The following is a 56,064-nucleotide window of genomic DNA, read 5'->3' as shown; positions in this document are numbered from 1 at the left end:
TTCTTTCCTGACAATTTAAATCAATGTCCAAGTATTTTTATTTTTTTAAAGAATAATAAATACATTTTAATTTAATTCTTCATTTTAGCTTCTGTTTTTTCGACGAATAATATTTGTGAAATATTTCTTCAAACTTATTGTGATTAAAATTCTAAAAAAATATTCTTGAAAATCTAGAAAATCTGTAGAATTAAATGTAAATCTTATTTCAAAGTCTTTTGATTTTCTTTTACAATTTTTATTCCAGAAAATCTAGAAGAAATAATAATTTGTCTTTGTTATCAATATAGCTTGGTCCAATTTGTTACATATTCCAACACAATGCAGATTGGATTCTAACCTATTTAAAACATGTCATCAAAATTATAATATTAATCTTAATCAGGAAAAATTACTAATGATGTTCCATAAATTCCTTTTTTTTTTTTTCCAAAAAGATTCGAATTAGCTAGTTTTTCTCTTCTTTTTTTCGGTTGAATTTTGAATTTCAAAGAGTCGATATTGAAGATAAACTATGTTTTAAAAATGTATTTTCATTTTTTTACTGTTTTCTCATCTTTTAAACCGTTCAATTAAATGTTTTTTCATCATTTATTCTCTACAAAAAACGTTCCGTAAAAGGAAAAAAAAATGTACGACGGAATGACAGACAGAAATCCCCATTTTTTTATATATATAGATTTGTTTATTAAAGGTAAATTCAGCAAATTGGCTATTTCTGGCAATTTATTGAAGTGTGTATCAAACTGGTAGCCCTTCGCATTAATCAGTACCCAAGAAGTAGCTCTTTGTTTCAAAAAGGTTGCTGACCCATGCAGTGCAGCAATGGTGCGCCATCTGGCGTGTCCATCCGGCATTACAACATAAAATTGATGTTTAAAAAAAAATTAAAAAAATCAATGTACATAATTTAAATATCTGTTATATTGTAAACCAAACATGCAGATAATCAGCCAACGTATTCCAGGCTAAATTGGTAAGAATCTAAATAAAATTTACTTTCCTCGTTTAATGAGCATTACGGTAGACTACGGAAGCCGGGTGGCAGCGGGGAAGACGAGCTCGCACAATGGCGGCGGGGCCTAGTGTGGCTATGCAGGGAAGTCCCGCAACGGAACTTTCCCTCTCCGTTCCCCAAGGGGGGACCCAGTCCCACTTGGACCGGGTCAAAACGGAAGAGGTGACGGGTAAGCTGAGACTCGGGTGTTTTTTTTCTCCCTCTCCGCTGTGACCGCTAGGTTAATTTCGGCTAAAAACAATGCGAGTTCAGCTAACAATAAGTTAGCCAACAATGTACCCTCTGTGTATTATTATTTTACATTTTCAACATAAATATGCTGTTTAAGTGCGTAATAACACTAGATGATGCTCTCTAGTACGTACACAGTAATAAACATGTTAGTACTAGATGTGTAACTTTTGCACCCAAGTGGCAGTAAAATGTTGAAATACCAACAAAAATTTAATTATTCCTATTTTTAATATTTTACGGTATAGTGAATTATTTTATTTGCAATGTGGAGTGGAGTGCATTCATTAATCAATCAATCAATCAATGTTTACTTATATAGCCCTAAATCACTAGTGTCTCAAAGGGCTGCACAAACCACCACGACATCCTCGGTAGGCCCACATAAGGGCAAGGAAAACTCACACCCAGTGGGACGTCGGTGACAATGATGACTATGAGAACCTTAGAGAGGAGGAAAGCAATGGATGTCGAGCGGATCCAACAGGATACTTCGAAAGTTCAATCCACAATGGATACAACACAGTCGCGAGAGTCCAGTCCAAGGAGGATCCAAGACACAGCAGCGAGAGTCCCGTTCACAGCGGAGCCAGCAGGAAACCATCCCAAGCGTAGGCGGACCAGCAGCGCAGAGATGTCCCCAGCCGATACACAGGCGAGCAGTACATGGCCACCGGATCGGACCGGACCCCCTCCACACGGGAGAGTGGGACATAGAAGAAAAAGAAAAGAAACGGCAGATCAACTGGTCTAAAAAGGGAGTCTATTTAAAGGCTAGAGTATAAAAATGAGTTTTAAGGTGAGACTTAAATGCTTCTACTGAGGTGGCATCGCGAACTGTTACCGGGAGGGCATTCCAGAGTACTGGAGCCCGAACGGAAAATGCTCTATAGCCCGCAGACTTTTTTTGGGCTTTGGGAATCACTAATAAGCCGGAGTCCTTTGAACTCAGATTTCTTGCCGGGACATATGGTACAATACAATCGGCAAGATAAGATGGAGCTAGACCATGTAGTATTTTATACGTAAGTAGTAAAACCTTAAAGTCACATCTTAAGTGCACAGGAAGCCAGTGCAGGTGAGCCAGTACAGGTGTAATGTGATCAAACTTTCTTGTTCTTGTCAAAAGTCTAGCAGCCGCATTTTGTACCAACTGTAATCTTTTAATGCTAGACATGGGGAGACCCGAAAATAATACGTTACAGTAATCGAGACGAGACGTAACAAACGCATGGATAATGATCTCAGCGTCTTTAGTGGACAGAATGGAGCGAATTTTAGCGATATTACAGAGATGAAAGAAGGCCGTTTTAGTAACGCTTTTAATGTGTGCCTCAAAGGAGAGTTGGGTCGAAGATAATACCCAGATTCTTTACCGTGTCGCCTTGTTTAATTGTTTGGTTGTCAAATGTTAAGGGTTTGCTCTTCATTTAAAATGATCCATCCATCTTCTTCCGCTTATCTGAGGTCGGGTCGCGGGGGCAGCAGCCTAAACAGGGAAGCCCAGACTTCCTTCTCCCCAGCCACTTCATCCAGCGCCTCCCGGGGGATCCGGAGGCGTTCCCAGGCCAGCCGGGAGACATAGTCTTCACATCGTGTCCTGGGTCTTCCCCGTGGCTTCCTACCGGTCGGACGTGCCCGAAAAGGCCCACTGAAATAAGATTTTCTTATTTAAACGGGGATAGCAGGTCCATTCTATGTGTCATACTTGATCATTTCGCGATATTGCCATATTTTTGGTGAAAGGATTTAGTAGAGAGGGCTTCACGGTGGCAGAGGGGTTAGTGCGTCTGCCTCACAATACAAAGTTCCTGCAGTCCTGGGTTCAAATCCAGGCTCGGGATCTTTCTGTGTGGAGTTTGCATGTTCTCCCCGTGAATGCGTGGGTTCCCTCCGGGTACTCCGGGTACTCCGGCTTCCTCCCACCTCCAAAAACATGCACCTGGGGATAGGTTGATTGGCAACACTAAATTGGCCCTAGTGTGTGAATGTGAGTGTGAATGTTGTCTGTCTATCTGTGTTGGCCCTGCGATGAGGTGGCGACTTGTCCAGGGTGTACCCCGCCTTCCGCCCGATTGTAGCTGAGATAGGCGCCAGCGCCCCCCGCGACCCCTAAAAGGGTATAAGCGGTAGAAAATGGATGGATGGATTTAGTAGAGAACATCCACGATAAAGTTCGCAACTTAAGGTGCTAAGAGAAAAGTCCTGCCTCTACCGGAAGTCGCAGACGATGACGTCACATGTTTGATGGCTCCTCACATATTCGCATTGTTTTTAATGGGAGCCTCCAACAAAAAGTGCTATTCGGACCGAGAAAACGACAATTTCCTCCATTAATTTGAGCGAGGATGAAAGATTCGTGTTTGAGGATATTGATAGCGACGGACTAGAGAAAAAAAAACACGATTGCATTGGGACGAATTCCGATGTTTTTAGACACATTTACTACGTTAATTCTGGGAAATCCCTTATCTTTCTGTTGTGTTGCTAGTGTTTTAGTGAGTTAAATAGTACCTGATAGTCGGAGGGGTGTCTCCACGGGTGTCTTGACGCGCAGTGTCTCAGGGGAGTCGACGGCAGCTATGGACGGCACAAGCTCAGCTTTTCTCCGGTAACAACGGACTTTTTTACCACAATTTTCTCACCGAAACCTGCTGGTTGACATGTGGTCGGGATCCATGTTCTCTTGACCGCGCTCTGATCCATAGGAAAGTTTCACCTCGAGGAATTTTAAACAAGGAATCACCGTGTGTTTGTGTGGCTAAAGGCTGAAGCTTCCCAACTCCATCTTTCGACTGTGACTTCTTCAATATTAATTGAACAAATTGCAAAAGATTCAGCAACACAGATGTCCAAAAAACTGTATAATTATGCGGTTCAAGCAGACGACTTTTAGCTGTGTGTGTGTGCAGCGCTCATATTTCCTAAAAACCTGTGACGGTGGCAGAGGGGTTAGTGCGTCTGCCTCACAATACGAAGCTCCTGCAGTCCTGGGTTCAAATCCAGGCTCGGGATCTTTCTGTGTGGAGTTTGCATGTTCTCCCCGTGAATGCGTGGGTTCCCTCCGGGTACTCCGGCTTCCTCCCACTTCCAAAGACATGCACCTGGGGATAGGTTGATTGGCAACACTAAATCGGCCCTAGTGTGTGAATGTGAGTGTGAATGTTGTCTGTCTATCTGTGTTGGCCCTGCGATGAGGTGGCGACTTGTCCAGGGTGTACCCCGCCTTCCGCCCGATTGTAGCTGAGATAGGCGCCAGCGCCCCACGCGACCCCGAAAAGGGTATAAGCGGTAGAAAATGGATGGATGGATTTAGTAGAGAACATCCACGATAAAGTTCGCAACTTACGGTGCTAAGAGAAAAGCCCTGCCTCTACCGGAAGTCGCAGACGATGACGTCACATGTTTGATGGCTCCTCACATATTCGCATTGTTTTTAATGGGAGCCTCCAACAAAAAGTGCTATTCGGACCGAGAAAACGACAATTTCCTCCATTAATTTGAGCGAGGATGAAAGATTCGTGTTTGAGGATATTGATAGCGACGGACTAGAGAAAAAAAAAAACGCGATTGCATTGGGACGAATTCCGATGTTTTTAGACACATTTACTAGGTTAATTCTGGGAAATCCCTTATCTTTCTGTTGTGTTGCTAGTGTTTTAGTGAGTTAAATAGTACCTGATAGTCGGAGGGGTGTGTCCACCGGTGTCTTGACGCGCAGTGTCTCAGGGGAGTCGACGGCAGCTATGGACGGCACAAGCTCAGCTTTTCTCCGGTAACAACTGACTTTTTTACCACAATTTTCTCACCGAAACCTGCTGGTTGACATGTGGTCGGGATCCATGTTCTCTTGACCGCGCTCTGATCCATAGGAAAGTTTCACCTCGAGGAATTTTAAACAAGGAATCACCGTGTGTTTGTGTGGCTAAAGGCTGAAGCTTCCCAACTCCATCTTTCGACTGTGACTTCTTCAATATTAATTGAACAAATTGCAAAAGATTCAGCAACACAGATGTCCAAAAAACTGTATAATTATGCGGTTCAAGCAGACGACTTTTAGCTGTGTGTGTGTGCAGCGCTCATATTTCCTAAAAACCTGTGACGTCTTGCGTACACGTCATCATTACACAACGTTTTCAAGACGAAACTCCTGGGAAATTTAAAATTGTAATTTAGTAAACTAAAAAGGCCGTATTGGCATGTGTTGCAATGTTAATATTTCATCATTGATATATAAACTATCAGACTGCGTGGTGGGTAGTAGTGGGTTTCAGTAGGCCTTTAAAACACCTCCCTAGGGAGGCGTTCGGGTGGCATCCTGACCAGATGCCCGAACCACCTCATCTGGCTCCTCTCCATGTGGAGGAGCAGCGGTTTAACTTTGAGCTCCTCCCGGATGACAGAGCTTCTCACCCTATCTCTAAGGGAGAGCCGGCGGAGGAAACTCATTTCGGCCGCTTGTACCCGTGATCTTGTCCTTTCGGTCATGACCCAAAGCTCATGACCAAAGGTGAGGATTCGAACGTAGATTGACCGGTAAATTGAGAACTTTGCCTTCCTGCTTAACTCCTTTTTCACCACAACGGATCGATACAGCGTCCGCATTACTGAAGACGCCGCACTGATCCGCCTGTCGATGTCACGATCCACTCTTCCCTCGCTCGTGAACAAGACTCTGAGGTACTTGAACTCCTCCACTTGGGGCAAGATCTCTCTATAACAGCGTTTTTCAACCTTTTTTGGGCCAAGCCACATTTTTTGCGTTGAAAAAATGCGGAGGCACACCACCAGCAGAAATCATTAAAAAAAGTTGACAGTAAAAAGTTTTTGTCACAATTGTTGGATATGACTTTAAAGCATAACCAAGCATGCATCAATATAGCTTTTGTCTCAAAGTAGGTGTACTGTCACCACCTGTCAAATGACGCACTAACTTATTTTTTATTTTTTGCGGTTTTCCTGTGTGTAGTGTTTTACTTCTTGTCTTGCGCTTCTATGTTTTTGGGGTATTTTCCTGTGGCAGTTTCATGTATTCCTTTAAGCAATATTTCCCGCATCTACTTTGTTTTAGCAATTAAGAATATTTCCGTTGTTTTTACCCTGTGGTGAGGTAGCGACTTGTCCAGGGTGTACCCCGCCTTCCGCCCGATTGTAGCTGAGATAGGCGCCAGCGCCCCCCGCGACCCCTAAAAGGGTATAAGCGGTAGAAAATGGATGGATGGATTTAGTAGAGAACATCCACGATAAAGTTCGCAACTTACGGTGCTAAGAGAAAAGTCCTGCCTCTACCGGAAGTCGCAGACGATGACGTCACATGTTTGATGGCTCCTCACATATTCGCATTGTTTTTAATGGGAGCCTCCAACAAAAAGTGCTATTCGGACCGAGAAAACGACAATTTCCTCCATTAATTTGAGCGAGGATCAAAGATTCGTGTTTGAGGATATTGATAGCGACGGACTAGAGAAAAAAAAACACGATTGCATTGGGACGAATTCCGATGTTTTTAGACACATTTACTACGTTAATTCTGGGAAATCCCTTATCTTTCTGTTGTGTTGCTAGTGTTTTAGTGAGTTAAATAGTACCTGATAGTCGGAGGGGTGTCTCCACGGGTGTCTTGACGCGCAGTGTCTCAGGGGAGTCGACGGCAGCTATGGACGGCACAAGCTCAGCTTTTCTCCGGTAACAACGGACTTTTTTACCACAATTTTCTCACCGAAACCTGCTGGTTGACATGTGGTCGGGATCCATGTTCTCTTGACCGCGCTCTGATCCATAGGAAAGTTTCACCTCGAGGAATTTTAAACAAGGAATCACCGTGTGTTTGTGTGGCTAAAGGCTGAAGCTTCCCAACTCCATCTTTCGACTGTGACTTCTTCAATATTAATTGAACAAATTGCAAAAGATTCAGCAACACAGATGTCCAAAAAACTGTATAATTATGCGGTTCAAGCAGACGACTTTTAGCTGTGTGTGTGTGCAGCGCTCATATTTCCTAAAAACCTGTGACGTCTTGCGTACACGTCATCATTACACAACGTTTTCAAGACGAAACTCCTGGGAAATTTAAAATTGTAATTTAGTAAATTAAAAAGGCCGTATTGGCATGTGTTGCAATGTTAATATTTCATCATTGATATATAAACTATCAGACTGCGTGGTGGGTAGTAGTGGGTTTCAGTAGGCCTTTAAAACACCTCCCTAGGGAGGCGTTCGGGTGGCATCCTGACCAGATGCCCGAACCACCTCATCTGGCTCCTCTCCATGTGGAGGAGCAGCGGTTTAACTTTGAGCTCCTCCCGGATGACAGAGCTTCTCACCCTATCTCTAAGGGAGAGCCGGCGGAGGAAACTCATTTCGGCCGCTTGTACCCGTGATCTTGTCCTTTCGGTCATGACCCAAAGCTCATGACCATAGGTGAGGATTCGAACGTAGATCGACCGGTAAATTGAGAACTTTGCCTTCCTGCTTAACTCCTTTTTCACCACAACGGATCGATACAGCGTCCGCATTGCTGAAGACGCCGCACTGATCCGCCTGTCGATGTCACGATCCACTCTTCCCTCGCCCGTGAACAAGACTCTGAGGTACTTGAACTCCTCCACTTGGGGCAAGATCTCTCTATAACAGCGTTTTTCAACCTTTTTTGGGCCAAGCCACATTTTTTGCGTTGAAAAAATGCGGAGGCACACCACCAGCAGAAATCATTAAAAAAAGTTGACAGTAAAAAGTTTTTGTCACAATTGTTGGATATGACTTTAAAGCATAACCAAGCATGCATCAATATAGCTTTTGTCTCAAAGTAGGTGTACTGTCACCACCTGTCAAATCACGCACTAACTTATTTTTTATTTTTTGCGGTTTTCCTGTGTGTAGTGTTTTACTTCTTGTCTTGCGCTTCTATTTTTTTGGGGTATTTTCCTATGGCAGTTTCATGTATTCCTTTAAGCAATATTTCCCGCATCTACTTTGTTTTAGCAATTAAGAATATTTCCGTTGTTTTTACCCTGTGGCGAGGTAGCGACTTGTCCAGGGTGTACACCGCCTTCCGCCCGATTGTAGCTGAGATAGGCTCCAGCGCCCCCCGTGACCCCGAAGGGAATAACCGGTAGAAAATGGATGGATTATCCTTCTTTGTGGAGACATTGTTGATTGTCATGTACGGATGTACTTTGTGGACGCCGTCTTTGCTCCGCAGTAAGTCTTTGCTGTCGTCCAACATTCTGGTTTTGTTTACTTTGTAGTTCAGTTTTAGTTTTGTTCCGCATAGCCTTCCCTAAGTTTCAATGCCCTTTCTTAGGGGCACTCACCTTCTGTTTATTTTTGGCTTAAGCATTAGACACCTTTTAACCTGCACACTACCTCCCGCTCTAGACCGCACCGACACTCAACAACAGCACATCATTTGCCGACTATTATTACTGCTTTGCAAATTATATTTTTACCCCAAATAGGTGAAACTAGATAATATCCCACGGTACACCAGACTGCATCTCACGGCACACTAGTGTGCCGCGGCACAGTGGTTGAAAAACACTGCTCTATAACACACATTTTGGACAATTTAATTTATTGTTGATATATAATAGGTATTACACTGATTAGTGGTCATGTCACGTTTTGGACAATTTAATTTATTGTTGATATATAGTAGGTATTACACTGATTAGTGGTCATGTCGTTTTGGTCCTCATGTTTTTTTTTTGGTTCAAACCCTCATCTGATTGTGTGTTTGATTTATAATTAATTCCCCAAAAATAGTCTAATATTTTTTACTTGAACATTTTTTAGCATGCTCTGATAAAGTTGAGGGGAGAGCCCCAACTGTCCATCCATTTTTCTACCGCTTATCCCCTTCGGGGTTGTGGGAGCCTATCTCAGCTACAATAAGGCGGAAGGCAGTGTACACCCTGGACAAGTCGCCACCTCAACACAGGGCCAACACAGATAGACAGACAACATTCACACTCACATTCGCACACTAGGGCCAATTTAGTGTTGCCCATCAACCTATCCAATGGATACTTAATTGTCTTCTATCTGCAAAATGTGATGGTCGTTGTTCTATCTTGCTACTATAAACTGGAATACAACTAGATCAAATCAAAAAAGCGACTTTTACGGGTTTTTTTTAACATGCTTAAAGTTTCAACATGATACCGTGTATCACAAGTTTTTCTTCACAACCTTTCTGTAAAAGAGGAGCAAGAAGCAGAGCTTTTTTAATTCTACCCCTTTTCCATGTTATAGCTATTATTGACATATCTGTTCACTTCCTGTTCTCAATTTGACTCCATAAATGATAAATAATAAAATTATCGGGAAAATAAATAGTTAAATAAGTTGTAATTAACCAAGTGAGATAAATAAACTCTCGCTGCTGTGTTGGATCCGCTTTGGACTGGACTCTTGCGACTGTGTTGGATCCATTATGGATTGAACTTTCACAGTATCATGTTAGACCCGCTCGACATCCATTGCTTTCCTCCTCTCCAAGGTTCTCATAGTCATCATTGTCACCGACGTCCCACTGGGTGTGAGTTTTCCTTGCCCTTATGTGGGCCTACCAAGGATGTCGTAGTGGTTTGTGCAGCCCTTTGAGACACTAGTGATTTAGGGCTATATAAGTAAACATTGATTGATTGATTGATGTAATTTTCATTAAGGTTCAAAATGTTGGTACTTTGTATACACTTTGATTTTTAACAGTTTGTTAAATTGGATCATTGGTACTTTTTGGCTTCTTTGCATAATCCATTCCATAATTCAATTCCACACACTGATATACTGAAGTTGTAGGTGTCGTGCGTACGTACATATGTTTTAAATTACACTTTTTCTAAAGTCATATTTGTCTGTGGGCTATAGAGCGTTTTCATTTCAGGCTCCAGTACTCTGGAATGCCCTCCCGGTAACAGTTCGAGATGCCACCTCAGTAGAAGCATTTAAGTCTCACCTTAAAACTCATTTGTATACTCTAGCCTTTAAATAGACTCCCTTTTTAGACCAGTTGATCTGCCGTTTCTTTTCTTTTTCTCCTATGTCCCACTCTCCCTTGTGGAGGGGGTCCGGTCCGATCCGGTGTTCATGTACTGCTTGCCTGTGTATCGGCTGGGGACATCGCTGCGCTGTGGATCCGCCTCCGCTTGGGATGTTTTCCTGCTGGCTCCGCTGTGAACGGGACTCTCGCTGCTGTGTTAGATCCGCTTTGGACTGGACTCTTGCGACTGTGTTGGATCCATTATGGATTGAACTTTCACATGTTGGACCCGCTCGACATCCATTGCTTTCCTCCTCTCCAAGGTTCTCATAGTCATCATTGTCACCGACGTCCCACTGGGTGTGTGTTTTCTTTGCCCTTATGTGGGCCTACCGAGGATGTCGTAGTGGTTTGTGCAGCCCTTTGAGACACTAGTGATTTAGGGCTATATAAGTAAACATTGATTGATTGATTGATATTTCTCCTTTTGAGAAGAAATGTTGTACATTCTTGGGTAGCAGGTTATATAGTTTGGCTTGTGGATAATTTTGGCTTTTTGAAAATTCCCCAAATCATTCAGTTGCAGTATTTTTGATTCAATAATTAAACTAAAGGGTTTGAATGTTCTCTATATTATGCCAACTGACCTCTTTTGTAACACGGTTAGTGAACAAAGTGTTCTTTTGTAGTTATTTCCCCATATTTTTACACAATAACTCAGATATGGTAGAACTAGCGTGCAGGAGAAAATATGGAGTGAGTTCTATCCAATACTTATTTTGCTTGATTCAATGTTGACATATTTTCTGTCACTTTATGTTGTGTATTTTTATATGTGATTGCCAGGTAATTATTTAATCAATTATTGCACACAAATATTTGCTTTCTTTTTACGCTGTCACTATCTGCTCGGTCTTTTTGTATTTGTTTTTGTCTTTCTTGTCTACTGTTACCGAATAGCATGTTTTGGTTTTACTGAGATTCAAAGATAGTCTGTTTTTGTCAAACTATTTTTTTTATTTCTTCTGTATCATTTGTATTGGCCTCTGTGTGTTCACTCCTGAACAAAACGCAGTTGTGCCTTCTGCAAATACTTGTAACTTTAAGTCCTTTGTCACCTTACAAAGCTCGTATACATATAAAGTTTAAACAATTTTGGACCCAGTATTGATCCCTGGGGTACGCCACAGGATATATTTAGCGTTGTAGACATATATTTGCCCAGCTTCACGTATTGCTCCCTACTGGTTAAGTAGCTTCTTGCCCAGTTTAAGAGTAGGCCACTAATGCCATACCGTTCTAATTTGTTAATTAAGATATTTTATGAAAAAACTGAAATATCAAACACACAGTCCCTACATAAAGATGCTCTAACAGAGCTTTGAGCGCTGACTAACTGAAAACAAATATAATAAACCAGTGTTACATTAAGATTAAGTGTACACAAACATGAAGTTTATTTGTTGTTGTTTTTCCAGAAGCTGAGAAGCAGAGTCGCATCACGGTCTTACTGGAGAGGCTTCACGCCAAACACAATGCTGCCCGCCCGTGGCAGGAGACCTCGAAAGTTGTACGCCAGGCCATGGTAAGACAACACGATAGTACAAGATGGTAGAAGTCTCATTTCTAATTGAAAACACAACATTTAAAGGTACCATATGTCAAGCAACCATGTCAAGTCATCATTCAATGGCCCTGATATGTCAAAAGGCATGAATAAATCATGTTCTTTTTGAGTACCTTTATAACTGATAACAGTAATTCAGCCGGGATATGCTAATTTCAAAATTAGATTAACAGCCCCGAAATATTTTTATTATTTTAATTTTGATTTCCTGCCCAACAACATTTGACTAATTAGAAAGTCTGTGAGTGTTTTCAAATCCAGGTTGCCAGTTACGCACGGCCATCGTTGTCTAGCTACTGCCACTGGTAAAGTTACTAAACATGTCAGACCTTAGTAAATCTAAAAGGCGTCGTTACGATTCTCAACTTATTCATGACAAAGCCAGAAGCAAAACAAAGGTTTGTATCAGGGATGCCTTTGAATAATGGAGACAATTGAAGGCGGAGAAGATTTTTTTCATCTGACGCCAAACTTGCTAATTTCCTCCTTGATAGGTAAGTAAGGTATTTACGTTTTCTTATTACTTGTAATAAATGGAAATGGGCATTTCGTATGTAAACTATATTGTCCAATACAGTATGTTCGTGCAACAAATGCTTAGTGTGATAGTGCTTAGCTCCTAGTGTAATGCTTAGCATGCTAGCCCGGTCCATGACACATAGACATACAGGCTAACGGGGGATATATATGCCTGTTAGCCTCTATGATGACGTGTAATTGAACTGACAGGGAAAAATATATTTTTGACAAATTAAACCTATGTGGATATGGGTAGTGTCAGAGCCTATTTCGTTCTCAATATGCTGATATGCTGAGAAAATGGGTTTCAACATTAGCACGGCTAATTGCGGTTTCTGGTGCTCTATGTGCATCAGGGACATATGGGGTGGGTATTTGCTTGGACAATATAATGCATTTCACTTATTGATTTTCTACTTTGTGGTAGTAGGTATGATTTATTAGTATGATTTATGCGTAACTTAGGTTGACTAATAGAATCACACTCTGTAAGATGGTGATGTGCGTAAATAGAAGAGAATGCTGTGCCTCAAGTTGGATGCAACATGGAGTTATGCTGAACAAAATGTGGTGGAAATTTTACTGTTGGCCAGGGACAAGCGGTAGAAAATGGATGGATGGGCCTTGGCTTGCCATCAAACTACACCTATGAGATATATAATATATTATTATACATAATATATTTCGATGGTGGTCCGTGCGGTCTCACTAGACCAGGGATCACCAACCTTTTTGAAACCATGAGCTACTTCTTGGGTACTGATTAATGCTAAGGGTTTCCAGTTGTACACACTTAAAAAAAATGCCAGAAATAGCCAATTTGCTGAATTTACCTTTAATAAATACAAATATATATGTGTGTATATATATATATATATATATATATATATATATATATATATATATATATATATATAAAATGGGTATTTCTGTCAGTCATTCCGACGTACATTTTTTTTCCTTTTACGGAAGGTTTTTGTAGAGAATAAATGATGAAAAAAACACTTAATTGAACGGTTAGAAGAGGAGAAAACAGGAAAAAAATTAAAATTAAATTTTGAAACATAGTTTATCTTTAATTTCGACTCTTTAAAATACAAAATTCAACCGAAAAAAAGAAGAGAAAAACTAGCCAATTTGAATCTTTTTTTAAAAATAATTTATGGAACATCATGAGTAATTTTTCCTGATTAAGATTAATTTTAGAATTTTGATGACATGCTTTAAATAGGTTAAAATCCAATCTGCATTTTGCTATAATATATAACAAATTGGACCAAGCTATATTTCTAACAAAGACAAATCATTATTTCTTCTAAATGTTCCAAAACAAAAATTTGAAAAGAAATTCAAAAGACTTTGAAATTAGATTTAAAGTTGATTTTAAAGATTTTCTAGATTTGACAGAATAATTTTTTTGAATTTCAATCATAATAAGTTTGAAGAAATATTTCACAAATATTCTTCGTCGAAAAAACAGAAGCTAAAATGAAGAATTCAATTAAAATGTATTATTCTTTACAATAAAAAAATATTTTACTTGAACATTAATTCAAATAGTCAGGAAAGAAGAGGAAGGAATTTAAAAGGTAAAAAGGTATATGTGTTTAAAAATACTAAAATCATTTTTAAGGTTGTATTTTTTCTCTAAAATTGTCTCTCTGAAAGTTATGAGAAGCAAATTAAAAAAAAATATTGTATTTATTTAAACAAGTGAAGACCAAGTCTTTAAATTTTTTTCTTGGATTTTCAAATTCTATTTGAGTTTTGTCTCTCTTAGAATTAAAAATGTCGAGCAAGGCAAGACCAGCTTGCTCGTAAATTTAAAAAAATAGAGGCAGGTCACTGGTAAGTGCTGCTATTTGAGGTATTTTTAGAACAGGCCAGCGGGCTACTCATCTGGTCTTTACGGGCTACCTGGTGCCCGCGGGCACCGCGTTGGTGACCCCTGCACCCCTGGGGCAGTATAGCTCGGTTGGTAGAGTGGCCGTGCCAGCAACTTGAGGGTTGCAGGTTCGATTCCCGCTTCCGCCATCCTAGTCACTGCCGTTGTGTCCTTGGGCAAGACACTTTACCCACCTGCTCCCAGTGCCACCCACACTGGTTTAAATGTAACTTAGATATTGGGTTTCACTATGTAAAGTGCTTTGAGTCACTAGAGAAAAGCGCTATATAAATATAATTCACTTCACTGCACTAGACATTTTAGCAGGGTAAGGCCAACAATATGCTCTGACAAAAATATTGCTGCGTAACTTTACAAATACATTTGGTTATTTGACATCAGTAAAATGTGGCATAATTACTTTTTAAACCATCTTGCAACAAGCATAAACGAGAGAAACCTACAGTTGATTGCCATTTGATGTTCCTTGGCGTAGGATTCGGATGGCAACCATATCTGGCATCCTCAGGTATGGAGAGTGGGAGAGGACTATTGCAGTACCATTTCTGGCCACATTACTACATATGAATCCTTTAAGTCATTTCCATGCAAACTGCTCAACTCTTTTGTTTCGCAGGAGAAACGCGGTATGATGAACGCTTCTGGTCACCAGCTGCTGCTCACTTGTTTGGAGACCCTGCAGAGGGCACTAAAAGGTCAGCATGTCAACTTTGAGGAATGCTTGTGAATAAAGTCATATTCCTAACTCGTTAGAATATCGTTAATGCTCGAATTAACGTTTATATTTTTGTGTTGTGCAATATAATTGTTTATAAATGACCATATACTTTCTCTCCAAATTATTAATAAAATTAATAATTAACCTAACGTCCCGCGTATTATTATAGTAATTATACCATACGCATAGGTTGATACTACGGCAATTAAGGATGTTCCGATCAGGGCTCAATAATGCAGATTTGGATACCAATATTGATACAGATTAGGGCTGGGCAGTATACTAGTATTACAGTTAATACCGGCACATTTTAGAAAGAGATATATATTTGAGACAATATCGCCATACAGGTATCTTTTGATGTGCCTTTGTTATGGCTGTTTGCGGCCAGTGCGGCGAAGAAGTCCGAAATCGCTACTGTGCATCGCCCCACCCCTTTCGCCTCCGCACACAGCCGACGTTCCCGCATCGTAGCTTGGTTGGGTGGCGGCTCGTCTTTATTAACCAGAGGTAACACAAGCCGTTGAAAAGATTAAACAGAACAGCCGTCAGAGCCAACTTACTGCCGCTGCTAATTGTTAAAACTAACAAAAACAGTTCAGCTGAAACCCTCGCTGAAGTTACATGTCGCTCAGCAACAGACACCACCTTTTTATGCTAGTAATTGAATAATTTGTTTTGGTTAAGTAATGAGTAACTATATAGATTGTTAAAGTAATTTTCAGAACACTGGTAGTAATAGTAATGTGTTGTTGAGTTTAAACTAAACACTTTGCACGTTTTGTTCAAATACCGATATACATTGTTTTGCGATACGGCCTAAAAATACAGAGATGTCAGATTGCATATATTAAGTGTTAATTTTTCAATGTATTTATGGTGAGTGCTATTGACAATTTAACAATAATCAACACAATATTCAAACACATTTCTTATCCTCTTTTATTACATACAATTGTTTAAAGAAAATAATGTAAATAGTACACTATAAATAAACAAAAGCAAAAATTACTTCTCGTTAAAATCCTTTGGTTTTTGCCCTCCATGTACTCTTTTAGAATAAAAATTAATATTGACCTGATACTCTACTATCTAAGATACTACCGTTGGTTTATTTGTGTGTAAAATTATTTGAGCCTTTTCCTCCATTGATACTTAATACTATGACGTGTAGTGTATTTGCTGTAATGGAGGCGTTTTTTATTGGCTTAGGGTAGTCACTCCACCACTCCACACTGTGTATGGGGACATATAATAAGCCGGTAGCTAGTCAATCGGTGGACTAAAAATAAATCATTATCAGCCAAATCACCTAATCACTGTTTGTGGTCCGCATTAAAGGAAATAATTGGCAACTGCGATCACATGCATTTTTTAAGAAAATCGGCTGATACTGATTGGTGGTAGCATTATGTACTTTTGTATGTTTGAGATCCGAGAAATAATTTTGATTCTTGAGCTGAAAAAGGCTAACCTTTTTTTTTTCTATACATTTTTGGCAGGTGCGATTCCATAATGAAAGCATTTTGTCTCCCTTTATTTTCAGTCTCATCTTTACCCTCCATGACAGATCGTCTTGAGTCCATCGCAAGACAAAACATGTACGCACCAAATTTTCATTTTATCTTGTTGACATTATAATTATTATTTATAATTGAACTAATTCCTAGTTGTGTTTTTTAATTATGACTACTCTTGTCCGTGCAGGCTGGGCTCCCACCTGAGCCCATCTGGAACCGAGTGTTACATCACCTCAGATATGTTTTACGTGGAGGTGCAGCTCGACAGCGCTGGTCAGCTTGTGGACGTCAAAGTTGCTCATCAAAGAGAAAACCCAACGGTCAGTCCATTACGTAACAAAATTCTGCATATTTAGTTTGGCTGAAGATGCTGACAGAATTGTTGTTACAGAGCTGCCCCGAGTTGATTCAACATCTAAGGTAAGCATTATTCGGATTAAGACTTCCCCAATTAAATAGTTATTTGATGTTTAATGTGTTGATGTTGTTTTATTTGATTTGGCGCACTATTATTTTTCACAGACTCAAGTATGAGATTATAATTTTTCACACGCGTAAAAATATTCATTATGTGTGTTATAATAAAGGGAGAAGAACTTTGAGGAGTTTTCCAAACATCTTAAGGGACTTGTTGACCTTTACAAGCTTCCCGGAGACAAGTAAGTGTAAATAAGACAACACTTTATTGTGTCACTTTGTTGGAATGTATTTGTGACTGAAGTTTCTGTCTGGCAGTAAATTAAAAAGCAAGATGTATATCGCGCTGCAGTCTCTGGAGCTCGATCTCACTAAGATGATGCACATGTTCCGGTGAGTTTACATTTGACCCAACATACTCTTACCATCCATCATAGTTTGTCACGGACTTTCAATGTACATGTGGTGTTGGGTTGCAGAGGTTGGGTGGAGTTAGTGTCTAATTTCGCTTCACAGTGCAGCTTCTAAATCACTAACCCACACTCCAAAGGCGGCAAATAAACTATGTTTCTTACAACAATATTATCACTGAAGAACGAGGAATAGCTAATCATGCTACATTACACACCGTGAGAAGACAAGATAATTGCGAACCTCGAGCTCTTGAATGTAAACAAAAGTTGTTGGATCAATACAAATATCGACAGTAATGATACCAAGTATAGTATTGCATATGGTCGATACTACAGTGGTTAGAGCAATATTTCTTATTGGCAAAAATATTTTGTCGGTTTTGTTATTGTTTATAACGATAGGAAGTAAGTCCCTGGAAAAAGAAGGACTTTAAGAGCAAAAAACTAATCATTGAAATCATAGTCAATAGTAGTAAATCATTTTAATATTCATTGATATTGTAACACGCCCATCATGTGTTTTTGTCTGATTATAATTGTGATCAAAAATGGAAACGTTCAATGATCTTGAACATTTTAAGTTTCAGTATAAGCATTAATGTGGCCAACTACTTGGTATTATATCGATACTCAGATTTGTAGTATCGCCCCAAACCAATGTGAAGTAGCTAAACAACAGAAGAATTTGTGCTTATTACATAGTAACATAAGTTTAGATAGAAACATGTTATAACAGAAAGTAGACAGATATAACAGTAAATTAGCGCATGGGTTAGTAAAAGTTTTGACAAAATAGTACAAATGGGAATGACGCAATCTTTTACCACGTACGTCAGCAGCCAAACTAGGAGCCTTTGTAACCCTTTTTTGAAATGGTCCTGTGATAATGTACACACCAAACAAATATATGGTGATATATATCATTATTTAAATTTTAAACATTCGCCATGATGCAAAACTCGGTTTGCGTGTGTTTTGGATTATGTCATAAGAAATGAGCTGAATTATCTTGTGATTTTTATGTTTGTTTTTTTTAAAACGCGCCGGCAATTATATTTATATACAGTATACTAAAAAAAACATCCATGATGTGTTCTGGGCTCCAGGTAAGTTTGCGCTGATTTTAAAGATACACATAATTGTAAAAGTAATATTTCACGATATTGTATTTTCAAATGTAGTTGTTGATGGAGTACTCAACATGCCTTGTGGGCAGTTTGTAAAACAGTTAAAGTTACGTGTTCGTTGTGAGAGCTTGGTCGATTGTTAACAACAAAGAATTGTAATTCATCATGGTCGTGTGTTAAATGACCTGTTACAGGAGTTAGTGAGTAGGACTGTTATTCTGTTTGATGAAAGACCATTCCAGTTGCTGCCTTTCGGCTTCCAAGTTGAGGAGCACCTTCCTGTGAAGAGTAACAGTGCCATCTACTGGGCAGAGTTGTAACTACAAGCCACTCAGACAGCCCTATTATAGACTGAATCCCTATTCACTCGAGTCTTAGCTTTTTGTCTTCGGTTTTGCGCGTTGACGTCAAGCAAGCAGTGTCCCGATTCTTGTGTAAGGCGAAAGGAAAGGCAAAGTGCTAAAAAGTTTATAGTCCTCGAAACTTGGAACCAAGTGTTTGGGGAAAAAAGGCTGAGCTCAAAGTATATACATCAATGTTAGTATTTCAAAGCATCAGATTCTCACAGTAATTAATGCCTGACACTCCGTGTAAATATTACCACTTTTTAAATGTTTTTGTTTTAAAGTCGCTCATCATCTGAGCTAAACACTACTAACTAGTAAACTACGTTGTCATGAGAAAAGCAGCAAGCACTTTAGAAAAAATGACTTGATTTTATGAATGATTAGAGAACTAATTTTCTTTTGAAATAAACATTAGCCATGTTTAGAATGTTGTTTAATTTTTTTAAATCGCTCTACAAGACAATCAACTAATGCAACTAATTTACATATTGTAGCTTTTCAATACTTTGACGTTTGCTTTTTATAGCTAATAACTGAAATCTAATGTAGTACGTTGCAGTGTGGTACTGTATGTTTACTGCCGCGTCACAGGCACCAAATAGGTTGAGGTGATGAAGTAGTGGGAAACGGGTGGCGTCTCATTTCTTTGGGGTATTTTTTACCACTTCATCTTGGGAAGGGAGAAGGGGAGAAGTGTTGTTCAGCCATATTGAAATGTTGTAATTAGAGATGTCCTATAGTATTGGCGATATATGCTTTAAAATGTAATACCGGAAATTATTGGTATTGGTTTTAAAATTATCGGTATTGGTTTTAAAAGAAAGTAACATTTATGACTTTTTAAAACCCCGCTGTGTACACGGACGTAGGGAGAAGAACAGAGCGCCAATAAACCTTAAAAGCACTGCCTTTGCGTGCCGCCTCAGTCACACAATACTTACGGCTTTTCACACACACAAGTAAATGCAAGGCATACTTGGTGAACAGCCATACAGTTCACTCTGAGGGTGGCAGTATAAACAACTTTGACACTGTTACAAATATACGCCACATTGTGAACCCACACCAAACAAGAATGACAAACACATTTCGGTAGAACATCCGCACCGTAACACAACATAAACACAACAGAACAAATACCCAGAACCCTTGCAGCGCTAACTCTTCTGGGACGCTGCAATATACACCCCCCGCTATCCCCTACCCCCCACACCAACCCCACCCACCTAAAACTCCTCATGCTCTCAAATTCCAAATTCCAAGCTGCTGTTTTGAGGCATGTTAAAAAAAATAATACACTTTGTGACTTCAATAATAAATATGGCAGTGCCATGTTTGCATCTTTTTCCATAACTTGAGTTGATTTTTTTTGGAAAACCTTGTTACATTGTTTAATGCATCCAGCGAGACATTACAACAAAATTAGGGATACTAATGTATTAATTACATGACTGTATATATCGATATCGGTTGATATCGGTATCGGAAATTAAGGGTTGGACAATATCGGAAAATCAGATACCGGCAAAAAAGCTATTATTAGACATCTCTAGTTGTAATTTTTGTGAGTGCCAATCTTTCTGTGGCCGTCAAAATGTATCTGTGAATGCAAAGGAAAGACTATATCAGTGTTTCTCAAACTATGGTATGTGGGCTTTATCTAGTGGTGTGCCAAATAATTGCTTAATTCAAGGGTTCCCAAACTTCATCCCACAGGGTTTATTTTTACTACATGAAGTGTGTAATTTTGCGTATGTGTTGACACTTGATGGATGAGGTCAACTGCGATTATCATTGACCAAGTGCCTTCTGCAATTTCGGGCTGCGCAGACTCAATATATAGGTACTAATTCAGACAACCTTCCCATTTCATGGTCCAATTAAACAAAAACCAACACAGAATGTTAAAATATGGGATACAAAAACACATAACTTGCCCACTGAACTATGTGAACATTATAAAAAAATTCTAATAGTACTTCTAGTAATTAGTAATTCTAATATGGCTTCACGGTGGCAGAGGGGTTAGTGCGTCTGCCTCACAATAGGAAGTTCCTGCAGTCCTGGGTTCAAATCCAGGCTCGGGATCTTTCTGTGTGGAGTTTGCATGTTCTCCCCGTGAATGCGTGGGTTCCCTCCGGGTACTCCGGCTTCCTCCCACTTCCAAAGACATGCACCTGGGGATAGGTTAATTGGCAACACTAAATTGGCCCTAGTGTGTGAATGTGAGTGTGAATGTTGTCTGTCTATCTGTGTTGGCCCTGCGATGAGGTGGCGACTTGTCCAGGGTGTACCCTGCCTTCCGCCCGATTGTAGCTGAGATAGGCGCCAGCGCCCCCCGCGACCCCGAAAGGGAATAAGCGGTAGAAAATGGATGGATGGATGGATCTAATAGTACAATACACAATTGAAAAATATACCCATTTAACAAGCCTGATGGGTGATATGCAAAACACTCTCCACACTTCGACATGTTTGACACATTTTAGTTGCTTGAGGGACATCAATAGAAAATGGATGGATGAATGGACATTTCTGATTGATTACGAAACGTTGAGGTTGTCATGGAAATAAACAAGGAATAGTCAATGTTTACCACCCCTTTTCGGCACCCTGGTGTCGTGATTTAGATATTGAATCCATTTAGATAATTCATCTAATTACATTGTATTTATAATTACATTACAGACAGTATATGTATGTGTTTGTATATATATATATGTAGTGGTGGTACTTGAAAAGCCAGGTATTTTCTGAGGTGGTAACCACCTACATAATAGGTAAATATTTTTTTTTCTCATTAGGGTGGCAACCAATGCTAATACAGTGGAGACGATTCTACATGGTAGTGTGGGCCTGCTGACAGCCAGAAGTGGTGGCCATCTTGTTTCCCTTCAGTGTTATGTCTCCCCGTATGACATATTTGAGGAGGTAATGGGTGTCCACCCTAACTTGACAGACGCTAATGGTAAGTACAGAGAGACAGTGATACTCATCTTCCACCTTGGTTCCATTGCTTGTTCTTTTAAAACCAACTCTTTACACAGTGCCACGCTCACTGGGTGTCAGCGTCTCGGTCACCATCGAGGGGACGCCCAACACCTGCAAGCTTCCTATTGCGCCACTTATCACCGGCTCTCACCCAGTGGACAACAAAGGGTAAGGGGTAGGCTTTTAATAGCTTCCTGTCTACTATTTGTACAGTGGGGCAAAAAAGTATTTAGTCAGTCACCGATTGTGCAAGTTCTCCCACTTAAAATGATGACAGAGGTCTGTAATTTGCATCATAGGTACACTTCAACTGTGAGAGACAGAATGTGAAAAAAAATCCAGGAATTCACATTGTAGGAATTTTAAATAATTTATTTGTAAATAATGGTGGAAAATAAGTATTTGGTCAACCATTCAAAGCTCTCACTGATGGAAGGAGATTTTGGCTCAAAATCTCACTATACATGGTCCCATTCATTCTTTCCTTAACACGGATCAATCGTCCTGTCCCCTTAGCAGAAAAACAGCCCCAAAGCATGATGTTTCCACCCCCATGCTTCACAGTAGGTATGGTGTTCTTGGGATGCAACTCAGTATTCTTCTTCCTCCAAACACGACGAGTTGAGTTTATACCAAAAAGTTCTGTTTTGGTTTCATCGGACCACATGACATTCTCCCAATCCTCTGCTGTATCATCAATGTATCCATTTTGGTATAATTCAGTTTATTATTAATACCGATAATCATTAAATCTCTACAGGTGGGACACGCTGTACTCCGCTGACAGTAAATTGCATGGATGCACAATTTTTTTTGTTTCAGAACGCCTTCCTTTTCCACAGCGAACAACTCCAACTGTGTGGACCTGCCAGCTTGTTTTTTCCTCAAGATGGACCGCCCCATGCCTTTCTCCCTGTCCTTTATTCAAAGACTGGGCAATGCTACAGGTTAGCCTCCCCTGAAATTGTTATTTTGTGTGTTTAGGCAGGTTAAAAAAATACACAGTAAAATGCTCTGTCTGTGTGTATTTTTTAGGTATTCCCGTATTTGAGAGCACCCCCAGCTTGTCCACCCTGTATCAGCTAATAGTCCAGAGCCAGCTGCAGCCCATGGAGGAGGGGAGCACTACATTGCCACCTTCACATAACATGCACTTCTACTCAGTAAGTCGCCTCAGACCTGTAGTATGGTATCTTTTTGGGATATAGTAGAATGCAGTGTAGTTGTCTGTCCGACCCATCAAGGTAGTAAGAAGCCTCTCTGTTCTTCCAGGTGTTGCCAGACCAGCAGCACTGTTACTTTCTGAATGGCGACGCCCCAGTGCAGGATGGTCATTCTCTCCAAGGCGCCTTGGTTACCAAGATCCCCTTCCGCCACCCGGCTCAGGTGCCCCTCCTGCTGGACATCATCCGGCACCAAGCAGCCTTCAACACCTTGATTGGCAGCTGTGTGAAGCGGGCTTCCATTAAAGAAGGTGTGGACCTCAAGCCCCAACGTAAATGTAGTGATATCTGAGTTAGGGCTGGACAATTATGGCAAAAATAATACTCATAATTATTTTTGATTGATATGGGGATAAGTTGATTGGCAACACTAAATTGGCCCTAGTGTGTGAATGTGAATGTGAATGACGTTTGTCTATCTGTGTTGGCCCTGTGATGAGGTGGAGACTTGTCCAGGGTGTACCCTGCCTTCCGCCTGAATGCTGCTGATATCGGCTGCAGCACCCCCCGGTTCCCAAAAGGGACAAGCGGTAGAAAATTGATGGATGGATGATATTGTAATCACGATTAATTACATCTTTATTCATTCTTTTGAAAACACGAGTATGTATTGTACCACCAAAACTCAACATTTAATATATTTGGCAAAAAACCTGGATATGAATTATTAACGAATCAACCCCAACAAGTAAAATAATAGCAATAACAATACATTAAAACAACAATAGCAATATTTTTTTTTTAAAGTTTGTTATTGAATTTTTTTTTTTTTACCTTTTACACTTGTTTTACCACCATAGACAGTGTGCTTTTTGTGTCAAATAAAATTGAATACAATGTTTGTTAATTAAATGTAAATATCCCCACATTTTTTGGTGCAATACATCTTTGGACAATTTTGACCAATATATTAGGTCAAAAAAAATAATTGTGTAAGTGTTTCAATAAGTGCTTTAAGTACATTGTGCTTGGGTAAGGTACTTTTTTGAAACCGCAGTCAGAACTGATGTGGCACACCACGCTATTATTGTGAAGGGGGGGTAGTGTGATGTGCTGTTGTTCTGACTTTTACGAGTAAAGACATGACTTGAGGCTGTAAAAAAAGAGCAAACCTCTCAAATTGCCACCACTTTGTGTAGATTAATGTAGCATCCACAATGTTGTTCCTGCGAGTTTTAGCTTTGTAGTTTAGTCGTTGTTTCAAGTGGCCGTCTGGACATTGTAGAGTTCAGGAAGGCAGGCGTTTGAGTGTGTTGGGATTAATGAGCGCTACTGGATTCATTATTTTCCCAAATAAATGTCTCTTCTATTCACAATAACAAAATTTCACTTACATCTATGTCAATTTCCTTGATATTATTTTGCATTTATCAGCGGATTCCGTTTTATTTGCCAATTATGCGACTTTGTCCGCGGTTATGTGAACCCGGAAATCATATGCCTTACTTATTCTATTGCGTTTAGTGATTATTGATTTGGCATAATAGCAATGTGTCAAATAAAAATAGCAACCATGGTTACATCCCAAACATCTAATAGACATGCTCTTTTTTCACTTATTCGCTCATCTGTTTCATTGTCACCAACTCAGGATTTTGCATGAACGTGCAGCGATCATTTATCTTTTTTTTTTTCAGATCATTATATTTTCATAATCGTGAGTAGCCATAATCAAAATGAAAATTTGATTGAATGTCCAGCTCTAATCGGAGAGTTTTACATTTGCTTTCAGACAATGTAGGCCTTTTGCAGTTTGAGGTTTGTCCTCTGACGGACTCCAGCTTCAGCGTCTCTTTTCAACATCCTGTCAATGAATCATTAGTCTGTGGTAAGTGCCCACTACACACACCACAGAAATGAGCAACATCCTTGTCAAACTTATATGTCAATCAATCTTTTTCTCCACAGTTGTAATGGATGTGATAGATTCCAGGCAGGTGTCCTGCAAACTATACAAAGGACTGTCAGATGCTCTGATCTGTACTGATGTATTCATTACCAAAGTGGTCCAAAGGTAAAAATACTAGAGTGCTACAGTCCATATTTCAGTCCCTCCAGTAATTCACAATGTCACTATCGCACAAATTCACCCATCCCGCGAACTACGTGCAGCGATTTTTCCAATGCAGCAAAAATTCCCCGCACATTTTGGCCAATCAGCGTCATTTTGCCAATTGAATTTGACTCAAAATCAAACGTGCATATCAAATCAAACTTATGTTTGTTACTTGTATAGACGAAGCAGGAATCGCAACAATACATAAACTCCTTATTTCTCACACGCCACAATTGTAGTCCTCTTGCCTAGCTCAGACCTACGTTTTGTTCTTATTCACAGCTTTAAGCCTTCTGGGCAATGTGGTAAACATTTAGCAACACACCAGTGTTCTCACTTCCAAGTTTTTATGTATTTATATATTTATTTAACCTTTATTTATCCAGGGTGATGCAATTAAAAGATTCTCTTTCGCAACGCTGACCTAGCAATGAGGCAGCCTTTACCTGAGAGAGATGTTGAAGTGTGATGACAATCTTTCATTTTCCCTCATTTACCAACAAGAATTACCACTATACATGGCTTTCAACAGTTCACAAATTCTCTTAAGGTGTGGTGGTAAACGTGATGGAAGATAAAAAAAAATTTTAAAATGGAGAAACACTTTTCAAAACAACGAACAATCAGAAAGCCTTTGGTGGTTTCTTTTTGTAACCATAATGATTTATCACTCTTATTAGTTATAATTCATCAAAACAGTACAAGAATTTTTCAAATTCCCAGAGTATGAGCTTTCACTAACATATAATGTTTACTTTTAATACTTAATTTGTATTTTTTGTTTTTGTTGAAATTCTGTGTTTTTTAAGTTAGGTTGGAGTCACAATTGGGCACTTACAAAAACAAATAAAATCTCAAGATGATTTCAATGTTACTTCATTAAAATAAGCTTCCAAACATTGCAACTTTTGCCAAAACATTTTGAAAAAGCTGCCACAAATTCAGGCATTTTAGGCTGAGCTATCTAAAAAAAAACTGCCAAATCCTGGAGAGACTGCTATTTGATTCAACAAAATCCAGGTCAGTTAAAAAAATCCCATTGCCCATCTCAGGGTAGCATCTAAACATTATCACACAAGTCTAACATAAAACCGAGGTCTAATTACAAGCATATGGTGGTTAGCGCTCAAAGCTAACGCACCAGGCTACCAAACTAAAAGTAGTATTCAAAGTAAGCCAAAAATTGATTAACAGAGTGGTTTGTTATAGAATCAATGTAAACATTTGACGCTGTTTCCTTTGTCTTAGATGTATGTCCATCCCTGTGACGATGCGGGCCATCCGGAGGAAAGCGGAGACTATCCAGGCAGACACTCCAGCCCTCTCTCTGATAGCACAGACTGTAGAGACCATGGTGAAGAACAATCCACCACCATCTGGCAGTCCCACCTACAACATGGCAAGCGGAGAAGTAGCAAACCCAATGGGACTTTTGGGACTCACGGGCGGAAGCACACCTACTGGAGCAGGGCCCTCCGGTGGGTCCAATTTTGCTGGTCAAATCACGTCTCTCTTGGCGATGTCTCGGAATGAAAGACCGGTCCAAGGAGCAGACAGTCAAACTCAAGGCGGGATGACCGGGCAGCAGCAGTTACAACAACAGCAGCAGCAGTTACAACAACAGCAGCAGCAGGGTCAAGGTCATTCGGATGACTTCAACAAAGTGACTCAGAACCCAATCCTGACGAGTCTTCTCCAGATAACGGGAAGTGTCGGTTCAAGTCCCAGCTCCCAGAACGCACCCCAGCCCCATCAGACTCCGCCTCCGACGTCGTCACCCGCCAGCAACACTAAGAATCATCCCATGTTGATGAACTTGTTGAAAGACAACCCCTCGCAGGATTTTGCCGCGTTGTACGGCTCCAGTCCCTTAGAGAGGCAGAATTCGTCATCAGGGTCACCTCGTACTGACAGCATGGGTGGGGCTTGCCCTGCAGGTGGCACAAAAGGCAAGAAAAAGCGGCTTCGAGTGGGAGAAAAGGGTGCCGTGATGCCTGGGACTCCTGGTGCAGGGGGAGCAGGAGGCGCTTTAGGCATGAAACCTCAACAGGGCTCCTCAATGTCGCAGCACCTTCAACACCACGCTGTCACACACGAGGATGACTTCCACCGTGAACTTCTTTCTATGGACGTCGATGCATCCCAGAACTCTATCTTTGACGTTAACCTGGCAGGTGACGGCTTGGACACGCCCCACAGCATCACTCCAGCTCCGAGCCAATGCGGAACACCGCCCTCTGGGCCCAGCATTTCTTATCCGCCGTCTCACGTTCAGCCGCAGCAACAACCACCACCGGGTGTCGTACCGCCCCGCATGGTGCGCCTCTCCAGCTCTGATAGCATCGGACCAGATATCACGGAAATTTTGTCCGATTTGCCAGAACAAACCGGCAAAACCAGCGGTGGAAATCAGCATCCTATGGGTGGGGGTGTGGATGATGGAGGGCCACTGGGAACCCCCATCCGTGACTCTTCAAGTTCAGGGCAAGGCAGTGCGGTGTTTGACTCGGCGGACATCTTCAACACCAACAGCAACGAGAATCCTTTTCCCGATGCTGCTGACTTGATTGCTGAGGCGGCCGCCACACCCACTAGCGACGCGTCCTCCACTAACTTTTTCCCCGATGCTGCCGACTTCAACCCTGATCTTCTGAGCTCAGGTCATGGCTGCTTTGAGGACAGCTCACCAAGTGCAGATGGAGATCTGGACCTAGTCAAGGGCTTCGGCGGGAACAGTCAGCAAAATACGCCATCAGGTACACCCCAGAATCCCACACCGCATGGACAAAACACCCCTGAACCTTCGCTGAAAGACCCCTTTGATATGGGGATATTTTTCGTAGGCAACAGCGGCTCTGGTAAACCTCTTCTGGGACAAGCTCCTGATCTGGGAGACACACATGTGGGAGGCTCACAGAGCCCCCTCATGATGGGCTTGGGGCCGGCATGTGTTGATTTTAAAAGTACAGACTCCAAAGTCAAACAGCAGAGTCTCATACGGCAAAAGGACGAGAACGGAGGCAGTGGGAGTAGCAGCTCTGGAATGGGAAGCATGTCAACGGAAGGCAAACAGGTCAAACGTAGCAGGACTCCATCTAGTGAGGGCAAGTCCAAAGATAAGCCCGCTAAGCGTAAAAAAATGGACCCTGACGGGAAGTCGCCTTCCCACAGCTCAGGAGGACGACCGTACACACCTCCCAGTGGTGGCTCTGGCTCCGGCGGTTCCAAGTCTCCAGGGAGTTCCGGATGTTCACAAACGCCACCCGGCGGCGCCACACCGCCCATTCCCAAAATTACAATTCAGCTTCCTAAAGGGACGATAACTGGTGGGAAAACCTCCCACAGCGGCTACACATCTAGCAGCTCAGCGTCAGGCGGCACAGGAGGGGCAGGCGGGACCAGCAGCAGCAAAAGCCACCATTCCCATTCATCTTCTGGGAAGATCAAGTCCAAGGAAGGTTCCATGACGCAAGGCAACAGCTCCAAGTCAACAAGTTCCGCAGGAAGTAGCGGAGGATCATCCCAGTCCAAAAGTTCCTCTCAGGGATTGGGAGTTGGCAAACCGGGATCTTCACCAATCACCAAACATGGACTCTCTGGTGCAGGAAGTAGCGGAGGTGGAATTGGGAGCAGCAACAAGATCAAAACTCAGGGCGGTAAGCCTCCCGGTTCGCTAATGAATCCCAACATAAAGCCCAACATCTCCCCTTCTCACTCCCGCTCCAGTAACTCAAGTGAGAAGTTGTCTTCCCCCATGAAGATCCAGCAGTCCCAGGTACCGGGAACACCGCCTTCTTTGAAGGCCAAATCACCAATGGGAGGCAGCTCTGGAGGGTCTAAGTCTTCTTCCAGTGGAGGTATGAGCTCCCAGAAGCCAATGACCTCCTCTGCTTCCACTTCTTCTTCCTCGTCGTCATCCATCTCGTCCTCGTCTTCATCTGCTTCAATGGGCTTCTCCGGAGGTTCCCAGTCTCAGTACGGGGGCAGTGGAGGTGGAGGAGGAGGAGGAGGAAGCGCAGGTGGGGGAAGTGGAGGAGGGGGAAGCAGCAGCGGTAGTGGCTCAGGTCAGAACAACGCCAACAACCCAAACGCCAAGGGAAAGTCTCCAAGTCGAAATAAGAAACCCTCTCTGACCGCCGTCATTGACAAACTGAAAAGTGTGGGCGGTGGAGGGGTGGGAGAGGATGGTTGTGAAGTCGGACCACCTGGGGGCGGACCGGGTTCTGGTACCCCGGCTGGCAGTGGTCCCGGAAACGTCCCCAACGTTGGCCCTTCAAACCTAGGTGCAACAAAGCACGCATCATCCTCGCAAAGTGGCGACTACAAGCGGGAAAAGTCTGATAAAGAAGGGAAAGCGAAGGTGTCCGTTTCCGGAGGTAGCAGCGGAGATAAAAAGATGATGGACCCCAAAACAGGCGGTGTGAGCGGGACCGGCCTGGCCAAGATCATCATCAGCAAACCCGATGGTGGCTCGCCCAGCATCAAGGCCAAAGTCACCTTGCAGAAAGGAGGCGAAGGCCCCGGCGACTCCATGCGACCGCAGATCTCCAGCCTCAAAGCGTCCCCCCTCTTTAGCGGCTCCACCCCCAAGCACGACCGCTCCTCGCCTAGCCACAGTCGCTCGCCAGGACACACCCCGCTCAACCACGACAGCGAGAGCGAATCGGGCTGCAGCTCGGTGGCAGAGAAGTCCCACCAGAACAGCCCCAGCTCTGACGACGACCAGACGGTGCGACCGCTACCCGCCCAGGACTACATGAGCTCCATGCCGCTCAGCTCAGGGGAGAAACACAAGAAACACAAAAAGGAGAAGAAGAAGCAGAAGGAGAAGGAGCGAGAGAGGGAGCGAGATCGGGAACGGGAGAAAGAGAAGAAGAAGTCCTCCATGTCGGTGGGGCCATCCTCGCATTCAATGAAGGCGGACAGCTGGTCCCGATCCCCCATCTCTGCTTCCGAATCTTCTTTGTCTATGCTTAGCTCGGAGCGGGCGTCCCGATCCAGTCCCTTGTATATGAGAAACGAAGACGACGACCTCATGGACTCAGCTCTCACTGGAAACCTTTAAGTGTTTTGTATTCGTCTTTTATTTTGTACTACAAGCAGTTTAACCTCATAGAAACTCGTATTTATTTATGGTCACAAATTGAGTCATCATCGGCCTGTTTTATCTGACCACCCAAGTGTTTGGATTGGGATGACAAGTATTCACTCATTTTAGGATAACAGTATATCTTCACCGACCATGTTGCCTCCATTGTTAAAAAAAAAGAATAGAATAGTTTGAAATGTAAAAAATTGATGATTCAATATAGGTTTTGATACAGTTGTGGGCGGATGAGAATACATTTTGTATTGTTTATTTTAATGAGTGCATTAAATGTCTTAACATGAAGGATTTTCATGTTTTAACAAATTTTATTTGTTTGTTTACAGAGCAGCCAAATGAGAGCGTAGAAAATAAGTTGGGTTGTTTACAAGCGGTGATAGCTGGTAAGAAAAGCACCTCAGAACAAAGTTGTCCACAATCCTTATGAAGGATTTCATGGCTTTACCACAAAACGTAGTACACTAGAGGGCAGCAGTGTCAAATTGTCATAATGAAATTACACGGGTATCCGACAATCCAAGACACAAATTTATCCCCAGTTATTTTTAAAATTTAAAATCAGGCCTGCAGGACTACAGACTCAATTATTGTCTGGGCAACAATTTTCAGAAATATCTGTTTTATAGGCAAATGTCAATCCCTGCTCAGAGATCTGAATGCTCTGCTGTTTTTAAACACACACTGCAAAAACACTTGTCAAAGACTATAAACAGGACCTACTACAAAAGGGCTAGTCAAAAATCGTCAATATGACAGAAGACCTTTACATTTTTTTTTTTTTACATCTGCAAAGACGCTGGTCAAAGATTCTCTATGACAGGATCACTCTGCTGTTTTTTAGCACTTGCTTAAAACACGTTTGTAAAAACCCTATGTGAGGCAGGAATGTGCTACTGTTTTTAAGTATCTACTTCAGAAACCCTGGTCAAAAATCCTCTTGATGATAGAAGCCCTTCACATTTTTTTAACATCTGCAAAAATGCTAGTCACAGATTCTCTATGACAGGAGCACATTGCTGTTTTTATCATTTGCTTAAAAGAAAACCCTACTAAAAACCCTTTTAAGGCAGGAGTGTGTTGTTTTTCAGCACCTACTGCAAAAACAAAAGTCAAAGATCCTCTACATGACAGAAGCCCTATACTGTTTTTTTAACATCTGCAAAAACGAAGGTCACAGATTCTCTTTATGCCAGGACCACACGTACTGCTGGTTTTCAGCACCTGATTCAAAAATGCTACTAAATCAATCAATCAATCAATGTTTGTTTATATAGCCCCAAATCACAAATGTCTCAAAGGACTGCACAAATCATTACGACTACAACATCCTCGGAAGAACCCACAAAAGGGCAAGGAAAACTCACACCCAGTGGGCAGAGAGAATTCACATCCAGTGGAACGCCAGTGACAATGCTGACTATGAGAAACCTTGGAGAGGACCTCAGATGTGGGCAACCCCCCCTCTCTAGGGGACCGAAAGCAATGGATGTCGAGCGGGTCTAACATGATACTGTGAAAGTTCAATCCATAGTGGCTCCAACACAGCCGCGAGAGTTCAGTTCAAGCGGATCCAAGACAGCAGCGAGAGTCCCGTCCACAGGAGACCATCTCAAGTGGAGGCGGATCAGCAGCGTAGAGATGTCCCCAACCGATACAGGCAAGCGGTCCATCCTGGGTCCCGACGAGCGGTTCATCCTGGGTCTCGACTCTGGACAGCCAGTACTTCATCCATGGTCATCGGACCGGACCCCCTCCACAAGGGAGGGGGGGACATTGGAGAACGAAAAGAAGCGGCAGATCAACTGGTCTAAAAAGGAGGTCTATTTAAAGGCTAGAGTATACAAATGAGTTTTAAGGTGAGACTTAAATGCTTCTACTGAGGTAGCATCTCGAACTGTTACCGGGAGGGCATTCCAGAGTACTGGAGCCCGAACGAAAAACGCTCTATAGCCCGCAGACTTTTTTTGGGCTCTAGGAATCACTAATAAGCCGGAGTCTTTTGAACGCAGATTTCTTGCCGGGACATATGGTACAATACAATCGGCAAGATAGAATGGAGCTAGACCGTGTAGTATTTTATACGTAAGTAGCAAAACCTTAAAGTCACATCTTAAGTGCACAGGAAGCCAGTGCAGGTGAGCCAGTACAGGCGTAATGTGATCAAACTTTCTTGTTCTTGTCAAAAGTCTAGCAGCCGCATTTTGTACCAACTGTTATCTTTTAATGCTAGACATGGGGAGACCCGAAAATAATACGTTACAGTAATCGAGACGAGACGTAACAAACGCATGGATAATGATCTCGGCGTCTTTAGTGGACAAAATGGAGCGAATTTTAGCGATATTACGGAGATGAAAGAAGGCCGTTTTAGTAACGCTTTTAATGTGTGACTCAAAGGAGAGAGTTGGGTCGAAGATAATACCCAGATTTTTTACAGAGTCACCTTGTTTTATTATTTGGTTGTCAAATGTTAGAGTTGTACTATTAAATAGAGTTCGGTGTCTAGCAGGACCGATAATCAGCATTTCCGTTTTTTTGGCATTAAGTTGCAAAAAGTTAGCGGACATCCATTGTTTAATTTCATTAAGACACGCTTCCAACTGACTACAGTCCGGCGTGTTGGTCAGCTTTAGGGGCATGTAGAGTTGGGTGTCATCAGCATAGCAGTGACAGCTAATACCGTATTTGCGTAAAATCCCCTCCACAAGGCAGGAATGTGCTGTTATTTTGAATCACGTACTGCAAAAACACTAATCAAAGATCTTCTAAATGACAGAAGCCCTACACTGGGTTTATTAACATCTGCAAAAACACTGGTCAAAGAATCTCCTAATGACCGGAACACATTGCTGTTCTTAACACTTGCTTCAAAAACGCAACTATAAAACCATTTTCTAATGTAGGATCGTGCTGTTGTCTTAAAGCATCTACTGCAAAAACGCGGGTCAAAGATATTGTATATGACACAAGCCCTACACTCTTTTTATTAACATCTGCAAAAACACAGGCCAATTATTCTCTTTATGACAGGAGCACACCTGCTGTTTTTTAGTGCTTGCTTCAAAAAATGCAACTATTAAGACCCTTTATAATGCAGGGGTGTGCTGTGGTTTTGAACCACCTATGCCAGTGGTCGGCCACCGAACATGTTGAAAGAGCTGTATTGGACCAAAAAGCAAATCTGTCTGGAGTCGCAAAAATTTAAAAGCCTTATGTAAAGAAGGCAACATATTTAAGTAAGTGTCTCTGAGGGTCAGATAACTCCGGGAAATTACTGGCTTAAAACTGCCAAAGCTATACATGTGTATGTCCAAGTTAAAGGAAAGGACAGGCTCTCTTCTTCTAATATTTGCCAGCTGAGTAACATTTGCTGTGGTCTGGAACAACATGACACACGATCAGAAATGCAGCCAACTTTACACACAGATAATGTGTCATGACAGATGCAAATACAAATTAAATACACAGAGGACATAAGTAAAGTAAATTAAATGAACTCAAATATACCTACACACGAGGCATATTGATGCAATAAGTACACACAGCTAGCCTAAATAGCATGTTAGCATGGATTGATTGATTAAAACTCGTATTAGTAGTTTGCACAGTACAGTACATATTCCGTACAATTGACCACTGAATGGTAACACCCGAAAAAGTTTTTCAACTGGTTTAAGTCGGGGTCCACGTTAATCAATTCATGGTACAAATATATACTATCAGCATAATACAGTCATCACACAGGTTAATTATCGTAGTATATACATTGAATTATTTACATTTACAATCCAGGGGTGGATTGTAAATGTAAAGAGAAATGGACATTGAAACAGTGTAGGTCTTACTTGGCAGGATATGTACAGCGAGCAGAGAACATAGTGAGTTCTGATAGTATAAAAACAAGTATATACATGTGATTATTTACAATCAGCATGGATTAGTAGTAGGGCTTCACGGTGGCAGAGGGGTTAGTGCGTCCGCCTCACAATACGGAGGTCCTGCAGTCCTGGGTTCAAATCCAGGCTCGGGATCTTTCTGTGTGGAGTTTGCATGTTCTCCCCATGACTGCGTGGGTTCCCTCCGGGTACTCCGGCTTCCTCCCACTTCCAAAGACATGCAGCTGGGGATAGGTTGATTGGCAACACTAAAAATTGGCCTTAGTGTGTGAATGTGAGTGTGAATGTTGTCTGTCTATCTGTGTTGGCCCTGCGATGAGGTAGCGACTTGTCCAGGGTGTACTCCGCCTTCCGCCCGATTGTAACTGAGATAGGCGCCAGCGCCCCCCGCGACCCCAAAAGGGAATAAGCGGTAGGAAATGGATGGATGGATGGATTAGTAGCACTCCACGCATGTCAAAAACCTCAACAAAGCTCACCATTGTGCATTCACGCACAGCATAAAACGTTTGGTGGACAAAATGAGACAAAGGAGTGGCATAAAACACGCGTCCAAGAAAGTTGTACATGTAGACAAACTACGGTGAGTTCAAGGACCACCAGAAGGAGTAGGACAAAACGGCGCTGGCCAAATACTGTCACCAGTGAAGCATAAACACAAATATATTAAACAGTGGGCTTTCTAACAATAAGGGAGGTTTGTGTTATGAAACATTATTAGAACAACAAATATATTTCCCCCCCCATCTTTTTCCATTTCTGAAAAAGCTCCAAGGAGCCACTAAAGAGTCGCGGGTTGCTGACCCCCGACCTATACAACAACACTTATCAAAGATTCTTTATGTGACAAGAATGCTTTGCTCTTTTTAGGAATTAAGAGAGAAAAAAAATCTGTCCCATGTCATTCACAGTTAGATAGCACTGGCTATCTTGGTGCAAAAAAAACAAGGTCGTCAAGAAAAATGTACTTTTTGTGTTATGCGCTGGTCCCAAATGATAGCTGACCTATTGACCCGTGACCTTACCTGGCCCCAGTTGTGCCGAGCGTGCAAAAGCGGCGGAAATAATTAATCGACACTTTTCATAGTCGCAAATAATTGCCCTCACTCAGCTAAAGTGGTGCGAATACGAACATCGTCATCAATTCTGCCAATGCTTTTCCACAAAGGCCCCCTTGGGGAGGTCTTCTAACCTTTTTGCATGGCGTGTGCAGCTACTGTATATCACACCCTACCATACATAAGTACTTTTCTCCACACATATTGATGAAGTATGAATGTTTTAATACAAGCTCCCTATTTAGCAGCTGAAATCAAAAGGTGGTGACTGTCACCCCTTGAATGGCAATATGGATACACAATATAAACATTTTGATTCCATGCAGGGAAATGTAGGCCACGGCCGCTAAAGTCTTCAAAGTGATGAATAATAGAAAGAGGAATGAGGAAATAACAAGGCTGTAGCATATTCACGTGTTACATCATGAAAGAGATTTTGTCTGCTATCAGGAATTAGTGGCTTTGACCCACATGCACTTTTTCCGATTTCAACTCTTTAAATCAGGGGTCACCAACCTTTTTGAAACCAAGAGCTACTTCTTGGGTACTGATTCATGCGAAGGGCTACCAGTTTGATACACACTTAAATACATTGCCAGAAATAGCCAATTTGCTCAATTTACCTTTGATAAAAAAATCTGTATACATTAAAAAAAAATTGTATTTCTGTCCGTCATTCCGTTGTACATTTTTTTTTTCGTTTTACGGAAGGTTTTTTGTAGAGAATAAATAATGAAAAAAAAAAACGCTTAATTGAACGGTTTAAAAGAGGAGAAAACAGGGGGAAAAAATTGAAACATAGTTCATCTTCAATTTCGACTCTTTAAAATTCAAAATTCAATCGAAAAAAAAGAAGACAAAAACTAGCTAATTTGAATCTTGTTGAAAAAAATACAAAAAAATATTTATGAAACATCATTAGTATTTTTTCCTGATTAAGATTAATTTTAGAATTTTGATGACATGCTTTAAATAGGTTAAAATCCAATCTGAACTTTGTTAGAATATATAACACATTAGGCCAAGCTATATTTCTAACAAAGACAAACCATTATTTCTTCTAGATTTTCCAGAACAAAAATTTTAAAAGACTTTGAAATAAGATTTAAATTTGATTCTACAGATTTTCTAGATTTGCCAGAATAATTTTTTTGAATTTTAACCATAATAAGTTTGAAGAAATATTCCACAAATATTCTTCGTCCAAAAAACAGAAGCTAAAGTGAAGAATTAAATTAAAATGTATATATTATTCTTTACAATAAAAAAATTTACTTGACCATTAATTTAAATTGTCAGGAAAGAAGAGGAAGTAATCTAAAAGGTAAAAAGGTATATGTACTGTAATTAAAAATCCTACAATCATTTTTATGGTTGTATTTTTTCTCTAAAGTTGTCTTTCTGAAAGTTATAAAAAGCAAAGTAAAAACAATAAATTAATTTATTTAAACAAGTGAAGACAAAGTCTTAAAATTTTTTCCTGGATTTTCAAATTCTATTTGAGTTTTGTCTCTCTTAGAATTAAAAATGTCAAGCAAAGCGAGACCAGCTTGTAGTAAATAAATACAATTTTAAAAAAATAGAGGCAGCTCACTGGTAAGTGCTGCTATTTGAGCTATTTTTAGAACAGGCCAGCGGGCGACTCATCTGGTCCTTGCGGGCTACCTGGTGACCCCTGCTTTAAATGAACACGCTTTTGCTTTTTGTGTGTGGACTAAGAGCTTTTTTGTGACCCAAGTTGCATGCAAATCATTTTACTATTTTCAAAAGTAGTTACAAATGGGGATGTTTCTAGCTGATTCATTATGCATATTTCCCCTTAGTTGCGGTTCATCATTACAACTTATTTGTGTGCAGATTTTAAACATGACATTAAACAAGCACGATGATAAATATGACCGCTGTTAGTTAGGAGGGATTTGTTGCATCCCTGTTGCGTAGTTGATCGGCTTTTAACATATGGCTGATGTTTAAATATGCATTTTCTCCATAATCATTTCAAATTTAATTATCCCAACATAATTGCATACAGTTTTTTTCCGCATTTTCTAAAATGTGACAACAAAGTTAGTGTCTACAGTAATTAATGGATTTGTTGCATCCCATTTGTGTGTTTGTTTGGCTTTATTATGCATTTGTTGCCCTTGTTGCTGTTGACAGCTGCCCGCTATAACCCATCTGTCATTATGTTGCATGTTTGAAATTCTTGGTCGTCTGTAATACCACCTAAACTGCTAATTTGCATACATTGAAGAAGTAGTAAACCAGGTGTGTCCAAAGTGCGGCCCAGGGGCCATTTTTGGCATGCAGCTAATTTTTTAACGGCCCGCGGCACATTCTAAAAATATTATCAAAAAAGTAAAATATGACCAGAATTTCTAGGCGCAGTCAAGGCGTTGAGGGGTTCCGGTTTCGTAACCGCAGGATTAGGTCTCTGCTTTTTGCAGATGATGTGGTCCTGATGGCTTCATCTGACCGGGATCTTCAGCTCTCGCTGGATCGGTTCGCAGCCGAGTGTGAAGCGACCGGAATGAGAATCAGCACCTCCAAGTCCGAGTCCATGGTTCTCACCCGGAAAAGGGTGGAGTGCCATCTCCGGGTTGGGGAGGAGACCCTGCCCCAAGTGGAGGAGTTCAAGTACCTAGGAGTCTTGTTCACGAGTGAGGGAAGAGTGGATCGTGAGATCAACAGGCGGATCGGTGCGGCGTCTTCAGTAATGCGGACGTTGCACCGGTCCGTTGTGGTGAAGAAGGAGCTGAGCCGGAAGGCAAAGCTCTCAATTTACCGGTCGATCTATGTTCCCATCCTCACCTATGGTCATGAGCTTTGGGTCATGACCGAAAGGATAAGATCACGGGTACAAGCGGCCGAAATGAGTTTCCTCCGCCGTGTGGCGGGGCTCTCCCTTAGAGATAGGGTGAGAAGCTCTGCCATCCGGGAGGAACTCAAAGTAAAGCCGCTGCTCCTTCACATGGAGAGGATCCAGATGAGGTGGTTCGGGCATCTGGTCAGGATGCCACCCGAACGCCTCCCTAGGGAGGTGTTTAGGGCACGTCCAACCGGTAGGAGGCCACGGGGAAGACCCAGGACACGTTGGGAAGACTATGTCTCCCGGCTGGTCCGGGAACGCCTCGGGATCCCCCGGGAAGAGCTAGACGAAGTGGCTGGGGAGAGGGAAATCTGGGTTTCCCTGCTTAGGCTGTTGCCCCCGCGACCCGACCTCGGATAAGCGGAAGATGATGGATGGATGGATGGATAAAGTATGACCTATTTTTAACACTTTTATGAGTAGGGCCCAATTGGCTCCCCAATAATTTTAGTACGATCTTTTTTTTTTTTTGTGCAAATGTATTTTATTAGATTTTACAGTTAAAATGACAAACAGTCACATCCACTCATACACACACACATACACACTTGAGGAGAGAGGTGCACATGAACTTTAACAACTCAAGGTTTACAGTACAGACATTATTAGAAAATATACCCAAATATTGTATATATATATATATATATATACATACACACACACATATATATATCCATACATATATATATACATATATCCATCCATCCCGCTGCGGCTCACGATCAGCAGGCTATCCAGATCACAGCAAAATGGATGAACATACCTCGGCATCAAGGATCCTCAGGAAGTGTTCACAAGATCACCTCCCGAGGGCCTGTCCACCGTACACACTTAGAGGGGGAAAAAAAGGAAAAGTTACAGGGCTTAATCAATACAAAACAATAATCACAAAAAAAACTGAACAAAAAAAGCAAGTAAACCATGACAAAACCATATCAGAAGTGACACAAGAAAAACAAGTGTAGTGTTGAATCAGTACAAAAGATAATAACAATAAAAATAAAAAAGGAATACAACTACAAAAAGATGGCCGTTTAGTTTTTCTTTAAATGTCTATAAGTTATGCTTCAATATATGTCAGTAAAGGTTTCCAGGTTAATTCCCATTTATTCATATTTGTAGAGTTTATAAATCTTATTTTTTCAAGAGTCATTACATTCACAAGTTCATTTAACCAGTTCCTGAAGTTGGGTGCAGATAGAGTATTCCAGTCTCTGAGAATGAGTCTTTTGGCCAAAACCGTCCCAAGCAGCATCTTTTTTTTTTTTTTTTTAAAGGTCATTGCACAAAAATATTATTGAATGGTGTTATTAATTATTGCCCTATTTATAGCTCCAATTAAGTCACATTAAATATTCCACTTTGAAAAAGTTTCAGTGGCATATAATGAATATTTGTGTGTTTCTGCCATAAAAAACAGGGCTGTCTATGACAAAAAGGGCATAAAACATAAAACTTTTTTTTATTAATTTATATCAGTGGTCGCCAAACTACTGCCCGCACCTGCCAGCGTCCTAAATCTGGCCGGTGGAAAGTCCCAAGTAAAAAAAAAAAATTTTAAAAATGCAACAATTCTTATTTATTTTTTAATCTGTCCTTTCTCGCCCATCAATCCATTTTCTACTGCTTGTTACTCTTTGGTTCTCTTAGCCGCTCAGGCGAATCATATTGTCTAAAAGTACATTTTCCCATCGATAACGTGACATCAAGTGCGTGCTCTTTCAGTCAAATCGAACCCGATGAGTCTGTCCGTATCTATAATTACCATATGGGGCAAAAAAGTATTTACAATAGTCAGCCACCGATTGTGCAAGTTCTCCCACTTAAAATGATGACAGAGGTCTGTCATTTTCATCATAGGTACACTTCAACTGTGAGAGACAGAATGTGAAAAAAAAATCCAGGAATTCACATTGAAGGAAGTTTTAAAGAATTTATTTGTAAATTATGGTGGAAAATAAGTATTTTTACAACCATTCAAAGCTCTCACTGATGAAAGGAGGTTTTGGCTCAAAATCTCACGATACATGGCCCCATTCATTCTTTCCTTAACACAAATCAATCGTCCTGTCCCCTTAGCAGAAAACAGCCCCAAAGCATGATGTTTCCACCCCCATGCTTCACAGTAGGTATGGTGTTCTTGGGATGCAACTCAGTATTCTTCTTCCTCCAAACACGACGAGTTGAGTTTATACCAAAAAGTTCTATTTTGGTTTCATCTGACCACATGACATTCTCCCAATCCTCTGCTGTATCATCCATGTGTCCATTTTGGTATAAACTCAACTCGCTGTATATATATATATATATATATATATATATATATATATATATATATATATATATATATATATATATATATATATGTATGTAGCCCGGCCCCCCGGCCACATTTTTTTTAACCCAATGCGGTCAAAAAGTTTGGGGACTCCTGATTTACTGGAGATTTACTGTAGGTGTTGAATCAATCAATCAATCAATCAATCAATGAATCAATGTTTACTTATATAGCCCTAAATCACTAGTGTCTCAAAGGGCTGCACAAACCACTACCACATCCTCGGTAGGCCCACATAAGGGCAAGGAAAACTCACACCCAGTGGGACGTCGGTGACAATGATGACTATGAGAACCTTGGAGAGGAGGAAAGCAATGGATGTCGAGCGGGTCTAACATGATACTGTGAAAGTTCAATCCATAATGGATCCAACACAGTCGCGAGAGTCCAGTCCAAAGCGGATCCAACACAGCAGCGAGAGTCCCGTTCACAGCGGAGCCAGCGGGAAACCATCCCAAGCGGAGGCGGATCAGCAGCGCAGAGATGTCCCCAGCCGAGATTCCCAAAGCCCAAAAAAAGTCTGCGGGCTATAGAGCGTTTTCCGTTCGGGCTCCAGTACTCTGGAATGCCCTCCCGGTAACAGTTCGAGATGCCACCTCAGTAGAAGCATTTAAGTCCCACCTTAAAACTCATTTGTTTACTCTAGCCTTTAAATAGACTCCCTTTTTCGACCAGTTGATCTGCCGTTTCTTTTCTTTTTCTCCTACGTCCCACTCTCCCTTGTGGAGGGGGTCCGGTCCGATCCGGTGGCCATGTACTAGAATAAAACAAAACAAAAAATAATATGACTTTTTTTTTTTTACATTTCTAAGACTGAGAACCTTTTGGGTCCCTGGGACCAAACATGAGGAGAGCCTCTAAGATTAAATATATATATATATATATATATATATATATATATATATATATATCCATTTTTTTGACAGACAACATTCACACTCACTCACATTCATTCAATGTGAATGTGAGTGAGTGTGTGTGTGTGAATATATATATATATATATATATATATATATATATATATATATATATATATATATATATATATATATGTATATATTTCATTGGTTTCGACCCGATTCCTTTAATATTCGCCACTCGGTGAATACAAAAAGTCTGGACACGTGTGACATAGTTTCTACGTATAAAGGGGCGTGTCCTTGTCTAAACGACATACTCATAGTTGGCGTCGCCAAACGACCACGTACCGCCCACAAGCGATAAAGCCAGCCAATCATGATGCACCTCATTAGTTTGGTGGTTGAGTATGGGCCAATCAGAGGGAAGAATGGTCCTGCGTCACATGAAAATCAAAGTTGTTGTAGAGCGCGGCGGGGAGGAGATGAAAAGTATCCTGTGGATGACAGAGAAAACAGGCGGCGGACAAAGGTGTGCAACCCTTCTGACTCCACTACGAAAATTATATTATTTAACGGTTTAACATTATTAGAATGCGTTTCACTGGATATATGACAAAAACGACTTCCCGGACGGATTAAAACGACGGACTACGACGATGTTCATGTCGCTCCTCGCCTAGTTTTCTCCACTTCTTTCTTACAGTTTTGCCACCAAGCGCAGGATTTTGTTGTGACTTCCACTCGAGATGACGGAAATCAACGAGAAGGAGAACGAACCACAACACCACGACCTCCAACGACCACGGGCTACTGTGCCCAGCCAGCCCGAATCAAAGGTAACCAGCACACCTGAGATTGTGGCGCACCTCTGGTCCTCAGCATGTGGGGCTGGTACCACTAATACTGGGGTCGGCAACCTTTACCACTCAAAGAGCCATTTGGACCTGTTTCACAAAGTATAGAAAACAATGGGAGCCATCCATCCAGCTTCTTCCGCTTATCTGAGGTCGGGTCGCGGGGGCAGCAGCCTAAGCAGGGAAGCCCAGACTTCCCTTTCCCCAGCCACTTCGTCTAGCTCTTCCCGGGGGATCCCGAGGCGTTCCCAGGCCAGCCGGGAGACATAGTCTTCCCAACGTGTCCTGGGTCTTCCCCGTGGCCTCCTACCGGTTGGACGTGCCCTAAACACCTCCCTAGGGAGGCGTTCGGGTGGCATCCTGACCAGATGCCCGAGCCTCCTCATCTGGCTCCTCTCCATGTGGAGGAGCAGCGGCTTTATTTTGAGTTCCTCCCGGATGGCAGAGCTTCTCACCCTATCTCTAAGGGAGAGCCCCGCCACCCGGCGGAGGAAACTCATTTCGGCCGTTTGTACCCCTGATCTTGTCCTTTCGGTCATGCCACATAACTTTTTTGAAATTTATAATGAAATAACACTGCTTAGAGAGTTTTTTTTGCTTTGTGTTATGTATAAGCCAGGGGTCTCATACACGCTGCCCGCACCTTAATATGAACATTTAATTTTGGTGCGGCCCGCGAGTTTTATATGAACGCCGCTTGACAGCGTCACACCTTCCAACCGTCCAATTTTCCCGGGAGACTCCCGAATTTCAGAGTAATTATTCTCTCGATTGTACGCTGGTGTTCACCCAATCTACAATAATAAGGGCGTACAATGATGTCACGACCGTCCTCCACAGCTTGTACAAATAGCTTGCCAGCCCAAAGAATTGTCGAGGCCATTGCAGACACACATAAGAGACTGCAAGGTATCCTTATTCAACAGCAATACAGGTTACACTGAGGGTAGCTGTTTAAACAATGTTAGCACTCTTACTAATATGCGTCACACTGTGAACCCACACCAAACAAGAATGACAAACAGATTTCAGGAGAACATCCGCACTATAAACACGACAGAACAAATACCCAGAATCCCATGCAGCCCTAACTATTCCTGGCTACATTATACACCCCCACTAGCACCAAACCCCCCTCGCCTCTCCGTGCGTCGGTTGCGGTGGAAGGAGTTGGGTTGGTGGTAGCTGGGTGTATAATGGAGCCCGGAAGAGTCAGGATACATTGGATTCTGGGTATTTGTTCTGTCGTGTTTATGTTGTATTATAGTGCGGATGTTTTCCTGAAATGTGTTTGGCATTCTTGTTTGGTGTGGGTTCACAGTGTGGCGCATATTAGTAAGAGTATTAAAGTTGTTTATATCACAAACCCTCAGTGTGACCTGTATGGCTGTTGAACAAGTATGCCTTGCAGTAACCTGTGCGTTCAGATAGAGGTCGCATCCAAAATGTGACCGGACGATAGCATGGGTAAAATCCTGGCGCGATGACATGTGGAAAGGGTGTTGGAGGCATTGTCATCACGTCACGCCGTCAAAGTTGATTTCTGGGTGAAAATCGGAAAATGTTTACCCGGGAGATTTCTGGTAGAAACATTAAAATTGGAAATCTACTCAGTGGCCTAGTGGTTAGAGCAGGGGTGCCCATTACGTCGATCGCGAGCTACCAGTCGACCGCGGGGGGTGTGTCAGTCGATCTCCAGCCAGGCTTTAAAAAAAAATAGACCTAAAAATTAGTGATCATCAATCTTCACCAAGACGTCACTTAAATGACATTCACGGTACCGGAGGGTCTTGTGAGATGACGCTGGCTGCTGCAAGATCATTATTATGAAAATATGACCGAGAGGAAGGCGAGAAACACTTTTTATTTCAACAGACTCTCGCGCCGTACCTTCCGTCAAAACTCTAAAGGCCGACTGCACATTTCCTATCTTCACAATAAAAGCCCTGCTTCATGCTGCCTGCGCTAACTAATTACAGAGTCTCGGAAAACTGGCGTGCACAAGCGATCCCTCAGAAAGCTGGCGTGCACATCACTTGTGCACGCCAGCTTTCCGAGACTCTTATTTTGTTAGCGCAGGCAGCATGAAGCAGGGCTTTTATTGTCAAGATAAGAAATGTGCAGTCGGCCTTTAGAGTTTTGACGGAAGGGACGGCGCGAAAGTCTGTTGAAATAAAAAGTGTTTCTCGCCTTCCTCTCTGTCATTTTTTCATAATAATGAACTGGCAGCAGCCAGCGTCATCTCACAAGACCCTCGGGTGCCGTGAATGTCAATCAAGCAAGCTACGGAATTTGCCGTCAATGTTTTTCTTGTAAAGTGTATGGAAGCTGGATGAATTAGATGCCAAAAACCAACCACTTTCATGTGGTATTGTACAGAAAGGACAACTTTTTTTCTCCTCCATTTGAAAATGTGGGCGTTATCATCATTACTGTCTGATTCCAATCAATGCAAGTCATCAGAATCAGGTAATACACCAACTTATATTCTTGTCTTCGTGAAAGAAAGACATCTATATGTGTTACACATGCTTGTATTATCATTAAACACATTTAACTTGTTTACAAAAATGTCTCTTTCATAAATAAATAAATATAAATGATATATATAAATGAGGTAGATCCCCTCGAGTTGGTCAATTGAAAAGTAGCTCGCCTGCAGAAAAAGTGTGGGCACCCCTGGGTTAGAGTGTCCGCCCTGAGATCGGTTGGTTGAGAGTTTAAATCCCGGCCGAGTTTTACTAACGACTATAAAAATGGAACCCATTACCTCCCTGCTTGGCACTCAGCATCAAGGGTTGGAATTGGGGGTTAAATCATCAAAATGATTCCCGGGCGTGGCACCGCTGCTGCCCACTGCTCCCCTCACTTCCAAGGGGGTGATCAAGGGGATGGGTCAAATGCAGAGGACACATTTCACCACACCTAGTGTGTGTGTGACAATCCTTGGTACCTTAACTTTAAATCTACCGGACTTCTCCGGGCGGCCACATAGACACCACATATTTCAAAATAAAATCACCATACTTAATACATTTACAGTTGGATTGTATTTACAAACTACATATTTAAAACTGGTTAAGTGTAAATATAGCACAAAAACAGTGCAGTACTGTGTGTAAAAAAAAAAAGTTTGACAGCAATTACATCATGGTTAATTGTGCACTGTAGGTGTGTTAATACTGTACTATTGTGTGTTTTTACACAAAACAAAATTGTGAAGCTACTTAGTGGTCGCTGAATGTATTGCGTAACAACTTTTTAAGCTGCTTAAGTTTCACAAGTAGTCTGACCTCAGAGTCGCACTGGAGAGCTCATGTGATCGGCGCCACTGTGTGTTGTTAAGTGCATGCACAAACTTTTGAATCCAAAGTTAAAAAGACAAAACACCAACATATTAATGATCTGCTATGGCAGTTCTTCTCAACCTTTTTTCATTGATGTACCTCCTGTGAACATTTTTTTAATTCAAGTACCCCCTAATCGGAGCAAAGCATTTTTGGTTGAAAAAAAAGAGATAAAGAAGTAAAATACAGCACTATGTCATCAGTTTCTGATTTATTAAATTGTATAACAGTGCAAAATATTGCTCATTTGTAGTGTTCTTTCTTGAACTATTTGGAAAAAAAGATATAAAAATAACTAAAAACTTGTTGAAAAATAAACATCCATCCATTTTCTACCGCTTATTCCCTTTGGGGTCGCGGGGGGAGCTGGTGCCTATCTCAGCTACAATGGGGCAGAAGGTGGTGTACACCATGTACAAGTCACCACCGCATCACAGCATATATATATATATATATATATATATATATATACTCATATATATTTGATTGATTGAAACTTTTATTAGTAGATTGCACAGTTCAGTACATAGTCGCCACCTCATCGCAGGAAAAATAAACAAGTGATTCAATTACAATTAAAGATTTCTAAACATGGAAGTAATCATCAACTTAAAGTGGATCCATGAACTTAATTCTAAACATTTCTTCACAAAAAATAAATCTTTAACATCAATATTTATGGAACATGTCCACAAAAAAATCTAGCTGTCGACACTGAATATTGCATTGTTGCATTTCTTTACACAGTTTATAAATTTACATTCATATTATTCAACAAATATATTTATAAAGGATTTTTGAATTGTTGATATTTTTAGAATATGTTTAAAAAAAATTTCACTTACCCCTTGGCATACCTTCAAGTACCCCCAGGGGTACGCGTACCCTCTTTTTGAGACCCACTGTGCTATAGGGATGTAGAATAGAATAGAAAGTACTTTATTGATCCCTGTGGCAAATTCAACACCACAGTTCGCTCACAATAGACAATAATAATAATAAAATATATATATATATATATATATATATAAATATATTCTACATATATTCTACATTTAAGTGCAGTCAAGAAGGGACATATGCATTATATGGCTGTCGGTATGAAGAACCTCCTGTGTCGTTCCGTGTTGCATTTTGGGAGTCTGAGCCTTCCACTGAACGCGCTCATTCTCTCCGCAAGGTCCGAGTGTAGTGGGTGGAAGGTGTTGTCCATAATGGCTAGGAGTTTTGCTAGACTTCTTCTCTCTGACACCATCGCCAGAGAGTCTAGCTCCACTCCCACCACGTTACTGGCCTTCTTTACCAGCTTGTCCAGTCTGTTTGTGTACCTCGCTCTCAGCCCGCTGCCCCAGCAAGCCACGATGAGTATCGGCCAATTTTCTTGAAAGAGTATGTGATCACCATTGCCGATAACTTCTGGTTGACACTATTTATTTTTAGCCCCCCCCCCAGCAGAAATGCGGCTTGCAGCTAATTATATGTCTCCATACAAAGCCAATCCCAAAAGCTAATATCAATCGCCTCCATTGCAGCAAATAAACTGCATTTTTCGGACCATAGGGCGCACCGGGTTATAAAGCGCGCTGCCGATGAATGGTCTATTTTCGGTCTTTTTTCATATATAAGGCGCACCGGATTATAGGCCGTGTTAAAGGCCTACTGAAATGAGATTTTCTTATTTGAATGGGGATAGCAGGTCCATTCTATGTGTCATACTTGATCATTTTGCGATATTGCCATATTTTTGCTGAAAGGATTTAGTAAAGAACATCGACGATAAAGTTCAATCAATCAATCAATCAATGGTTACTTATATACCCCTAAATCACTAGTGTCTCAAAGGGCTGCACAAACCACTACGACATCCTCGGGCAAGGAAAACTCACACCCAGTGGGACGTCGGTGACAATGATGACTATGAGAACATGATACTGTGATACTGATGATACTGATGACTATGAGAACATATGAGAACATGATACTGTGAAAGATCAATCCATAATGGATCCAACACAGTCGCGAGAGTCCAGTCCAAAGCGGATCCAACACAGCAGCGAGAGTCCCGTTCACAGCGGAGCCAGCAGGAAACCATCCCAAGCGGAGGCTGATCAGCAGCGCAGAGATGTCCCCAGCCGATACACAGGCGAGCAGTACATGGCCACTGGATCGGACCGGACTCCCTCCACAAAGGAGAGTGGGACATAGAAGAAAAAGAAAAGAAACGGCAGATCAACTGGTCTAAAAAGGGAGTCTAGTTAAAGGCTAGAGTATACAAATGAGTTTTAAGGTGAGACTTAAATGCTTCTACTGAGGTAGCATCTCGAACTGTTACCGGGAGGGCATTCCAGAGTACTGGAGCCCGAAATGAAAAAGCTCTACAGCCCGCAGACTTTTTTTGGGCTTTGGGGATCACTAATAAGCCGGAGTCCTTTGAACGCAGATTTCTTGCCGGGACATATGGTACAATACAATCGGCAAGATAGGATGGAGCTAGACCGTGTAGTATTTTATACGTAAGTAGTAAAACCTTAAAGTCACATCTTAAGTGCACAGGAAGCCAGTGCAGGTGAGCCAGTACAGGCGTAATGTGATCAAACTTTCTTGTTCTTGTCAAAAGTCTAGCAGCCGCATTTTGTACCAACTGTAATCTTTTAATGCTAGACATGGGGAGACCGGAAAATAATACGTTACAGTAGTCGAGACGAGACGTAACAAACGCATGGATAATGATCTCAGCGTCTTTAGTGGACAGAATGGAGCGAATTTTAGCGATATTGCGGAGATGAAAGAAGGCCGTTTTAGTAACGCTTTTAATGTGTGCCTCAAAGGAGAGAGTTGGGTCGAAGATAATACCCAGATTCTTTACCGTGTCGCCTTGTTTAATTGTTTGGTTGTCAAATGTTAGAGTTGTATTATTAAATAGAGTTCGGTGTCTAGCCGGACCGATAATCAGCATTTCCGTTTTTTGGGCGTTGAGTTGCAAAAAGTTAGCGGACATCCATTGTTTAATTTCATTAAGACACGCCTCCAGCTGACTACAATCCGGCATGTTGGTCAGCTTTAGGGGCATGTAGAGTTGGGTGTCATCAGCATAACAGTGAAAGCTAACACCGTATTTAAGTTCGCAACTTTTAGTCGCTAATAAAATAGCATTGCCTGTACAGGAAGTAGCAGACGATGTGCGTGTGACATCACTGGTTGTAGGGCTCCTCACATCCTCACCTTGTTTACAATCATAGCCAGCAGCAGCTATAGCTATTCGGACCGAAAAAAGCGACAATTTCCCCATTAATTGGAGCGAGGATGAAAGATTCGTGGATGAGGAAATTTAGAGTGAAGGGAAAAAAAGTTAAAAAAAGAAAAAATGGTGATGTAGTGGGAGCGATTCAGATGTTTTTAGACACATTTACTAGGATTATTCTGGAAAATCCCTTTACTGCTATTGTGTTGCTAGTGTTTTAGTGAGAGTAAATAGTACCTGAAAATCGGAGGGGTGTGGCCACGGGTGTGTTGACGCCACAGTCTCTGAGGGAAATCACGGCAGCTGCAGCAGGACAGAAGCTCCGCTGATGTCTCCGGTAAGAGGCGACTTATTACCACAATTTTCTCACCGAAAACTGCCAGTTGACATGTAGTCGGGATCCAAGTTCGCTTGACCGCTCTGATCCATAGTAAAGCTTCGTCTTCAGGAATTTTAAACAAGGAAACACTGGCCTTGTTTGTGTGACTAAAGGCTAAAAGCTTCCCACCTCCATCTTTCTACTTTGACTTCTCCATTATTAATTGAACAAGGCGCAAAAGATTCAGCAACACAGATGTCCAGAATACTGTGTAATTATGCCATTAAAGCAGACTACTCATAGCTTGGATCGGGCTGGAAAATAATTTCCGCTACATCCGGTGACGTCAAACGCACGTGTCATCATACGCGTCATCATACCGCGACGTTTTCAACACGACACTTCGCGGGAAATTTAAAATTGCAATTTAGTAAACTAAAAAGGCCGTATTGGCATGTGTTGCAATGTTAATATTTTATCATTGATATATAAACTATCAGACTGTGTGGTCGGTAGTAGTGGGTTTCAGTAGGCCTTCAAAGGAGTCATATTATTTATTTATTTTTTTTCTAAATTGAAAACACTTTCTTGTGGTCTCCATAACATGTAATGATGGTTCTTTCGTCAAAATGTTGCATATATTGTTTTACAGATCATCTTCAAGCCGCTTTCTGACAGTCGAATCAGGATGCGCCGTTTTGTCGGCGGTCTTATTTACGTGGCTCACCATCGACACCATCCTCTCACCCTCATCTTTGTTGTAGCGGTGTAGCGTGCAAGGACGGGAGTGGAAGAAGTGTCAAAAGATGGAGCTAACTGTTTTAATGACATTCACACTTTACTTAAATCATTAACGGCGCAGCATCTTCTCATCCGTAAACAGCAACGCCGGAAATGTGTCCCGTGAAAAAAACATCCAAACGTAACTCTCTATAGTTCCTTGGGTGAATAATGTAAACTCACTACGAGTTTACTGTCAGATATAAGTAAGAACTTTACACTACTCTATATTAGAAATGGCAACAGTGGAGGATGAATGTCACTATAACAAGAAGATAGAGAAAAAGCAATAGCTTATCGACTACAGCGTCGGCATGGACTACAAAGGCGGAAGCGCGCAATTTTTCAGGACTTACGCAGATCCCAAATACAGATAAGCAGGTACCTAAAGGTAATATTGCGAAACAAAACGTCAGATAATGTCTTACTTTATACACACACAATAATAATACTTATATGTTGAAGCACAGTACAATCCATCAAGCGGTGTGACTTCATTGCTTAAAAAAGTCGTACTAAAACATTTTGATAGATTTTTGATCGCCGTGTGTAATGTTCTATATTTTGAATGGTCTTGGTCTTGTTTACTTGAGTCATATTGCAGTCTACACATCTCGTGTGTGACTGTCAACATACTGCATACTGCATACTGTTTGACTGCCATCGACTGGTCACACGTATCATTTCACCATGTACCAAATAAAATAGCTTTGAGGTCGGTAAGCAAAACCACAATTATCCCATCCTGCGATGAAGTGGTGACTTGTCCAGGGTGTACCCCGCCTTCCGCCCGATTGTAGCTGAGATAGGCGCCAGCGCCCCCCACGCCCCCAAAAAGGGAATAAGCGGTAGAAAATGAATGGACGGATGGACAATTATCCCATACATTAGGTGCACCGGTTTATTAGGTGCACTGTTGAGTTTTGAGGGGAAAAGTAGCTCACCTGCAGAAAAAGTGTGGGCACCCCTGATTTACAGATAATGTCTTCAATTCTACAGTTTTATAACTTATTTAAAAAAAAAAAAAAAAATTACAGTAGAAATTTAGAGTAAATTAACCATAAAAATAGGATTTTTTTTTTACAGTGTAGAGCTGGGCGTTTATATGATCCCGATCGTTGATCACGACTAATTTGATTTCAATCACGGTGATCAGCTGGTAGCATATTTTCCTCGGTCAAACATGGCGTATATGTCTGTTTGAAGTCACATCAGCAGTGAGCCGTAGGGAAGCAGTGATGCTTGGTATAATCCTGCACGGAAACAATCCACCTTTATCGACTGTGATCCTGTGTCTGTGAATTTGTGTGTGTGTTTGTGTACGTTTTTGTGTCGGTATGTGTACGCAACCTCCTGTTCCGCAATCACAAAAGTGAGGCTCGTCACGATGTAATGATTGTTCAATCACTGTTGTTCTTTATTCTTTAACCACAAATGGAAGTGCAGCCCAGAAGAACAAAATAAAGCAATATGGCTAACACTAGCATAGAAGCGGAAACACAACACTGAAGAAGGAGCAGTGGCTTTAGGGACAAACCTTAGTTTCACTATGTCCTGCAACGCACTAGTAAGCCTGGCATGAATGCGGACCTGCAGGCACTCAGAACATTTATGTTACTGTATTGGTCCCGACTGGGAGAATCAACACACTCACTAATTTAATCAGAAAACATATAAATATTTGTATTCAGACTTTTTATTTGTTTACAAATATTCCACTCCTCTGATATAACATGTTGTAAAAAAAAACTCTGCAGACGGACACTTTGTGTACTTTTTGTTTGTTTATAGATATAAGTGTGGAAGGCTCCTTCCCTCGGGTTCCTCGGACCACCATCACTGCTCCTTTGCAGGGTTTTTTAGACAGTTTTATTTAACCAGAATAGTCTGTGTTGTGCTTTTCAGCAATTTCTTCAGTGTCTGTCAATCTCGCTTTTGCTCTCTCTCGTGCTCCAACTCCAACAACTCCTCTCCTCCCCGGCTGCTGCCTTTTTAACAGAGCGACAGGTGATTAAACAAACAGGCCCAGGTGGGCCATCTGCGTACCTGTCGCTGATCTCGCAGCTGGTCCTCGCACACCCCACTTCGCTGCGGGTCCGCAGGCCACGCCCCCCTACAATAAAATACAGAATCTATGTTTTAAAATATCCACAATCTAGGTCATGTAGATTCAAGTAATTCAAGAATACAAATGATAATTTATCAATCAATCAATCAATCAATGTTTATTTATATAGCCCCAAATCACAAATGTCTCAAAGGACTGCACAAATCATTACGAATACAACATCCTCGGAAGAACCCACAAAAGGGCAAGGAAAACTCACACCCAGTGGGCAGGGAGAATTCACATCCAGTGGGACGCCAGTGACAATGCTGACTATGAGAAACCTTGGAGAGGACCTCAGATGTGGGCAACCCCCCCCCCCCCCCCCCTCTAGGGGACCGAAAGCAATGGATGTCGAGCGGGTCCAACATGATACTGTGAAAGTTCAATCCTTAGTGGCTCCAACACAGCCGCGAGAGTTCAGTTCAAAGCGGATCCAAGACAGCAGCGAGAGTCCCGTCCACAGGAGACCATCTCAAGCGGAGGCGGGTCAGCAGCGTAGAGATGTCCCCAATCGATACAGGCGAGCGGTCCATCCTGGGTCTCGACTCTGGACAGCCAGTACTTCATCCATGGTTATCGGAGGGGTGGACATAGGAGGACATAGGAGAAAGAAAAGAAGCGGCAGATCAACTGGTCTAATAAGGAGGTCTATTTAAAGGCTAGAGTATACAGATGAGTTTTAAGGTGAGACTTAAATGCTTCTACTGAGGTAGCATCTCGAACTGTTACCGGGAGGGCACTCCAGAGTACTGGAGCCCGAACGGAAAACGCTCTATAGCCCGCAGACTTTTTTTGGGCTCTAGGAATCACTAATAAGCCGGAGTCTTTTGAACGCAGATTTCTTGCCGGGACATATGGTACAATACAATCGGCAAGATAGGATGGAGCTAGACCGTGTAGTATTTTATACGTAAGTAGTAAAACCTTAAAGTCACATCTTAAGTGCACAGGAAGCCAGTGCAGGTGAGCCAGTACAGGCGTAATGTGATCAAACTTTCTTGTTCTTGTCAAAAGTCTAGCAGCCGCATTTTGTACCAACTGTAATCTTTTAATGCTAGACATGGGGAGACCCGAAAATAATACGTTACAGTAATCGAGGCGAGACGTAACAAACGCATGGATAATGATCTCAGCGTCTTTAGTGGCAAAATGGAGCAAATTTTAGCGATATTACGGAGATGAAAGAAGGACGTTTTAGTAACGCTTTTAATGTGTTACTCAAAGGAGAGAGTTGGGTCGAAAATAATACCCAGATTTTTTACCGAGTCACCTTGTTTTATTATTTGGTTGTCAAATTTACCATTTGAAAGTGTTGTTTAGTCAATGATAACTTGAAATAAAACTCTAATAGTAATCACTACACCAATTATACTTGGTTTACTGCAGAATGTTTGTGATGACAAGCAAAAACACTAAATAACTTTGAGAGGCAAAAAAGTAATTTTCTTTAACCCCACAAAACATACCAAAAAAGAAGCAACATCGTGGCCCAAAAACCAGGTACGGATTGTAGTTTGGGTTACCTGTACTGTTGTACGAATAGTAAATGTAATTATATGTATGAACACAATGACAGTTGTCAGCTGTTGGCATATATTACCTCGATAAAACATGGTGGACATTTTTGTCACAAGATAGTGTAGTAGTACATATTAAACTTTAGGGATGCGATACTCTGTATATTCCTGCAAAGGACTGTCTGCTTAAATAAAAAAAAAAAAAAGTTGTGATATTAATTGAGATCGGATGAGGTGAAAAAAACTTGTGATCAATTCTTTTGCCAAATCGCCCAGGCTTTGAAGAGAAGCCCTGTTACAATAATACTTTCATACTGCAGCCTCCGTGCGATAACTACAGTGGTGTGCAAAAATCTTAGAACACTTGCAATGAACAGTGAAAAAAAGTCCTATTTCAATTAAATGACCCCAAATGCGGCCATAAAACCACTGTTTCTTTCATAATGGTACCTTCAACCATACTGCTGTTGCATAATGAATGTTCCAGAGACTCTTGCATGATCCATCCATTCCATCCATCCATTTTCTACCGGTTATTCCCTTTCGGGGTCGCGGGGGGCGCTGGCGCCTATCTCAGCTATAATCGGGCGGAAGGCGGGGTACACCCTGGACAAGTCGCCACCTCATCGCAGGGCCAACTCAGATAGACAGACAACATTCACACTCACTCTCTTGCATGATGCCTTTGTCTATTTCTGAGAAACATACAGCATGTTTGAAAAGCTAAATAACAGTCAAATCTCCCAAATGGAATGACATCAAGGTTTAAAAATCTCAGAAATTACATTGACACCATGCCAGAAATATGTGCTGCTATGACTATTGCTAAAGGGGCCCACACTAAATATTAGAATTAAATGTAAAAAACAAAAAACTCTATTAATAAATCAGTAGGTCTAAAAATTCTCAGTACCTTTTGCCTTTAGCCTTTGCCTTTTACACGTTGTAACAATTCCTCTAATGTTATTTCCTCAAAACGAGAGAAACTATTTTGGAGATCCGCCTCCGCTTGGGATGGTTTCCTGCTGGCTCCGCTGTGAACGGGACTCTCGCTGCTGTGTTGGATCCATTGTGGATTGAACTTTCACAGTATCATGTTAGACCCACTCGACATCCATTGCTTTCCTCCTCTCTAAGGTTCTCATAGTCATTATTGTCACCGATGTCCCACTGGGTGTGAGTTTTCCTTGCCCTTATGTGGGCCTACCGAGGATGTCGTAGTGGTTTGTGCAGCCCTTTGAGACACTAGTGATTTAGGGCTATATAAGTAAACATTGATTGATTGATTGAACAATGGCAAAAACAAGTGAAATTCAGGCTCTGGGAACAAATAAAACTTGAGTTTGTCAAGATTTGACAAGTGTTCTACTATTTTTGCACACCACTGTATGATCCGGCTTCCTCCCACCTCCAAAGCCATGCACCTGGGGATAGGTTGATTGGCAACACTAAATTGGCCCTAGTGTGTGAATGTGAGTGTGAATGTTGTCTGTCTATCTGTGTTGGCCCTGTGATGAGGTGGCGACTTGTCCAGGGTGTACCCTGCCTTCCGCCCGATTGTAGCTGAGATAGGCGCCAGCGCCCCCCGCGACCCCGAAAGGGAATAAGTGGTAGAAAATGGATGGATGGATGGCACTGTATGATCTCGTATTTACAGTTCTGGGCACTCCATTTGGTCTGGATTTTAGCCATATTTGTTAGTTACAGTCTTTAAACCAAGTGTGTCAAAGACAAGGCCCGTGGGCCAGCGAATGAATGATCTATGGCCCCAGGGATGATATTTGATTAGTATTACAACCGGCCTGCAGGCCACAGCCATCTGCTGCTGTTTTGCAGGTACCAATACTCCAGCAGTGTTGGTGCCAGGACCCCATCAAGTCCTAAAGATGGGGTCCCACAGTAAATTTTTGGGGATCCACTTTTTTGTAAGCATTTTGAAAACAAATGATAAATGAGAAATGGGTTGTACTTGTATAGCGCTTTTCTACCTTGAAGGTACTCAAAGCGCTTTGACACTACTTCCACATTTACCCATTCACACACACATTCACACACTGATGGGGGGAGCTGCTATGCAAGGCGCTAACCAGCACCCATCAGGAGCAAGGGTGAAGTGTCTTGCTCAGGACACAACGGACGTGACGAGGTTGGTACTAGGTGGGGATTGAACCCGGGTCCCTCGGGTTGCGCGGCCACTCTTCCACTGCGCTACGCCGTCTTAATTCATATCTTTTTTAAAAATACATCGATATATCTTACAAACTCGATATATCGCCCGGCCCTATGTGGACCGATATAAATGACTGATAACGTACACATCCAGCCCTATCAGAGTGAAGTGAGGTGAATTATATTTATATAGCGCTTTTCTCTAGTGACTCAAATCACTTTTACATAGTGAAACCCTTTTGATTGATTGATTGATTGATACTTTTATTAGTAGATTGCACAGTACAGTACATATTCCCTACAATTGACCACTAAATGGTAACACCCCAATAAGTTTTTCAACTTGTTTAAGTCGGGGTCCACGTTAATCAATTCATGGTAAAATATCTAAGTTACATTTAAACCCGTGTGGGTGGCGCTGGGAGCAGGCGGGTGAAGTGTCTTGCTCAAGGACACAACGGCAGTGACTAAGATGGCGGAAGAGGGGATCGAACCTGGAACCT

At 41.6% G+C, this 56,064-nt stretch overlaps 2 protein-coding genes and 1 long non-coding RNA gene across 7 annotated transcripts in view; 2 read left to right on the top strand and 1 right to left on the bottom strand.

Annotated features, from left to right (window-relative positions):
* The first annotated feature begins 1,028 nt into the window (after positions 1-1,028).
* On the top strand, positions 1,029-30,488 carry med1 (mediator complex subunit 1). Of its 2 annotated transcripts, none has more exons than XM_061909686.1 (16): positions 1,029-1,187; positions 11,714-11,817; positions 14,901-14,979; positions 16,549-16,603; positions 16,710-16,842; positions 16,914-16,942; positions 17,110-17,181; positions 17,258-17,332; positions 21,631-21,794; positions 21,874-21,985; positions 22,640-22,764; positions 22,853-22,980; positions 23,090-23,291; positions 24,773-24,868; positions 24,949-25,054; positions 26,345-30,488. In XM_061909686.1, exons 1-16 carry the CDS (start codon positions 1,070-1,072, stop codon positions 30,159-30,161), a joined length of 5,415 nt encoding a protein of 1,804 aa, XP_061765670.1. In that variant the 5' UTR covers positions 1,029-1,069; the 3' UTR covers positions 30,162-30,488. The 2 variants fall into 2 exon arrangements, with proteins under 2 accessions (XP_061765670.1, XP_061765669.1); XM_061909685.1 differs by having other exon boundaries at positions 11,711-11,817.
* An 11,030-nt stretch (positions 30,489-41,518) lies between these two features.
* Positions 41,519-56,064, top strand: part of LOC133558363 (SH3 and cysteine-rich domain-containing protein 2-like) — an 81,762-nt gene continuing 67,216 nt past the window's right edge. For 2 of the 4 annotated variants that reach the window (XM_061909683.1, XM_061909680.1), the window contains exon 1: positions 41,762-42,060. In XM_061909683.1, the coding sequence (XP_061765667.1) occupies positions 41,971-42,060 (90 nt within the window). In that variant the 5' untranslated portion in view covers positions 41,762-41,970. The other 2 variants (XM_061909681.1, XM_061909682.1) reach the window with 2 other exon arrangements.
* Positions 51,159-56,064, bottom strand: part of LOC133557127 (uncharacterized) — a 7,204-nt gene continuing 2,298 nt past the window's right edge. Inside the window, exons 2-3 of the long non-coding RNA XR_009807706.1 lie at positions 51,812-51,878; positions 51,159-51,753 (exon numbers count right to left, since the gene is read on the bottom strand). This is a non-coding gene — a long non-coding RNA (uncharacterized LOC133557127). The remainder of the gene's footprint in view (positions 51,754-51,811; positions 51,879-56,064) is intronic.

This window comes from Nerophis ophidion, linkage group LG08 (assembly GCF_033978795.1).
Source record: "Nerophis ophidion isolate RoL-2023_Sa linkage group LG08, RoL_Noph_v1.0, whole genome shotgun sequence".
Taxonomy (NCBI): domain Eukaryota; kingdom Metazoa; phylum Chordata; class Actinopteri; order Syngnathiformes; family Syngnathidae; genus Nerophis; species Nerophis ophidion.
Note: the sequence above shows the minus strand (reverse complement) of the source record. Positions and strands in the feature narration are given on the sequence as shown.

Coding starts and splice junctions, on each gene's coding strand:
- med1 (XM_061909685.1), top strand. CDS start 1,070: ATGGCGGCGGGGCCTAGTGTGGCTATGCAGGGAAGTCCCGCAACGGAA. Junction 1,188..11,710: donor CAAAACGGAAGAGGTGACGG/GTAAGCTGAGAC, acceptor TTGTTTTTCCAG/AAGCTGAGAAGCAGAGTCGC. Junction 25,055..26,344: donor ATTACCAAAGTGGTCCAAAG/GTAAAAATACTA, acceptor CCTTTGTCTTAG/ATGTATGTCCATCCCTGTGA.